The sequence below is a fragment of the Callorhinchus milii genome, unplaced genomic scaffold (genome assembly GCF_018977255.1).
Source record: "Callorhinchus milii isolate IMCB2004 unplaced genomic scaffold, IMCB_Cmil_1.0 Scaffold33, whole genome shotgun sequence".
In the NCBI taxonomy this organism is placed as follows: domain Eukaryota; kingdom Metazoa; phylum Chordata; class Chondrichthyes; order Chimaeriformes; family Callorhinchidae; genus Callorhinchus; species Callorhinchus milii.
The window spans coordinates 799,220-863,848 of NW_024704774.1; the positions used below are offsets into that span (position 1 = coordinate 799,220).

General features: G+C 39.7%; 1 protein-coding gene across 2 annotated transcripts; it reads left to right on the forward strand.

The window, feature by feature from the left end:
* Window positions 1-3,036: 3,036 nt before the first annotated feature.
* LOC103182209 (prolyl endopeptidase) lies at window positions 3,037-55,848 on the forward strand. Of its 2 annotated transcripts, XM_007899124.2 has the most exons (15): window positions 3,038-3,189; window positions 13,741-13,815; window positions 14,161-14,294; window positions 16,292-16,422; window positions 19,295-19,504; window positions 19,785-19,906; window positions 24,124-24,229; window positions 25,549-25,740; window positions 27,234-27,431; window positions 31,957-32,060; window positions 36,937-37,073; window positions 43,352-43,446; window positions 50,114-50,245; window positions 52,784-52,940; window positions 54,326-55,848. In XM_007899124.2, the coding sequence occupies exons 1-15, from the start codon at window positions 3,142-3,144 to the stop codon at window positions 54,618-54,620; spliced, it is 2,136 nt and encodes a 711-aa protein (XP_007897315.1). In that variant the 5' UTR covers window positions 3,038-3,141; the 3' UTR covers window positions 54,621-55,848. The 2 variants fall into 2 exon arrangements, with proteins under 2 accessions (XP_042201147.1, XP_007897315.1); XM_042345213.1 differs by lacking the exons at window positions 50,114-50,245; window positions 52,784-52,940; window positions 54,326-55,848 and adding an exon at window positions 44,137-44,244 and having other exon boundaries at window positions 3,037-3,189.
* Window positions 55,849-64,629: the final 8,781 nt, after the last annotated feature.

Below are 64,629 nucleotides of genomic sequence, written 5' to 3' on the forward strand. Positions count from 1 at the left end.
GTGGGACACTGCTGTGTGCAATTGGCTGCTACATTTCGCCCACAAAATATACAGTCAATTCACTTTACAGTATATTCTGTGAAGCGCTTTGAGACGTCTCGAAGACGTGATAAGGCGTATCAAATGTAAGGATTATATTTATTATTATTATACTGGAATCATTACTTTCATTTTACAGTATATTGCCATTGTGAAGGTACAAATTATCGTCGATGCTGATATAGTTATAAAACACTGTTCTTAATGAATAGCTGTGGAACTTTCCTCCCAGTGAGTTGGATGGGTTGGGGCAAATTTCAACCTTCAATTTTTTAAGATGGTGCAGGGCTTATTAATTCCACTAGGGCGTGCAAATCCACAAGTTACAAAATTAATGATATATTTGCATTTGATTTATTTTGATGCCTGACTTTGCCAATGTGTGCTTAAAATTGGGGGGGGGGGGGGGGGGGGTTGGAAACTGATTACAAACATGTGCTGTCAAGGTTGGTAACTTCACTGACCAGAGTGAATGTATGCTTTAAACACATTTTGAAATGCTGAATCTGTGGCATTCTAAAACACAGCTTGGGTTGTTTGAGGGAAATTGTTGGTGGAGATTAGCTGCTGCAGTTGCTTGTTTATCAAGAGATAATGTGTGCAGTATGAGAAGTTTCAGTGATAAGTCACTATATTAAATGACTATTAGATTATTGATAATAATAAAATAATCCTTACATTTGATATGGAGCCTTATCATGTCGTTGAGACATCTCAACGTCCTTCACAGTGTACTGTAAACAACAATAGCTACTTGGATTTATATAGCGCCCTCCACCCTGGAAGGCATCTCAAAGCGTTTCACAGTAATGGATCCCGGGGCCGAGCCAGGGGGATGGGAAGGTGACCAAAGGCGCGGTCGAAGAGAAAGGTCTTCAGCAGGGACCTGAAAATAGGAAGAGAGGGAGCGAGACGAAGGGAGTGATGAAGGGAATTCCAGAGCCTCGGGCATAGTGACTGAAAGCACGGCCACTGAGGGTGAAGCGAAGGACTCGGGGGACGAGGAGGAGGCCAGACGCGGAGTCGATCCTCTCTGGGATAGGGAGCCAGTAAAGCGGATTGACTGTATTTTGTGGGCAAAATGCGGCTGCTAGTTGCGCAGAGAAGTGTCCCACAAACAGATATGGAGTGAGTGAACAATTTTATTAGGGGGGTATTGTTGGCCAGGGCACTGAGAGAACAGTCCTTATTTGACTCTGCACTAGCATTATTCTCATTGTGGTAATAATAATAATCCTTGCATTTGATATAGCGCTTTTCACGTCGGGAGGACGCCCCAAAGCGCTTCACAGAACACACTGTAAAGTGAATTGACTGTATATTTGTGGGCGAACGCAGCAGCCAATTGCGCACAGCAATGTCCCACAAACAGTCGTAGATTGAAAATGACCAATTTATTATTGTTTTTGGTTTTTGGAGGGATTATTATTAGGTGTGTGGAGTAAGGAAACTTGCCCAAGGTTTCGCCCTGCCTGGAATTGAACTCAGGTCTCTTGCTTGTAAAAAGCGAGTGCTCTAACCACTGAGCTACAGGACTCCACTTTATAGTGGTATCAATTTATTGAGTTTTGTTGACTTGTTCAACATTTTCTTGGACTAATACACATTGCTCCTTGTGAGTGTCAACTAAAACTAAACTAAAAAGTGCATGAACTCCATTATTATTGTGTGTATGAGAAAGCAAAGCTGGGAAATAAATAGGCCTGTACTGCCACATTGTGGCTTTCCTCTGCAAAACATGCACAGCACTGCTTTCTTCTTCACCCGATATGTTTCTCCTGGAGCATGTGACAACAATAAGCTAAATAACCAACAGAATGTGAGATTATCAATTTAAATCTAATTCCTACCTTCTCTTCATTAAAAATTACTCATTCATTTTAAAATTAAACTGATATCTTCCACCCCCAAGCCTCCACCCCTCCCACCGACTCGTGTTTTTTTTGGTCAGCCGGGTGTCTGACGCATGCAGAAACCTATCACCATGCTTAAGAGTATCCAAACCAAGCCGAGAATTCTACGCATCCCACCTACACATTGACATTACAGAGATGTTTAATGGAATGGAATGTGCACTCTCTCCCTGGAGGGTCGCATCCTGCTCACCTAATTCCAGAAAGCATTAGGCGCAGATTGGCAGGAGCCAAGGTTTGGCAACGCCCTGTGAGCTTTCTGGTGGGCCACACTGCTCAGCATGAGCAAGTCGGGTCCAAGGTACTCCAGAGCGTTGCTGATGACAGCCCAAAGCCAGCCTGGCAGGATTTGGAAGTGCAGACCAGTCACTGGGCGCAGGGACTCTTCCCACTCGTAAACCCTGCACGTTAACCCTGCAAGCCAGCATAACGGGTAGGGTGGTCCTAGCTGGACAACTAGCAGGAAAGCTCGCCAGGCAGTGCATCACGGGCAAGCCATGCAGTTTTAGCTGGTTGGACTCCAGCAGTATCCAACCACACACTCTGGGGTCCCGGAGCCTTGGGGTTGGGAGGGAGAGGTAAGCTTGGAGCTGAACTGGCCGCCGCGAGTTGGAATCAGACATCCAGTTCCTGAGCCAGGTGGGTCCATAATACTCCGGAGCACCGTTGACGTGTGCAGCCAACAACACTTATTGCGCACCAGCGTTGCCCAACGCGCACTCAAACCTCATGGCCCTGCGACGTGCTGTGCTAACCACACGCCTGCACACTCTCTCACCCCCACAAAATCACATGGGTGGATGGCCACATGCAGTTCAGGAGCACAGGATGGCCCACAACTGCTGCACAGTGAGGCCCCCCCCCAACCCCCCCCCCAAAAAAATGCGTGTACCCCCTGACTGAGACGCACAGTTCTCGGGGCTGACACTGGCTGCAGTGCAGTATGTGAGCTGGAGAGGGCGCTGCACCGCCAGAGGTGGGGCAGGTGAGCAGAGGTGGTGACACGTTTGGGCTACGTTGCACAAGCACCTGCCGAGCTCGCGCCACTGCGTCACCCGCCCGCCCGATCGCTCGCGGGCCGCCGCGGTCACGTGTTTCCGCTTCCTGCTCGGTGCCGCGCGGCTCGTCGTCGCTCTCGGGGAGTTTGAATAACGGGATTGGAAGGCAGCGCCGTTAGTGAGCGGTGGCCATGGCTACAATGGCGTTTGAGTATCCGGCGGCCCGCAGACTGCAGACGGTGAGTGAGAGACTGAGAGAGTGAGGGGGGGGGAATGGGAGAGGAGAAGGGAAGAGAGAGAGAGAGAGAGTGGAAAGGAGGGAGGGAAGGAGGGAGGGAGAGGAACAGGCCGCCCGGGGCTCGGTCATGTTCTTGGCTGCTCCTCGCCGCAGCTTTTATATTCAAAACCTGGGCCGAGGAGCAGAGGCTTCAGCCCCCGGGGGGTCAGTGGCTCCTGACCACCGCCCCCACCCCCCGCCCCCACCGGCGGCGGCGGCTGTTGTTTTTCTTTATGTGAAAAACCAACCCATCTCAAGCCATCCCCCGCACACAATGACTGAGTGAGTGAGAGGCAGTCACTCGGTCTGGATTACACGTCATTATTTCATTTTTTTTTAAATTAGTGGAGCCGGGAGGATGGTTTGTGTGTTACTGTATGGGGTCCACGTATGTATACGTGGGGTATGTGTAGTGGGTGTGGGTGGGGATGGCGGTGATATGTGTGGGTCCTGGTACCTGCCATCTACCCAGTGAGGACTCGAACCTGTGCTTGTCAGATGTCAAATGGCCAACTGGGGGGTGGGGGGAGAGAGGTGGGGTCTGCGGGGTGGGGGAGAGAGGTGGGGTCTGCGGGTGGGGGGAGAGAGGTGGGGTCTGGGGGGAGAGAGGTGGGGTCTGGGGGTGGGGGAGAGAGGTGGGGTCTGGGGGTGGGGGGAGAGAGGTGGGGTCTGGGGGGTGGGGGGAGAGAGGTGGGGTCTGGGGGGTGGGGGAGAGAGAGTGGGGTCTGGGGGGTGGGGGGAGAGAGGTGGGGTCTGGGGGTGGGGGAGAGAGGTGGGGTCTGCGGGGTGGGGGGAGAGAGGTGGGGTCTGGGGGGTGGGGGGAGAGAGAGGTGGGGTCTGGGGGTGGGGGGAGAGAGGTGGGGTCTGGGGGGTGGGGGAGAGAGGTGGTGTCTGGGGGGTGGGGGGAGAGAGGTGGGTCTGGGGGGTGGGGGGAGAGAGGTGGGGTCTGGGGGGTGGGGGGAGAGAGAGAGTGGGGTCTGGGGGGTGGGGGGAGAGAGGTGGGGGGTGGGGGGAGAGAGGTGGGGTCTGGGGGGTGGGGGGAGAGAGGTGGGGTCTGGGGGGTGGGGGAGAGAGAGTGGGGTCTCCTTGGAGCTCAACTCCGGCTTTCCATTGCCAACATCATCATAAACACGTCCCCTTTGAGTCAGTTCAGCTCCAAGGAGACCCCACTTACCTCCTGCCGCTGCCAAGGAGGAGAGTCATTTGTTGATAGTTTGACATCTGACGAGTGCGGGTTTGAGACCGCGTTAGGTGGACGGTAGATACCAGGAAGTCTCTGCGAGCTTCCAGTGGGCAACACTGGGTCAATGAAGAGCTGATGGACAGACCGCCTGTGTGAGAGTACGTGTCCGCTATGTGGCTGTGACTGACTGCCTGCTGCTAAAGCACCAGAACCCACCTGCATTCAGTCTATTTAGTTATTTATAGTTAATGACTTGATATTCAGGTATTTGCTTTGAATAGTGAGTCCCTATGTTACAAAGTGAGATTCTGAATTGCGTGCAATATGAAGGAGATGGATATAATATATTTGTATGTACATATAATCATTTAATACTGTCCATTTCACAAATTTCCTTTATTTTGACTTGAATGTTTCCGTCTCCTCACACTACTGGCCCAGGAACTTGGCTGTATGCCTTTAGCACTCTGTTATACGTGTGTGTCAGCCGGGATCGGCAGTGACACTCGCCTCCGAGTGGAGCTTGAAATCATATGGCTGTTTGTGGGATATTGCTGTGTACAAATTTGGCTGCTGCGTTCACACACAAATACAGTAACTCCACTTTTAGGATATTGTGTGAAGTGCTTTGGAATGTTTTCCTGATGTGAAAGGCGCTATACCAAATGCAAGAATTATTTATTTTGAAAAACAATTATTTGCCATCCCAAATATTAACACACAAAATAACAGGCTACAAAACAACTTGAATAAAGAGAGGATGGAACAGGTCGAAGAGTCCAAAGTTAAAAGCAGAGTCTCCATATAATAATAATAATCCTTGCATTTGATATAGAGTTTTTCATGTCTTCTAGACGTCCCAAAGCGCTTCACAGAATAGACTGTAAAGTGAATTGACCGTACATTTGTGGAGTCCTGTAGCTCAGTGGTTAGAGCACTCGCTTTGCAAGCGAGAGACCTGAGTTCAATTCCAGGCAGGTCAGGGCGAAACCTTGGGCAAGTTTCCTTACTCCACACAGAGCCTAATAATAATCCCTCCAAAACCAAAAACAATAATAAATTGGTCATTTTTAATCTACGACTGTTTGTGGGACATTGCTGTGCGCAATTGGCTGCCGCGTTCGCCCACAAATATACAGTCAATTCACTTTACAGTGTGTTCTGTGAAGCGCTTTGGGACGTCCTCCCGACGTGAAAAGCGCTATATCAAATGCAAGGATTATTATTATTATTATTATTTGGGCGAAACGCGGCAGCCAATTGCGTACAGCAGTGTCCCACAAACAGTCGTGGATTGAAATTAACAATTTATTATTGTTTTTTGGAGGAATTATTATTAGGTGTGTGGAGTAAGGAAACTTGCCCAAGGTTTCGCTCTGCCTGGAATTGAACCCAGGTGTCTCGCTTGCAAGGCGAGTGCTCTAACCACTGAGCTACAGGACTCCTTTTATTTTGTAGGCAAAGAAACTCAGGTTCCAATATATCAAAGTGATGAGTACAAATATTAAGATAGTACCAGTTGGCTGAATGTACATCTTAATAATAATAATAATAATCCTTGCATTTGATATAGCGCTTTTCACGTCGGGAGGACGTCCCAAAGCGCTTCACAGAACATACTGCAAAGTGAATTGACTGTATATTTGTGGCGCGAACGCGGCAGCCAATTGCGCACAGCAATGTCCCACAAACAGTCGTAGATTGAAAATCTAATTTTAATAATCTAATGATCTTCATTGTGCATCCTTTATACCCATTGATTAAGTATCCTTTATAATTTGTTGGTGAAATGAACATTGTTTGTGGAATACCTGTAATTTACTCCAGGTTGATGGAAAATGGAAATCGTTTTCCATTGATCTGTAGTAATGATATCAGAAAGGATTGTAAGATGACTGGATTCAGAAATAAAACAAGAAGTGTAACTTTCAAAACCTGAAAATGAACTGGACATAAAATTCCATGAACAGGACGTACTGTACAAATAGTACATTCCAGCAGTGAGTAAAAGGCTGTAATCTAATCTCAGGTTTCAAATTCCAATTACAAATAACTCAAGAAATGACATTTATGGTTTATAGCATCAGCCGAACATCTCTGTTAGATTAGTCTGTCTTGGAAATTGCTTCCAAACGTCTTATTAGCCACGTATTTAGACTTTCAGTTTGGGATTATTTATTTCCACTTAGTGGTCATGTCGTTCTTCGTCAAATCTTCCCGAGCAACCTAAAGATCTGCTTGTCCTCATCGATTAATAGGTTGTGAGCTCTGGCTCAGTATATATTGTACTGTACAACGTGAAAAGTTGCTTCAGTTCAATTACGTGGTATTCTTTTAGAGATAATACCAAGGATGAGGGAGGTTTGAGTTATCACCCAGACTGAGGAAATTGGGGCTGTTTCACTAGAACGGAGAAGGTTGAGAGTTGACATTTAAAGATTTTTTTTTGGTGAGTAGAAACAAATGAGGGAAAATTATGAGAGCAATGTAGTTTATTGAACAGAAAAAAACGCATCCTTTACTGAGATTGGTATCCTAAAGAATGTACGCTACCATTTATTGCTTGCTTGATATGTTTACAAATCAATTTGGAGATGTATCAACAACAAAAGCAAATAGTATAGGATCATGCAACCAGTTTCAGAAGGCTTTATCTTTTAGCATTGTATTTCATTCTAAAAAAAGCTTGTGGCTGGTACTGTCAATATGGATAACTTAAATTAATTAGCACTGGAACAAAGAACAAAAAGTGTAAGTGTGTATTGAATGGAACATTCTTGGCTTTTCTAAAGTAAACAAATTAGAGTGCAACATAAATGTTGTAGAAAGTTGTTTTCTCTACTTGGAAAAGGGAGAACTTCATCATGAGATATTCTCCAGAAGTGGGAGGTTTTTACAGTGATGGTGGTTAGAATGTGGAATGGCTTATCACAAATGATGGTTAAAGCTGAACCATAATAGCCTTTAAGGGAATTGGATAATACTTGAGAGAAAATAAATCTTAAGTCCAGTGAAATAGCAGTTGAATGAAATTAGAGCAGATTACTCTAGTTACTAACATCAGCAAAAATAAGTTGAGTTGAAAGGTATCCTCTAAATATACAAAACGTTTTATATTATTGTTAAAAAAAATAGGCAAAGCTCATCAGGCAAATTGTTCACTATAAAGCATAGATTCAAGAAGAATCAATTAAAATAAATGGGAAGCTATTAAAATGAATAATATTCAGAATATATTTGTGGACAAATGAACATAGTTTTGGGAAAATCTGCACCTTGCTAATTGTTACCCCCAGTACAACTTTTCCAAATCTTTATATTCTTCCAGCACCACCAGGGACAAATTCTAAATATCTGTTGTCATAGTTCACTTTTCTAAAGCAAACAAACTAATTAGAAATTCTCTTTTATGCTCCAGAGCTGAGTTAAGATAGTGTAAATATTATTTGTAGTCACCTGGGCCAATAGAAAGTGCAGCAGCACCTTTTCCGCGGAATTAGCCACAAACATCCTCCTCCGCCACAAACCCGCTATCAATGTAATTTGTGGCCTACAGGCTGCTTACCTGAAGTCACTGGGTGGTGGTAGGGCTCCAGACGCGCATGCGTGTTGCAGTGTAAGCGGCAAACAGGCTTCACTCGGAGATCCCACTATTGTGTCTTAACATCTGACTGTCGGCCTGGGCCCGTGTCGGCCTGGGCCCGTGTCGGCCTGGGCCCGTGTCGGCCTGGGCCCGTGTCGGCCTGGGCCCGTGTCGGCCTGGGCCCGTGTCGGCCTGGGCCCGTGTCGGCCTGGGCCCGTGTCGGCCTGGGCCCGTGTCGGCCTGGGCCCGTGTCGGCCTGGGCCCGTGTCGGCCTGGGCCCGTGTCGGCCTGGGCCCGTGTCGGCCTGGGCCCGTGTCGGCCTGGGCCCGTGTCGGCCTGGGCCCGTGTCGGCCTGGGCCCGTGTCCTCCCTCCCTCCCTCCTTCTGTCTGGGTCTGCCTGGTCTGGGTCTGCCAGTTTTCCGCAGCACGGAAACTGTTCTGGTCAAGGTCACAAATGACATTCTGACCATGTGCGACCAGGGCTCCCTCTGTCTTCTCGTCCTCCTCGACCTCTCCACTGCCTTTGACACCGTGGATCACTCAATCCTCCTCCACCGCCTCTCCTTTCACCTCAACCTTCAAGGTTCTGTTCTTGACTGGTTCAGGTCCTACCTTTCACACTGCCTCCACTTTGTCGCAGCAAACGGCTTCTCCTCCAGCCCCCGCACCGTCTCGTGCGTGTTCCTCAGGGCTCTGTTCACGGTCCCCTCCTCTTCACCCTCTACACGCTCCCCCTTGGTGACATCCGCAGACATGGGGTAAATTTCCGCATGTGTGCGGATGACGCCCAACTCTATCTCTCTGCCTCCACCCTCAACTCCAGGACTACTCGTGTCCTGACCGACTGCCTGTCCGACATCAAGTCCTAAACTTTCTCCAACTCAGCGTCAGCAAGACCGAGGCCCTCCTGATTGGCTCGCGCCAGCGCCTCCGCACTTCGGGCGCTGGCAGCATCAGCATCCACGGCTGCACACTCAACCTCACTAAGCCGGTCAGGAACCTGGGTATCGTGTTTGACCCTGAACTGTCCTTTCTCCCCCACATCCGCACCATGACCGGCACTGCCTACCACCACCTCCGTAACATTGCCAGATTCTGCCACTGCCTCACCCCTCAGGCTGCCCAAACCCTCACCCACATATTCGTCACATCAAGGCTCGATTACGGAAACTCCCTCCTCATCGGTCTTCCCAACTCTTTCCTTCACAAGCTGCTGAACATCCAAAACTCTGCAGCTCGTGTACTCTCGCACATCAGGCTCCATGACCCCATCACTCCCATCCTCACCAGACTCCACTGGCTCACCATCCCCCAGAGGATTGAGTTCAAGATCCTCATCTTCACTTTCGAGGCCATCCATGGCCTTGCCCCCTCCTACTCCTCTGACCTGCTGACTCCCTACCAACCTGCTCGCTCCCTCCCTTCGGCAGGTTCCGGTCTACTCCATGTCTCCTGCCCGACCCGCCCTACCGTCGGTGGTGGGCTTTCAGCCTCTCTGTCCCCACACTCTGGAACTCCATCCCACGGTCCCTTGGCCTCGCTTCGTCCCATGCCTCCTTCAAGGCCAGTCTCAAGACCCTTCTCTTGGATCTTGCTTTTGGTCGCCCTCCCACCTCTCTGCCTTCCCTCACCCCTACCCCAACCCTCCCCCATTCTCGGGCCCCAACACCTGACTGTTCAGCGATTTGGGACATCCTCCCGATGTGAAAGGCGCTCTATAAATGTAATTTTGTTGTTGTTGTTGCCTGCCTGTCTGGGTTTGCCTGTCTGTCTGGGTCTGTCTGTGTGTGTCTGTGTGTGTCTGTGTCAGTCTATCTGTGTGTCTGTCTGTCTTTGTTGTTCTGTGTCTCTCCTATGTATGTTTGTGAGTGTCTCTGAGTGTGCATCTCTCTGAGAATATGTGTCTGTGTGTGTGAGTGTGTCTCTGTGTTTCTGAGTGTGTGTGTCTCTCTCTGTGTCTGTGTGTGTTTCTCCCTCTGTCTGTGTGTGTATTTCTCGCTCTGTGTCTGAGTGTGTGTCTGTCTGGAATGCGTGTGTCTCCACCTGTGTATGTGTGTATTTCTCTGTGTCTCTGAGTGTGTGTCTGTCTCTGAGTGTGTGTGTGTGATTATCTGTACCTGTGAGTGTCTGTGTGTGTTAGTGTATGTATGTGTGTCTCTCTGTGTCTCCTGAGTGTATGTGTGTGTGTGTCACTCTGGATCTGTGTGTGTGTACTTGTCGCTCTATCAGGGTCTGTGTGCGGTGCTGGGCTATCAGAGGCCAAAAAACACCAATCAACTCCCTGCCATTTTCAGCAAAATCTGTCAAAATTCCTTCCGCAAATCTCCCCACAATTTTTGGCAAATATTTCTCACTTTTCTATTGGCCCAGGTGATCACCAACTCAAATGTAAATGGAAATGTTGACATCAGTGTGTACAGTATTTTGGTTCTTATGTAAGTTAGCAGGGGTCAGTTCTTTGTCACATGAAGGGAGAGCTCACATGAGTTGTCCCATTATAAATAGTATAATCACCTGAGTTGTACCTGCACCTGAGTGGCATTCATCTTCCTCACAAAAAACATTTAGGTTTCTTTACATTAATCATATTTTACAAGTTGGATAAATGGCTAAGTCGTATCAACTTTTGGTCCCAAATAATCCTAAATTCTATGCCATTTGCAGTGCACAGTTGGCTGCCACAAAATAGTCAATTCACTTAACAGTATATTCTGAAGCGCTTTAAGGCTCTATATCAACTTCAAGCATTACTATATAATTTCCTACACTTGTATCGCCGCTACTGCACTTACAGGTTTCATTGAATGATTGCATGTGCAATGCTGCATTTGAAACGAGTGCAGGAAATGAGGTCTTGACCCGTCACCGCATGCGCAATTACTGGCAGCATGCGCAGCATTGATGAAGTACTGCATGCACATTTACTGGCTACGTGGATGAAAGTACTGCATGCACACTTAGTGTTATGATTGAAACAAGCGCGGCGGGAAACCCATCATTATGACACAAAAGACAGACTTAAATAGTATGAATTGTATTAAGTTGGCCGATATGACTCTGCCTATAACTCGTACTTCATGTTAGCTGTATTAAATGTTATAGTCTCAAATGATACGATTTATGCAAGTTTTTCCCTATAAACAGACTGACATTGTCAGGCAATTGTTGGGGCTCATTATAGAAGCCTGGGAGTAAATTATGATTCACTTGCAGATCGCTTTGCAGTTGTCACAGAAGTATTTGTTCTCTTTATTTGCTCCCCAAGCTAATACTTGAGCAAACTTGAAGTAACCATTATTGATAAAATGTGCATTGAATAGTTGATATTTTGGCAACATCTGACATTTAGGCAGAGTTGCTGTAATTGTCTGTTACCACTGGAGGTCAGTCATGTACTTCACTGTATTATCTATACTAATAAAAGGACAATGTCTGTGTGTGTGTGTGTGTGTATCAGCCAAGATCTCAATAACCATTTGACGTAGAGACACAACTTAAACCTCATCGGAAAGGTCTTGCAAGTGACATGGGCATATTGTTTTTCGGGATCTCCTATCGTTGATGAGCTATATTAAAATAATGCTTTAATTAAGCCCCAAAATATGAGGTGTGCATGCAACAAGGTAGCAACAGGAAATCACACACTATTCTAGAGAAATACATCTGTACTAATATATTCTGCAACAAATTAGTGATGGAGAAAACCAAGGACATATTTTTGAGGGATCTCCTATCATATATTATACTAGCTGTACCCATTGCAGCAAAGGATTCAATATGGAATGTAGATTGACACACAGACAGACACACCTACTTATCCTTCCTTGAAAGATTTGGTTTCCGCATAGGCATCTTTATGATGATAAATATAAATGTATAATTTGAAAATCACTGGGACGTCCTCCTGACATGAAAAGCGCTCTAAAAATTTAATTTTTTTGTTGCCGCACCTTGGCTTCGTCTGTGTTCTTTATTTTGTTCCCATCACTGCTTGGCTGCATCCGTGCTCTGTAACGCAGGATGCCACAGCGCCACGGTCAGCTGGCGTGGCCACCAGATGTAACTGCAGTGGGTGCGTACATACGTAAGGCCTCTGTGATGCACAATGCCACAGCACTACTTTGACTCGGTGGCCACCAGATGTACCTGCAGTGAAAAACGCAAAACTAAAATGCATTTTATGTCATAACTCATGAATGATAGGAAATACCCGAAAATAAATATGCCCTTGTCACTCCCAGATGAAAGGCTTTTCCGATAAGGTATAAATTGTGTCTCTACGTCAATCAGTTATTGAGATCCTTCTTTAAGTACAGACCAACAGACATGGTTAGTGTGTACTATACATATATATATATGACAGATAGACAGACAGACTAGCTGTACCCATTGCAACTACCCTTGAAACCAAAGGATCGAATATGAAATATAGATTGACAGACAGACAGACAGACTCACGAACAAACATTTCACCTTTATCTAGACTCGTCTGGGAGGACTTCTGTGGAAGGATTCATTTTGGCGATGCTGTTCTTTGTGTGGGCAACTCATTTTGCTGCGCTGTTGCAGTCTTTTCAGCATTGAAGTGCAGCCACGCTATTCTTTGTTCTTCAGTTTAATTTAATGGGCCTCCTGTCTTTTGTCTAGCATTTTTACTTATCCTTGAAAGGTTTGATTTTTGCTTAGGCATCTTTATTATGATAATATAAATTTATAATTTATAATCACTGGGACATCCTCCCCACGTGAAAGGTGCTTTAAAAATGTAATTTTGTTGTTACTGACGCGTTTTAGCTATGTCTTTGTTATTTATTTTGTTCCCACCGCTTGACTGCGTCCTCTGTGACACACGGTGTCACTGCACCACTTTGACTCAGTGGCTACCAAGTGTGACTGCAGTGAAAACGCAAACATTTGTAATGTACAGTAGTAGTTAACATATATATTTGTATCAGAGCTCCCAGTTTCTGCTCCATATGCTACCAACATATTTTTGCTTTTCCATATGGCTTTAAACATATTATTTTGTGCATATTTCAATTACTGTTAACCAAATGCAGTCTTATGAAGTATGGACAGATATGTAAAAGAGTAGCACTATTTGGGTCAGAGATGTTTATGCTAGTTTTATACATAAAATACCACCCAAGTTAGATATGGATGCTGATATTCAGCGAGGGGAAAATACCAAATTGTATTTGTGCAGAGCACATTTTAAGCATAGTTCTCATGCACACAGACAATCCTAAGGAATGCGGAAGCCTTGGCTGCTACACAGATGATATATTGTAGTTATTCTTGGATAGCTATTTGTTAGGTCAGGGTATTAACAGATAAGGGGCAAGGGCGGGTAATTGGACTTGAGGTACAGATCAGCCATGATCTTACAGAATGCCGGAACAGGCTTGAGAAGCTGAATGGCCTACTCCTGTTTTTACGTTTAAGCTCACGTAAACCAGGGATTTTAATTTGACCCGGTTGATTATCATAACATTCCATGCACTGAAGTCTATTGAACAATTCTTAATAGAATTGTAAGTTTTGCTTTTTTCATTATGTAAATTATCTAAAACGTAAAGGTATACAATATCGGAAATGTAATCACTATTATCACAAACTTATAAAGAAATTTCAGAACTTATTAGGAAAGAGAATGAATAGAATAACTTTTTTAAATAAATTCATATTACACTCCAGTTTGAGTCAAGTGTGGCCATGCTTTTAATCTTTTGGGTTCTTTTGAACAGATTAATGATTACCATGGACATAAAATTCCTGACCCTTATAGCTGGCTGGAAGACCCAGATAGTGAGGAAACAAAGGTAAGTGTATAGCCTTTCATCTTTAATGAGTATGTAAGTATTTCAACCGTGTTAAAGCAAAGATTAAGACCATGAGATTGCATGTTGTATCTTTGTGCCTTGCAAAATTGACATATTTAAAATAGCAGATGGACCAGAAATGGCCTCCATACTATTTTTGTAAGATCTTAAATAAAGTAATTACTGCATCACATTTTATTTGAGGGACTAAACTAAATGCACAGTTATACATAAATAATATAAGTATATGAGATTTAAGATGAAGTGACACCTTTAACGCTGACCTAATTGGCTGAATTAAACTACCATTTTTAATTTTACTGTTTTGAATTTGCACTGTTTCAGGCTTATGTGGAAGCTCAGAATAAGTTGACAATGCCATTCCTGGAAAAATGCGCATTGAGGGAAAAATTCAAGAAAAGAATGACGGAACTCTATGATTATCCAAAGTACAGCTGCCATTTTCGAAGAGGAAAGAGGTAGAATCGGATTAGTATCAATCAGATTGCACTAACAGTCTTTGCGGGGTTTCAACTATAGACCATTTCTCATCAGCTGGTTTGTGCAGTTAACTAGAAGTAACAATTTCCTTCGCTACTCGGGCAGCGTTGGAACTTCAAGTTATTAGGAGAGCAGGTCAAATGTAAATCAGAATAGGTATTTCTTTAAGCAGAGAGTGATCCAACAGGGTGAGAACATTAATAATTCAGAAGAGTGAAATACTACCATTGTGACAAGTTATTTTGCTTCCTAGCCAACTTTCATGTGGCATTTAAACTCGCACACTTGAGGTAAGATTGGTTTCTGACAAACAGATGAAAGTCGAGTGAATCAAGTAGATTGTGGACAGTAAGCTTTTGCCAAAAGGGCATCTCTTTCCTTGAATCCTTCTATCTAAAGGATTTGATGGCATTGATTCCAAATCCTGCTTGTGGCATGTTGCCAGCCATCTCAACATATAAACTGACTGCCATCATATGTGCTGATGCTGCACTGAAATAGATGGTCGCCATAAATAGATACACTAATCAAGGTGTTATAGAGCTCAAAGCCAGTTATTTTTATGTAATCAATGTTCATATTGATATTGTTATATTTATATTGTTTATCTCTATCAGATGATATGTTTAGATGTTGGTGGAAAATCTACAGCCAATAATTGGAATTATTACAGATTTGGAAGGCGAAAACAAAACTTTGCAAAATATGTGTCCAAATGTTTTAGGTGATTAAGTAGAAATGGGCAAAATATTCTGAAGCAAAGAAAAATTGCAAATATAAATAAAAGATCAAATGGGGATAAAATGTTGAAGGATTCATCTTGAGCGCTTTATTCTACTGCTTACAGCATTAGGAATAAGCTACAAGCATCTACCAAAAATACTAATATTCATTGCATCACAGAAGTTTGTTGAAAAGAGATGGAACTAAGCTGCAGGATGTTTTGAAAAGATATACTGTTAAACAGCATTTCTCACTTTTTTAAGGGCAGTAATCTATCTCAAGGAGTGGCAGAATTTATTCTTTATACCCATAAACTCTTTATTGTTGAGCAGTTGATGGGGTTGGTTGAAGACCAATGGGTAGCATACTGAATCCAGCCTAGTGGTTTAAAATATTTTGTTATGTTTTATAACCTAGAAACCTATCCCCTCAAATGTTTTTCTGTTTTTTACATATTTACTTTTATTACAATTTTGAAAATCAAATTTTAGTAATGATAGTATCCTCAAAAATTCAGCTTGGTTTATAATACTTAAATTTATCTCAAAGTATTGTTCTAGAATAAGGGCCAACAGTGACCATTTTCATTTTTAAGCCCCAACGTTTGATCCAAAACCCCCCACTGAATTTATGCATGTTTTGGATCTGCTGTTTCCAATATTGAATGTTTAATTGGGATGATTCACTTTTGCATCCAGTTCATTATAAGCAGTGAGTAAGGGGTGTAGTGATTTTGGTTGAGCTCTGAAATGTATTAACCTGAAAATTACCTGAAAATGGTGGCTCCGAACAGACATGAAATTGTTGCAGACCCTCCTCTTCGGCAGGGCCTTCAGTCACCCTCCGATACCTACCCTCAACCCCTCCTGATCTCAAATCCCTGGCTGTCCAAGGCCTTGGGATGAACTCCTGATGTGAAAGGTGCAAGACAAATGGAATTTGTTGTTGCAAGACAAGTGTTTTAAAAAAATCCCAAATTCTGTTTTTTTTAAACAGCACTCAGAGAGACAGAGCTACGTTGAGCATTATTTTGAACATCTTTTCATAATATTGTAAGCATTCCCTTATGTTTAATTCAGTTCAAGAAAATCTCGGAACCGCAGAACGGAACCCATATTGCAAATTTCAAATAATTCTTTATTCCTAGTATTTCTCCCTTTTTTTAAAGAAATTCTTGTGATATTCCTTGCTTGTTTGTTAGTTTTTGATATCTAGGTTAAAATGTTGTAACATCTTAATTTTGTGTACACAGATATTTTCACTTCTTCAACACAGGGTTGCAAAACCAAAGTGTAATGTATGTCCAGTGTTCGCTGGATGATGAACCTCAAATTTTCCTTGATCCCAACAAATTCTCAGATGATGGTACTGTAGCTTTAAGAGGTTAGTGTTTAAAAACCGTTTGTAAAGATCCAAAATCCATTTTTATAAAATGAAGTAGAAATTAAATTTTTTTTGAAAATTTTAATCATACCATTTTCCTTTTTTTTAAATAAACAAAGGGTTTTCTTTATTTCTGTCAAACTGCTACTTCTGGGCCATTTTCCTGATGTGAAAAGTGCTATACACATGGAATTTTTATTGTATTTGTCAACCATTTCTTTCATTTATGAATGTCAACCTGAAAGCTTTCATAATGCTCACAATTTGCCTATCGATTCAATTTAATGCCATTAGCACAGATGCAACCTCTTATGCCAACTTGACATGGAAAATGTACAACAATTTGCGCTTGTATCGTGCCTTTCACGTAGGGAGAATGTCTCAAAGTGCTTTGCAGTGACAGAGTGGGAAGGGGGGTGGGGGCAAAGAGAGTTACTAGGCAGAAAGCACAGTCAAAAATGGGTTTTAAAAGCAGAGAGAGAGAGGTGCCTGACTGTGCCTGTTGGTGGTGGGGTGGAGCAGTCAAGAAGCAGATCAGGGGTAGAGGAGCAGAGGGAATGCCTGTGGATTAGGGTTGCATGGGGAGCATATGGAAAAAGATAGGACCCAGCCTAGAGCCCTGAGAAACACGGTATGTAACTAAGCAGAGGCAGGAGGAGAAACTGGTGGAAGAGAAAAAGTGAAGTTGCTAGGACAAGTAGGAATGAAAACAGGGACAAAAAGGAGCCCTGGTTGCAAACGCAGGATGCTTTTTGATTTTTGATTAGGATTGTCTGCATTGTGAGCAGGCGGAAGCCAAATTGGAGGAACTTTTACATGGAGGCAATGACATATTCTAGTTCCTTAGGGTTGGAGAGGAAGGGCAGGTTGGAGATGGGGTGATGACTTAAAACATTTGCACATGACAAAGCATTAATTTTCATCAGTTTCTTTACTATGATAACAACTTCTCTAGTTTTGGTTATTGATCAATGAATCCATTACATTGAATTTTAACTTCTATATAAAAAAAATCCTAAAATTGTCAACTGACAATCTTGTAACTATGAAGTTATAAAATGCTTTTCTAGCCATTTCCTATATTTTTTTATTTTCCAGTCGGGTGCAAGCTTTTTTCTTCCTTTTGTGGTGCAAAGAGAAGTTTTCCTTTACAGAAGTATAATAGATTACTTGTTTTTGGTATAATTTAGTTTTTAGTATGGTACATCATGCATTGATTGTCATAAATGGAAAAAGTACTCAGTTATACATTGCTGCAGTCTGCTCTGCTTGTTATCTGTCTTCATCTGGAGCACTTTGATTTACAACCTCAACCAGATTTAATTTTCTTTATTCATAGCTGAATTGAAGTCAGATTTTTGTGTACACTGGCCAGCATTCGTTTTCATGATGCCAACTTGATGCACATACTAGAAAATAATCCGTACTCTGTTGAACTTCACATCCATATTATTGATTTGAGTACTGAAAACAAAATAGCTTCCTTGTATGTCACTCACCCTCCCTCCCTCCCGCCTTGGGTCCTTTATATCTCTCACTATCATACTGACTTTTGCATGTTTCCCTAAGAGAGCCCTTTCTCTTTGTGGCTCTCTTCACTCCCACTGACTTCACACATGTGTTCTGTCCATGTCCGTGTTCTGTGGTCTTATGATGTATGGGGTGAAAAGTTGATTGTGGTACTTCAGATGTGGTCTAATTGTATAATTTTTCATTTTAGTATATATTAGCTGTACCAGTTGCAGCTATGCTTGAAACCAAAGGATCCTATATGGAATGTAGATTTCAGATTTATTATACTTTATATCAGATTATTATAATTTGCATAAGACTGTTCCGATGAGGTATAAATCATGTCTCTACGTCAATCGGTTATTACATTATCGGCAGACAGCCACACAGACAGACATAGATGTACCTCTCTAGAAGGTTGTGTGATTTTCTCTGTCGTTACTTTGTTGCAGAATATATTAATATATATAGATGTATCTTGAGAAGGGTGTGTGATTTCCTCTGTCGCTACTTTGTTGCAGAATACTATGCATACCTCATATTTTGGGGTTTAAATAAAGCATTTTTTTAAAAATATGTAAATTTCAAATGATAGGAGATCCCCAAAACAAATATGCCCATAACACTCCCTTACAAGACCTTTCCGATGAGGTATAAACCATGTCTCTACATCAATCGGATATTACGTTATTGGCAGACACACACATAGACATTTCATCTTTATTAGTATAGAAAATGCGTCTTATTTCCTTTTGGGTGAGACCATATTTGCGAGGTATGATTTTTGAATAAAAGTAGTACTTTTTTGAGCAATTATTCTTATAGGAAGAATTCTCCCTTTTTTCATGTATAAGGTCTAATGACACTGTAAGATAGGAGGGGAGTCAACATGTCCACCACTGAATCACCAGCAGAAGTGTATAGAAGGTGTTTAAAGTTGTGGATTGAGTTGTAAAGGAGAGGCGTTTTGTTGAAGAATGCCATAATTGATATCAATTCCTGTGTAGTATGTATGTGGCACCAGCGGTACCAAAAATTATTTTCAATTTTCTATACTGATAAAGACAAAATGTCTGTCTGTGTCTGTCTGCCAATAACGTAATAACCAATTGATGTAGAGACATGATTTATACCTCATTGGAAAGATCTTGATTGGGGGAGTGTCATGGGCATATGGGGTGGGGGGGTATCTCCTATCGTTATGTAAAGTATAATAATAATATAACAAAGTATAATAAAGTATAATAATTTAATATAAAGGATAATAATACTCTACTTTCCATATTGGATCCTTTGGTTGCAAGCGTAGCTGCAACACGTGCAGATGGTTTCTAATAAAGTAACCCTTTCTTTGTTTCAGGCTATGCTTTCTCTGAAGATGGTGAATATTTTGCATATGGATTGAGTTCAAGTGGCTCAGATTGGGTAACCATCAAATTCTTAAAGGTTGATGGTGCTGTGGAACTTTCAGATACCCTGGAAAGGGTGAAGTTTAGTTGCATGGCTTGGACTCATGATGGAAAGGGAATTTTTTACAACTGTTACCAAAAGCAGGATGGAAAGAATGATGGTAAGCTTGAGACCTTTGGAAGCCAACATTAAATAAATGCAACAAAACTAGGAAACCCTGTGGACATGATACATAGTTTATAATGTTTTTTCCTGATTTGGGGAAAAAAGTGAATGGGCTATATATCTTGTGGGTAAAACAAAACGCGGCAGAATAAATGTAAATTTGTATTATACATTTTGTGTATGCTAATTGTTTTAAGCTTGGAAATTGAAAGTGTTGAAGGTTTTCTTACTTTGCTGTTTGCTTCTACTTCTTCCCCCCCTCCCCTCCAAATCAGGTACAGAAACATCTACAAATCTGGATCAAAAATTGTATTACCACATACTGGGCACTGAGCAGTCAAAAGATATATTAAGTGCCGAATTTCCAGACTATCCAAAGTGGATGGGTGGAGCTGAGGTATTGTTCAGTAACTGTTTAAAAATATTACTACTTGTTGCATAGGATTTTATTTTTATGTGGCATCAAATAACAGATGAGATTGGGCTTAGCTGACTTTATGTATCCTATGCTATAGATTTAGTGATAGTAAACAGCATTGTTTTGAGATTGCAAAACATTTGTCCAGGACATGACTCCTACCCCACTGGGCTTTCCTGATGACCAAGTGGGTAAACACAGCACTCATACATCACAGAATGTTGCCGGTTTAGTTTTCAATATGTCCTGAGGCAGCTGATTGATCTGAGTTGTAAAAATAATTGGGAAGATCAATTTGCTTTAGTGTCCCTGTGGTAGGGAAGGGAATTCTGTCAGGGCTTCTGCCCCTCTTTGCTATTCAGTGACCCTGTTGAAAATTGAACATCAAATGAGAAGTCGATCTTTTTGTCACCTTCATTGTTGTTGACCATTCCATCCTGTTCCACTTCCAGGGCTCTATCCTTTCCGGGTTTCAATATTGCCTGACCCAGTGACTTCATTTTGTCTCTTCCAGTATTGTCTCCTCTCGCCCCTGCACTATCACATGTAGCATTCCTCAGTCCTCAATGATTTGATGATTTCTGCAGCTCAGTGATGTTGGCGTTGTCCCCATCTTGGGCTCCCAGATAGCTGAAGTGATTTGAGATATCCTCCTGAAGTGAAAGGCATTATTAAAATGTAAAATGTTGTGGAGTGTTGAACTCCTCCTAGGAAGTTTTGCTTTGTTGATTTGATTTTCCTGTTTGTGTTTCCCTATATTCCTATATTTTCTGCTTTTTAACAATACATTTATCCCCCCTTCCCCACACACAAGCACGAACACACTGAAAGCAACTCTGCTTACATTGCTGTATTTGGATGAGCAAGGGATAGAATTCTTGTTTATGTGAGATTATTTTTACCTTTGACATCATTCCCCAGAAAGTGAGCAACTTTATCAGAATGTACAATAACAAGATGAAAGTGTTAATTAGCAATATTTTCTAAAATTAAACTAATTGTTTTCTTCATTGTGTTAAAAGTATGCGACTTCAGTGAAAAAAAAGGCAGAATGTTTATGCAGCTTCTGTTACTTGGTTGACTCATCAGCATCTAAATTTTATGCTAGCTTTAACATACTAATGTGCAGATCATTCATCTTTTCATAATAATTAGTACATCTGTTCACTGAGTAGAGAAAAATACTCTTGCTTTTGATTTGACTTTTAACTTGCTGGATAAAAATGAACTGGTTGGTCCAGCTATTGTGATTTTTTTCTGTGGTTTAATGAAAAAGGACACTGGATTAGTCTTAGATTGATTGGTACCTTTTATAAACTCTTAACAACTATTGCGAAGCTCTTAATAATGAGAATTCAGATATACAAATATTTTTAAAGGTGGAGTGCCTATAAGAAAGTGAATAGAATGCCATGTTTTATATTTAGAGGCGTAGAATATCAATGCAAGGAAATGATAATTCTATACAAGACATTGATTAAGTTACAGTTTTAAAGGTGGGAATTTCAGGCTCCATGAATTTCCGGATGGCCCTTTCCAGGAAGCAGAGTGATGACAAGGCCATTTAAAAATATTAACATGGATTATACTGAAGTAGACATGGTAATCCACTGTTTGATGCATAATCTATGGACATTTTAGAAAAGAAATATAGGATTCTGTCCAGATAATTTGAGAACCAATTTTAACAGTTCTATCTAATGATCATAGATGCATGTGCATATTCACCATGAAAGAAATAGTTAAATAATGCCAGAATATCTGGTGCAACAAAAACCTCTTTCATGCATGCATATGTACACTGCTTTTTATTTTGGTCAGCCGGGTGTCTGGTGCATGAGAAAAATCATCGACATACTTAAAAGTATCCAAACCAGACAGAGTCCATCTATGCATGGAAATATCCATTTGCCTGGAAATGCATAATTCCTGAAAGTTTTAAGTGCAGTTTAGCAGGAGTTGAGATTTGGGGACCCCAGAGTGTGTGTTGTGGTACTACTGGCATTTAGCTAGTTAAGACTGCACAGTTTGCTATTTATTGCAAACGCTGCCTGGCAATCTTTCTGCTATTTATCCAGTTATGACCACCTTACCTGCTAGCGTTACTGGCTCTCTGGAATACTACCATGTGTGCACCCCCAGACAGAATTCTGTTGACTGCCTTTTAAAGAGCAGTTCCTTAATGAGTTAACTGTTCCTGCATTGATCTGTAAAACACTCGCCAATCTCTGCCTCCTTCCTCAGAGCAACTTTTAGGAGTTTGGCATTAATACTGTCTGCATCTGCTGCCTTACCATTAGCAAGGCGACATAGGTCGAGTTCATTTCCTCCCGGCAGACTGGATCATTAAGACCTTCAGTCTGCTCAGCCTTCGCATCAACTCTTCCAATTTCCTTACAGATTGATCTTTGTTGTGGCCTGTTGGGTCAAACTATAATAATAACATTCCTTGCATTTGATATAGCACTTTATCACATCTTCAAGACATCTCAAAGCGCTTCACAGAATATACTGTAAAGTGAATTGACTATATTTTGTGGACGAAACGCTTTAGCCAATTGCACACTGTGGTGTCCCACAAATGGTCCAATTTTTTTAAGGAGTTATTACCCTCCCAGAAAAGCGATCTGCCAATTAACTAACAACTGGGTACCTATTTACTGTTAGGTAAACAAAAACATGTAGAGTAATAAAATTTGCCCAACGTTTTGTTCTGCCGGGAATCAAACCTGGGTCTCTCGCTTGCAAGGCGAGTGCTCTAACCACTGAGCTACAGGACTCCATATTTATAACTATGTAAAGCACTATTTCCAGATCCCAAACCACCTTCATGATTCTTTTGTAGAACACTGGCCATGTCCAGGGAACCCTCTGGCCATTACTGACAACAGAAGTTAGGCAGCTATCTTAGTTATAGATGGTAAACTATGGCATGATACCCTTACTCTCAAATATCTATCTCCCTTTTAAACATCTGCTTATACATCTTGCTTGGCAGCGGTTTCCACATTCTCATAACCTCCTGGATAAAGAAATGTTTTCTGATCTCATTTCTAACTGGTTCAGCTCTAATTTTAGAATTGTATCCCCTTTGATTTGGACAGCTGTACGAGAGGCTGGGGTTGACCACTATCCATCTTGTCAATTTTCTTACAACACCTTCCACATCTCTTAAGCAGTACTTGATCTAGGCTGACACTCAAATGAAATGCTGGGGGAGCCCTTTATTGTACGAGGTGCTGTTGTTCAGATGAGACATTCTTTCTGAAACTCCCCTCCGAAGTCCCTCTCGTCTCGCTCCCTCCGTCATTTCTTTCAAGATCCATCTCAAGCCCTACTAGTTTGACTGCGCCTTTGGTCATCTTTCCCTTCCCCACCCCCTTCGGTTCCTACCTCTAGCTTGGGTGCCAAGACAGGAATGTTAAACTCCTTTTGATGTCTTCCCAACGGGAAAAGCGCTATGTAATTGTAAATTTGTATTGTAAACAAAGGTCCTGTCTGCCTGTACAGGTTAACATGAAAGAACCTTTGGCAGAAATCAAAGAGGAGGGAGTTTCTCCCCGTTTCCCTGCCAATAGTCTTCCAGGTTAAAAAAAAATCAGAGTTGTTTGTTGGGAGATTGCTATATGTAAATTAGCTACCACATTTGTCTACAAGTACAGTCACTACACTACAGTGACCTGTGATGTCTCGATAGTATGATAGGCTCTATCCTCAAATGTAAGGATTATCATTATTACAATATAATAAAAGTATACTTGCCTCTGCATCATAGCAAAATCATTCATCCCAGTTTTTAATTAAAACAAATTGTCCTGGCATACTCCCTTTCCTTTTTTTCTCTCTCTCTTCCCCCCCCCCACCCCCCCCAATAAATTTCAAATACACATACTAAAATGACCTGCACTAACCACTTGGTTGATCCCAGTGATTACGCTGATTTATTCAGATTCACCAAATCCATGTCAGGATATGTTATCCATCAGATGAAATTGTTTATTATTTTAGATTTCTTAAGTACGATACTTTTGTTTGGTTCTTCATTATTAGTGAAACAGCATTTGTATTTTGTTTGAATAGATTATTGACAAACAACATTATGACCTGTTTTATATTTATTTAATTGATAACTGATGTTAATTGCTGATTTTTAACAGCATGTTTACATTTGAGGATTATTACATCCCTCTGTATAGATATCAGATGATGGCCGATATATTCTCTTGTCTATCAGAGAAGGCTGTGACCCGGTCAACCGGCTTTGGTACTGTGATCTAGAAGAGATGCCTGGTGGTATTAAAGGTAAATTTTTCTTTCATTTGAAGATATTTACCACATACAAAGGGTTTAAGACCCAATGGGAAAGAGTACAGGTGCCTCTTTAAAATGTTTGTGGTCAGAATACTCCAGAATCTCACGATGCTGACCAAACTTCCTCCCCAGCCTACCATGAGTCATGAATGAATTTTTCTGTCTCGTTAAAACGTTCATGAAATGAAAGATCTGCATCTTGTTGGGAAAGCTTTTAATTATGAGCCTTTGTAAGATACTTAAGAGGCATTAGGTTTATGCCATTTCTGAAGGTATTAACTAATTTATTTTAATAGACTGATGTTTGCAAATGTTCAGCTACATTAAACCATATTAAAAATAAATGTTTTAACTTATCTCTGGATGTGGGTGATGTTGGTAGCATTTTAGCATTGCATTATTCACTGATCATCCCTGGTTGACCTGATGACCTGATTTAAAGTGAAGGCAGTGTGCATTCGCTTTAAACCACTGCTGTCTTTGTGGCGATGCTTCTACGATGGTCTTGGGAAGGGACTTCCAGGAATTTGGCCCAGTGACATTGAAGAAATATGTGGGTTAGGATGGTGAATGACTTGGAGGGGAACTTTGCAGTGGTGATGTTTGCATTATACTGCTGTTCATGTTCTGGATGCTGTGGAAGCTGGCTTTGCTAATTTGCTGCAGGCATTCTATGACTCGAGCCTTGTAGATGGTGAATGCAATTTGAGGAGTTGGAAGCCAAGTTTTTAGTGGCTAAATAATTCAAAATTATTCTCAAAAATTGTCTTGCGGCCACAATGTTGTGGCTGGTCCAGTTAAGCTTCTTGTCAATATCCCTGTGATGTTGATGGGGAGAGAAATCAGCAATATTTGTGCCATTAAAGGTAGAAGGATGATGTAGAATTATGTAGAATGTTACTGCACAGCAACAAGCAATTTGGCCCAACTAATCCGTGCTTATACTCCACATAAGTCTTCACCACCATGATGTTAATCCCTTTCCATTTTCTTTAACCGAGCAGTAGAATTTTATACTCTCTAGTCCTTAGGGTATCCAGACTTCCTCAAGTTTCCCAGAGTCACATTCATTGTCTCCTATGACAACCGATAATTACTAGCTTAAATACCAAAATTCCTACATTGCAATAACTCAAGGCCTGAAATTTCATTTAGTCCATAAGACAAATTTGTCTTAAATTAAGACCAGGCAGATTTGTAGAAAATGTTTTAATTTTTCTTCATTTGGAAGCCAAGTTTTCAGTTATTCAAAATTATTCTCAAAAATTGTACAGAAGTTATTCAACTGACCAGTTACTTTGTTTGAATAGGAATTCTACCATGGGTCAAACTCATGGATAACTTTGATGCAGAATATGAATACGTCACAAATGCAGGCACGGTCTTCACATTCAAGACAAATCTCAATTCTCCTTGTTACCGCTTAATCAATATTGACTTCAGTGATCCTGATCCTTCTAAATGGAAAGTTTTAGTTCCAGAGCAAAACAAAGATGTACTAGGTAAGCACTGTAATTTGTTTTTTCTTAAAAATGTTATTGCTAGGTAAGTAATTTTGTACAAGAGAACTTTGTTCTTACTGGGTCCTCTATTTCCAATAGTTCACAGGCCATGTAATAAGTGAAGTGTGAAAAAAATGGCATCACTTCTGGTAATCAGATTGCTGCTGTCATTTTCTGTGCTATGCTCAGGAAGCACCACTAACATAATTTCTATGTCCTGCGCATGCATATTATTCAATGTTCATCTGGCTCACTTGGTCGCACTCCTGCTTCTGAGTCATGTTGATGGGTTCAAGCCCATATCTACAAATTGAGCTTATAGTCTAGGCTGATACTCCATTGCCATGCTAGGGGAACACTGTATTGTCAGAGCTGCCATCCTTTAGGTGAAGTTTTAAAACCAAGGTCATGTCTGCCTGTTCCAAGTGGACAATGAAAATCCCAAGTTTCTCCTGGCCTTTTTTTAGTCTGCTGTGTGTCTTTCCAGTTTTCCAAATATTTTATGTTTGTTTCATAACAAAAGCTCAAAGACTGCTCTTAAGTGTGTTTAGATCCATCCACATTTGAAGAGAGTAAACAAATGAACATGGTTAGACTAGTTATTGAATTAGTCCATATTATAGACCCATCAATGTTCCAAATATTTCTTCTAACTGGAGATATTTTGTGTCAAAACTATAAGACCAAAGTCAAAACAATTTATAAAAGTAATTTCTTGATTAGACTTGCCACCAGTGTGTGACATTTTTTAATAATAATAATCCTTGCATTTGATATAGTACTTTTCACGTCTTCTAGACATCTCACAGCATTTTACAGAATATACTGTAAAGTGAATTGACTATATTTGTGGGCAAAATGTGGCAGCCAATTGTGCACAGCAGTGACCCACAAACAGTCATGGATTGAGTGACCAAATTATTATTAGATTTTTTTTCAGGGGTTATTAATCCCCGGAAAAGCGATCCGCCAAATGACTGACAACTGGGTTCCTACTTACTGTTAGGTAAACAGAGGCGTGTGGAGTAAGGAAACCTGCCCAATATTTCGCCCTGCCGGGAATAGAACCCAGGTCTCTCACTTGCAAGGCGAGTGCTCTAAGCACAGGATTCCAAATGCTGTATATTTTAGTATGTTTTATGCTGGGATTTGTATTTAGTTTTTTTTGGACAGCTTGTGTCAATAATGCCCATCGACAATTTTTTTTCTGTATTCTGGATGATTGGAAATTCATTTGGTCTGTGCCCTTGATTCACAGAATCATGATTGTGATGAAATGAATGCATTTTTATTTCAAATAAAAGGTTTAGTTTCGCCACGTACAGTGTTCACTGATCCCCTATGTTTGTTCGAATATGCTTAAATCTTTAAAATGAGTTAAAGCTATATTTTCCCTGTATGAAATAATCATTTGTAAACCATTTGTTTTTTTTCTCTTGTCCCCCACCACCCCCCCACCAAAGATTACTGTTGACATTTTTTCCTATTTTCAGAATGGGCTGGATGTGTCAGATTCAACATTCTGATTTTATGCTACCTTCATGATGTGAAGAATGTGCTACAGCTGCATGACCTGACCACAGGAGCACACATAAAGACTTTTCCTTTGAATGTGGGCAGTATTGTGGGATACAGTGGACGAAAGAAAGACAATGAAATCTTCTATCAGTTTACTAGCTTTCTGACTCCAGGTTAGTAGGAAACAACCAATACAGATTATGAATTTCTCCAGGTGTCCTACCAAACAATCCCTCAAACAAAATTAGTGATTCACTATATGGCTGATTGTGAGTCATTGCTGTGTGCAAATTGGCTGCTGTGTCAGTCACTATATGTTATAGTATGTTCTGTGAAGAGCTTGGAGACATCCTCCTGAAGTGGAAGTTGCTATGTCACATATAAGTGATTAGTAAAATATATAATTAAAATATTCAATGTTTTATCTTAAAAAAGAAAGCTTTAGTTGGTGGCCTGAAATAGGACCATTGCACGTTAGGAAGGGAAGAAGCAACAAATGGAACTAGAAAAGATCACTCAGTTAATTATATTTGCCTTGTACACAGTCCATAGCAAAACCAGCATATGATGATCTTGATCCCACATTATCTGGGAAATACTCCCCATAGGGTATCCATGAGCCCCAAATCAATTAAGTAAAATCTATTACATTCCTTCACATCATCTCTATAAAATCTGGCTTCCTTCCTGCCACAGATAATGGCCTGGATCCTGCAACAAGAAAATGACTGCATGCTGTGAATTTTATCAATAAATTAAATGCATTTCTTGGGACACTACCAAGTTTTCAACGAATCATTTTTGTATTTGTTGCAAGCACATCTTTTGTGAACCTGGCTCAGTAGGATTCTCACCATGTTCGGACTTTGAGCTCAGAGGCACAAAGATCCTATGGTGCTATTAGAAGAGAAGGGAGTTTCTTCCACTGTCCCGGCCAACAAATTCCCAGATAAAATTTTGAAATTTCTTACCACACAACTGTTCAGTTCCACTGGAATGTGCACTATAATTAATTTAAACAACATTTCATAGCTGTAAATAGAGAACTACCAACATGAGACATAAAAATAATAATAATCCTTGCATTTGCTACATTATTTTACCAATCTTGAGAGGTCTCAAATTACTTCACAGAATATATAATAACATAATAACCCTTGCATTTGATTTAGCGCCTTATCACATCTTTGAGACCTCTCAAGTGCTTCACAGAATATACTGTTAAGTTAATTGACTGTATATATTGTGGGCAAAACGGGCAGCCAATTGCAAACAATCGTGAATTGAGCGACCAAATTATTTTTTATTTTTATTTTTTTTATTTTAAGGGATTATTACCCTTGAAAAAACAATCTGCCATTTGACTAACAACCAGGTTCCTACTCACTGCTTGGTAAACAGTGGTGTGTGGAGTAAGGAAACTTGCTCAACGTTTCACCCTGCTCAGGAATCGAACCCAGGTCATCTCGCTAGTAAGGCGAGTATTGTAAAGTAAATTGTCTACATTTTGTGGGTTAAGCACGGTAGCCAATTACTCACAGGAGTGTCCCACAAACAGTCATAATTTTTTTAAAAAATTTAAATTTCACAAATTTGTAAAGTATGATTTGAAAGACATTTGTTATTTGTGCTCCAAACCTGGGTAGGTGTGGTTTGGGTTCTTGGTTACACAGCAAGCAGGCTTACTGGAAGGGAACAGTGCTTGATTCCATTTATTACTCCTTTGTATTATCATTTGGGTATTATCATAATTTGAATTGTCATAGTATGAAAACTCAAACTAAAGCATTTTCCTGAGCAAAATATGTTTTGTGAAAACGGGTCCCTTTACCTGACACAATTATCTATACTTATCTGCTTCGTGACATTTTCTTTTTTAAAAAAAGATTCACCTAACCTTCTCTGTCAATGCCTTTTGTGAGGGATACTTTTGTGAGCATTGGTCACATTTCCAGTTTAAAGAATGTTTCAATTTCACAAGGGTTTTGGCATTTTGTTCAATCAGAATTGGAAATGAAAGTTCTTGCGGGATCAGCTTTAGATTGAATGCAGTATATCTGATGGTGGGGTTGGAAAAGCACTCATCAGGAAAGTGGCAGTGGAACTGATGAAAGAAATGCACATGAAAAGGCACCTAGAGACATATCATTCTTCACTTGTATATCACGTTTTCATGAGGACTTGGTGAAAGTAAGATTCTTGTCGGTTAGTGTGAAACGTTCTTTGTAGGATGCACACTTTACATCCCAAGATATCTTTCTCCATACAAGACACCATTTATGCTCCATTTATCAGTAGCCCTTAATACAATTTTTATTGGATGACAAAAATGGATTGCAGAACATCTTTTTATCATGTAGCTGATAGATTTTTATCTCTTTGTAGATTACCAAAATAAATGTAATGTACATACATAATATTTTTTTTCCCATTTTTGTAACCAGCATTATAAAGTGGGTCAGCTTGCTAAGGATCCTTGAAATTAACTTACTTATTGTAAATAATAATAATAATAATCCTTGGATTTGATATAGCGCTTTTCACATCTTCTAGACATCTCAAAGCTCTTCACAGAATATGCTGTAAAGTAAATTGACCGTATATTTTGGTCGAAATGCAACAGCAAATTGCCAGTGTCCCACAAAAGTCGTGGATTGAAAATGACCATTTTTTTTGGTTGTTTTTGGAGGGATTATTATTAGGCGTGTGGAGTAAGGAAACTTGCCCAAGGTTTCACCCTGCCTGGAATTGAATGCAGGTGTCTCGCTTGCAAGGCGATTGCTCTAACCACTGAGCTATAGAACTCCAAATGAAAATATACATATTCCTGTTCTGTAGTTGTGTGTGTGTTTGTTTAAACATCCCATTCTGCAATGTACTGAGGTCTATTTTGAGAGAGTATCATTAATGTACTTGATGCAGCTTAGAACACTTGGCTCACTGATGCAGTTTCCCCAACAGTATGTGGAAAGTTCTAGCCAAAAACAAGTTGGAGTCTTAGTGACTTCAATTGCTGCTGTCATTGCTTGTTATGTATTACTTCTGCATGCCTTTGAGGAGCAAATGAAAGCTCCGTCTTTACAATACATATTTGCATTTATATAGCTCTTCTCGTGTCATGGGGCTACACAAAGGCACTTAACAATGCTAGATACTTTGACTATGGGTGGAAGCTGAGGGGGTTGGGAGGGGAAAGATTCCTGAAAATTAGGTCGAAGAGGTATGACTGACCTTGAATGAGATAAGGAAAGGAGGAATTCGGAGGATTTGGGGATGGCATTCCAGAGAGTGGGGGCTGAAAACCTGCCCACTGACGATAGAGTGTGGGACATGAAGCAGGTCAGTTCACGCTGAGCAAAGGGAGCAGCTGAGTCAGCAGGATTTGAGGTGGTCGCAGAGGTAGGGTGGGGTAAGACCGTGGAGTCCTTGCCTCATGACACATTCATTCTTTATGTTTAAGTAGCTGACTTGGTACATTTTATTGGAAAGTCACTGATATCCTGAGTGCTATTGGACCACCCTCTCTTTCAATATAATATCCCATGAAACTGCAGGTGAATAAAATTCCAGATGTGTCTAGTGAAGTCTCGCCACCTCTCAAATCTACGCTTGTTTCCACTTCAGTAATCCCCAGGATTAACCTCCTAAATACCCAAAGGGCTGTGCAGAATAATTTTGCATATAAGCTTTCTTTATAATCTGCAATAAGATCATGAAAAGCACAACTGAAAATTAAATTTTGGTTAGCATGAGTAGGACGTGAAATTTGAAAGGCAAGAAGAATACAATACAAAATTACATTTGTATAGCACTTTTTATGTCGGGAGGACGTACCCAGACGCTGCACAGTCAGGGATTTGGACACGGGCAGGGGGTGGTTCGGATCAGAGAGAGTGGAGGGTAGGAGATGGCCGAAGGTGTGGTAGACGTGGAGGGTCTAGAGATGTACCTTGAAGGAGACGAGGGAGCAAGGCGAAGTGATGTGGGAGTTCCAAAGGGTGTGAGCAAAGAGGCTGAAGGCTCGACCGCCAAGGTGGGGGGCCTTGAAGGCGAGGACGAGAATTTTGAACATATCCTGTGGGGGATGTGGAGCCAGGCGAGGTTGGGGGTGATGGGGTCATGGAGCCTGGTGTGGGAGAGGACATGAGCTGCAGAGTTCTGGAAAATCTGCAGCTTGTGGAGGGAAGAGTTGGGAAGGCCGACAAGCAGGGTTGGCGTAGTCGAGCCTAGATGTGATGAACGCGTGAATGAGGGTTTTGGTGGCCTGAGGGGTGAGGCAGTGGCGGAGTTGGGCAATGTTACAGTGGTGGGGCAAGGCAGAGCAGGTCTTGGCATACTTGTGGGAAAGGAAGAAGACGCCAAGGTTCCGGACTGGCTCAGTGAGTGGAGTGGATGGTGATGCTGTCAGTGCCTGAGGTGTGGAGGCCCTGACGGGAGCCAATCAGGAGAGTTTTGTTGATGATCAACTGTAGAAAGTTAGCTCTCATCCAGGACTTGATGTCTTGCAGACATTCCTTCAGGACAGCAATGGTCCTGGAGTCGAAGAACTATCAAAGGTAGAGTTTTTTGATTCCATTATGTGGTTACTAGTGGAATTTTCTTTCCCCAGTTTAATTTTTTGCATAAGGTCTTTGTTGTTTTGAAACTCGTAACAGATTCTTATCAATAAATTTATATCTCTTATGGCTTGTCTTCCAGGTATTATTTATCACTGTGATATGACCAAAGAAGCATTGAAGCCAAGTGTTTTTAGAGAAGTGACCGTGAAGGGATTTGATCCATCTGATTACCAGACTATTCAGGTAACTAATTTACATTTCATTTTTATTAAACAATATATATATGTATGGCAATTACTCAATTGGTTAATTGAATACTGATGGCACTTAATTTGGACCATGCTCACTAAATGATCAGGACTGTCCCAATAGCATGTTTTAAAACGGATAGAGTTACAGATTAGGAGCTTACTTGACTGGAGAGAGCCAAAGCTGAATTTCACCCCTCCCCATCCAGTTGCCACATAAGCTCATAACCAACCAGTACAGGACTACTGGCTGATTTTCCCTTCTCCAGTCCATGTTGAGCTTGCTGGTCTCAGCTTGGGCTGCAAGGGCAGGGTAAATTGCTTCCTACCTTCCCAAGCTTAGAAAAGGGAAAAACAGCTACCAGTTACCCAAAAGTTTTTCTTCACATAAGAAAACAGGAACAGGAAGATGCTATTCAGCCCAATGAGCCTGTTCCATCAGTTTATTAGATCTTGGCAGATCTTTTAATCCCAATGCTTTTGCCATACCCATTTATATCTCTGCTGCTCTGACATCTATCGAACAACAATTTTCCTGTAAAGAGGATACCTCAAAGCATTTCACAGAGCTGATTAGATTCCCGAGTGTGGCTGGGAGGGCATGATGACTGAAAATAAGGTTGAAGAGCGAGATCTTAAGGCAAGGTTTAAAGGTGGGTAGAGAGCGGGATGAGGCAGAGGGACTCTGGGATGGAGTTCCAGATCAGGTGGGAAACATAAAGCAGATCTTTAGTAGAAATTCACTTGTGTCTCCTCTCCTGTGTCTGGGAAATGAAGTAATATACTGGGGAACAACAACAACAAAATGACATTGGGAGGAGATCCCAACCCAAGGCGCTGGAGAGACAGAATTACGGACCCAAGCTGAGGGTCGGGGTGGGTGAGGGTGGAGGGCAGGGGGCAAGCACGGTCAAAGAGGAGGGTCTTGAGGTGGGTCTTGAAGGTAGCGAGGGAGGGGGCGAGACACAGGGACTGCAGGATGGAGTTCCAGAGGGTGGGTGCAGAGTGGTAGCGAACAGGTGGTAGGGGGTTAGAAGGTCAGAGAGGGAGGGGAGAGCAAGACCGTGGATGGCTTTGAAGGTGAGGACCAGGATCTTGAACTGTATCCTCTGTGTGATGGGAAGCCAGTAGAGTTGGATAGGGATAGGGGTGATAGGGTTGCAGAGTCTAGTGCGGGAGAGGACACGGACTGCAGAGCTGAATGATCTGCAGCCTGTGGAAGGAGGAGTTGACGAGGCCGACAAGCAGTGAGTTTGCATAGTCGAGCCTCGATGTAATGAAGGCATGTATGAGGGTTTCGGCCACCTGCGGTGTGAAACAGTGTCGGAGCCAGGCGACGTTGCAGAGGTGGGGGAAGGCAGAGCATGTTAGATCATGATGCAGATGTGGGGTAGAAAGGATAGTTGAGGGTCAAACAAGACCCCAAGGTTTCCGGCTTAGCAAGGTGGAGTGTGAAACCATGGATGGTGATGCTGTCAGAAATAATAAGACCGGAGAAAACTCATTAAGGTCCGTTTGGATGGATCCACTGTAAATTTTAATAATATATTTTAAAAAAAACTTACTCTTCCCTTTATTGAATTGGTCACTAAATTGCTATTTGACTCTCTTACACTTGTTGACATAATCCCATTGCACCAATTCTCTGGTTTGTCTTTTCCAAATATTTATCACATTCTGAAAATTAAATCTGAACTGTGTGCTCACCTTCTAAGCTTTGCTCCATGACCTTACTATTGATTTTTTTTTGTTCACCACATTAATCATCAAATAACTAGGCAGGGCGAAACCTTGGGCAAGTTTCCTTACTCCACTCGCCTAATAATAATCCCTCCAAAACAAAACAATAATAAATTGGTCATTCTCAATCCTCGACGTTTGTGGGACACTGCTGTGCGCAATTGGCTGCCACATTTCGCTCACAAATATTACAGTCAATTCACTTTACAGCATATTCTGTGAAGCGCTTTGAGACGTCTAGAAGACGTGAAAAGCGCTATATCAAATGCAAGGATTATTATTATAATGTCAACTGCTGCTGTGTTGCTTTCTTTGTTACCATGACTACCAGTCACAGCAGTCATTAAAGATGGGTTGCTCATACATTCTATGAAGAAACAAATATATTTTAAACATTGAGTTGGATTATTCATTTCGTGGGAAGAGGCTATAGAAATTCTTTGCTGGCAGTTTCTTCAATGTTTCCATGTTCTGTATTTGTACAAACTCACTTTATAACAATTTTAGACATGTTACTGCTTTTGCTTTAACTTGCAAGCAAGAAAATTGATGACATAATTAAATTCAATATGGCATTTACTTATCTTTACCACTTTGTACAAGATTATGTCCACTTGATTCTTGTACGCAACTCTGGATCTGAAGAATCCATTTATTTTCAGTGGTAAGATTACTGGTACAAACATATCAATGCCACCTTGAAGCAACTCTGATATATGAAGAGCAACAACACCCTTTTATGAACCTACACTTCTGAAGGTTCTCTTAATGATTCTAAAATTAGCTCTTTGTGTAGTAGTTGAGTAGTACTCGATATTCTTTTCTTCTTGAGGCTGTTTTTCATCAGCTGTCTTTAATCTCCCAGACAGCAGTCAGTGTTATCAGTTGTACTGGAAAAACTGGAGAGCTGCTGAACATTCCTAAGAGATGGTGTCAAAGGCAAAGTGTCAATGAATTAATTGTTGAAATTGCCATCAATGTTTTTCAATGACAGGGGATTTTAGTGTCTTGAATTCATCTTGCAGATTTCAGACATCTTATAATTGTTTTATGCTGCAGGTGACTCAATAATATAACCATTAAAAATAAAATAACTAGGCAAATGTAACTGGTTAGTTTTTATTCAAACATGATATATTTAAATCTAATGAAATATATTTGCTAATGCTGAGTTTGTGATTGATTCTTTGCAGTGTATCAATTTAACTGTTGCATTATAAATGGGCTTGCCTGAATTCAATTAAGAATCAAAAGCCTCTATTTAGCAATGTTTACCAATCCACCACAAATAAGTGTTCCGAGATGTTTGATTTGTTTCTGTACGGTAAGATTTTTTTAATGATACCTGAAGGCAAAGAAATGAGAAAGGAATGAATTAAAATGGTTGGAACCTTGGAAACTACATGTAATAGGTTTGAGGATGACTGAGGACATTTTCACCCTGAAAATATCCAAGCACCACTCACATTCACAGATATATTATGTATTTGAGTGGGATGGGAACCCTGTTTGCTTACAAAATTCACAGTTACTACACTTTTTAGTAAATCCAGTGAAACGCTTTGGGACATCTTGATTTGAAAGGAACTAAGTCAAATGCAAGGATTATCCATATGGGAAGACATTAGTAAATGTAACTGTGCTATCTATATCAGAGCAAACAATGGTAACTTGTACAACCTTAAAAAAAAATCCTTGTTCAAAAGGTAAGATCATTTAGCCATTGTTTCAGTTTTAAATAAAGTGGAAGAGCAGAAAAATGTTGGTGCTCAGACACATTATTAAAGATGGCAGCTTAAGTGGATAAGGCTATTTACAAAAAGGTGAATATAATCCTTAGTTTCATATTCAGAAAAAGCAATGTGCAACTTGCACTTCAACTAGTGGGGCACCTAATTGTAAAAACATTATACTGTATCAAAAATGCATAGATTTCCTAAAAATCACTAGAGATGAGTTTTGAATTATAAGGGGAAGTTAGTTTTTTTTCACCAGAGGTAAAGGTGACCGTATAGTCTTCAAGGTTATAGGATAAATTGTAATACTGTAGTTTGTTTTGCACTGGTTGGCAACTTAGCAAAAAATACACAAGTTTAAGATCTCATAAATAAAAGAGGTTTAAAAATAATCTTTACACAGATGGTTATTGGAATTCTCTGCCACAAATCTTGGATGAAGTAGTGTCCATAAATCATGCTAATGAGGAGAATGAAAATATTACAAGGCTTAGATGGAGGAACAAACACCAGTGCGAGTTTGCTGAAACAAATTCTGTGCTATAACTTGTTAAGATTTTACGATTTTATTATGTAGTGGAAGTTTCTTTTTAGGCCCTTTATAAGCTGTTTGTGAAAGGTGTTTGAGTTGTTGCTTAATAATAATAATCCTTGCATTTAATATAGTGTCTTATCACATCTTCAAGACGTCTCAAAGCGCTTCACAGAATATACTGTAACGTGAATTGCCTGTATATTTTGCAGGCGAAAAGCAGAAGTCAATTGCCCACAGCAGTGTCCCACAAACAGTCGTGCATTGAGTGACCAAATAATTATTACTTTTGAAGGGATTATTAACCCAGAAACAACCAGATTCTGACTTGTTGCTAGGTAGATCGAGGTGTGTTGAGTAAGGAAACTTGCCTAAAGTTTTGCCCTGCCTGGAAATCAAATTCAGGACCTCTTCCTTGCGAGTCGAGTGCTCTAACCAGTATGTTATAAGGCACTTATACGCTACAGAATTGCACAACACTTTTTGTTTCTCATTGTGTCTTCAAGCATTTGTATCCTGTGTCAAAATTTCAGGACTAACTTTTAAGTACTTTGTTGATGCCTGTTTAGCAATTAAATTAAGATATTTCAATTCCAATACAGCATTCTGATCAGTTTCTTCAGTCATGTAGAAAATATTCATAGTTGTGTATATTACTAAATGATTACCAAAGCTCAAGTGGCAGTAGATATTTACAGCCTAATCAATTCGTTTTCTGGAGTTGTTTACAAAGCCTATTCTTGTAGTGTCAGACTCTTTAATCTTAGGACCTTTCCTTCAAAAATCTTTGAACAAATCTGATTAATAACGTCATTACATATTATGGTTACATTTCAAATTATAATCCTTATGTTTCTGCACAGGTCTTCTATCCAAGTAGAGATGGAACTAAGGTACCAATGTTCATTGTTCATAAGAAAGGAATCAAATTTGATAACTCTCACCCTGCTTTCCTTTATGGATATGGTGGCTTCAATATATCCATCACACCAAGTTACAGGTATGTACTAGTCTTTCGCTTTATACAGATACAATACAAAATTGCATTTGTATAGCGCCTTTCACTTCGGGAGAATGTCCCAAGTCACAGGGGTTTGGATCAGGGAGGGTAAGAGGGCGCAGTTGAAGAGGAGGGTCTTGAGACGTGCCTTGAAAGAGGCAAGGGAGAGAGTGAGGCAAAGGGATTGTGGGATGGAGTTCCAAAGGGTAGGGGCAGAGGGGCTCATGCCTGACCACCGATGGTGGGGTGGGCCGGGCAGGGACGTAGAAATGCTGTAAAACTGAGTAAAAAAAGCTTCAGCAGAACATTGTCTTGTATATCTCCTGTGGCATTGTTTATCAGTGGAAATTTTTTTTGCAAGTTGATGAAAGTGTGTCCATTCAATAGAAATTAGAGAATTTTTTAAAAAATTTCAAATATTTTTCCGGTTTGGCTTGATATTTCATAGCAAAGCGGTGTTAAATCCTCAAATGGTAGATATGTTGATGAATAATATCAGATCATCAATTGTGAACTGAGAAGATAAATAGAGTACTCTATTTGATGCCTAGAATGTTTCTGGATTCGTTTTCTGATTCTGGGAAACGTTAGAAAGTATATCTTTGATCACGTGTTCATGTGAATTAATACAACTGAATTGATACAACAAAGGCACTATAACTGGGGTTCCTCTGTATAAACTGTGGTCAGTTTATTATTTCCTGATTTATGTGAAGAGCTTTCATTTATAATAAATCATTGAGGTAGCTTATCATATGACTCATTAAAATCCTTTATTGCATCCTCATAGAATTTCAATTATGTAATAATAATCCTTTCATTTGATATGGTGCCTTATCGCCTTTTCTAGACGTCTCAAAGCCCTTTACAGAATACACTGTAAAGTATATTGACGGTATATTTTTGAGCAAAATGTGGCAGCCAATCGTGCACAACAGTGTCACACACAAACAGTTGGGGATTGAAATGACCAATTTATTATTATTAAATTTGAGCAGAGCCTGAAATAATGTACGGTATTTGGGCATTTTCATCATTTACAATAGGCTTGATTGTTACTCCTTATTATTGATGCCATTAATTCCCAGGATCATGCCTGCTGTTTAGATTCTGTACCACTCATGATTTCTCAGAAAAAATTGTGTTCCATTCTTTTCATCCCTGATGACTACAAAATTCCACAAAAGAAATTTTAATTAACATTTTGTAGTCCATTGGTTTTCATTTTTTTAAAGTGATTTTTAACCTCCATTGTACTTTGCACAAGAATTATCTTCTATGTTTTCCTTGTAATGCTAACATTTCATCCCTGACCTATTTCTATAAAAGTTTAGTGGAATCCATCACGTTTTTGTTGAGATGGTAATCATTGCTTCTGAATACCATTAGTTGCTTTCAAGAATCTGTTCAAGTCATTCTTACTGATTTTCTAAATGCCTTTTTAAAATTCCTCCATCAATGGTTGATAATGCCGAATCATCTTAAGTGGGGCAGACAAATAACAATCAACTAACTACAAGTCACAACTAAACTAAAAGCAACTTTGATCACAATTGCTAAAAACTGCTTCATGATAAACCACTAGTAAGGGGGAAAGGTTACATTTTGCCCCTGAGCTTTTTTTTATTGCTTCATTTCCAGGCATAACTTGTTCAGAAAGACAATGTCACCTTTAGATTGCACAATTCAAAACTCTATAGAGTAATCTTTTTATAGCTCGGCCATGTGATTAAGCACACCACCTAAGATATTAGCATATTTGTTAAAGTAATATAGAAGGCAGAATGAATCAAAAGCTACTTTAAAAACTGAAATGTGAAAAATGTTTCACTCTGGTGTTTAGTGAAAATAATTACTCATGCCTAAGCATGTCACAATGTATCTTATTAAATAAATGGCAAAATGACCTTTACTACTAAAGATATTCTGAACGACAACTGCTATGCACAAAACTTCAGTGCTGGGAAGGAGAATATGACTCTTTCCCCTTGATAAACTTAATCCCCATTTGCTTAGTTTTCCGAAAATGCTTATTTCAGTGAAATGTAGTCCTTAGTTTATGCTAAGTATCCTGTATTCAGTTTTGGATCTTTTCCAGTCATGTATTAACCTATGAAACAATATAACAGTTGCTTGAAAAGGTCAGAAGTACAAGAATTATTATTCAGAATAAAATTTCTGACTGCAGTTAAATCATGTTTTGGGAATAAATAACCATTGCTTAGTAGAATCGATTATCTTTGTACAGTTTGTGCAATTGGTATTCTTTCATTCAGATCACTAATAGCTGGATATGCAACATGTTTGAGAGCTTTTTTTAATTGTAGATTGTTTTAAATATTTATTCTCCTTTGATTTCCCTATTATTGATGAATTTCTAAGTTAATATATGGCAAATTATGGAATAACTAATAAAGTGTAAATTGTTGCTGTTGAATGCCAATGATCTTTAAAAAAAGATGAAGGTTAGAGAAAATCAGCCTGTTTTGCTGGTTCTTTCTTGCATTAAAATACATAGGTAGACTGCAGACCACCTGAGAGCTTTTTAAAAACATTTTTGCTCATTCCATTTGCACTATTACTGTAAGTGATGTGAACTTGGAAGTACTGTGTAGAGTTAAATTCCTACTCTGAGATTGATGATAACTACTGCAATTACATTTTGTAGTCTAACTGTTCTGTCATGAAAACACTCTGGAACATAATTTATTTCTTATAAGTGAGCCGACTTAATAACTCACAAGTGATGGCTGTGCTTAACATTGCTACCAGGTTGTAAATTATTTCCAAAAGATCTTTGTAATATATTCCTTTGTACCACATATTAAAATGTTACTTGAAGGTAAAATTATGGTTTTAAATGACACATTATATTCAACAACAGTGCCAATTTACATTTATATACCTCTTCTCAAATCAGGAGGATGTCTCAAAGTGCATCTCATAGCTTACTGCAAGCCTAAGCTGGGGGCAGATGGCAAAAAGTTTGTAATAGATATATAGGAGTTTAAAACAATGATGCCATCTCAATAAATTTCAACAACAACTTTGAACATTTTTTGGTCACCCAGGTGTCTTAACACTCAAACATGTGACCAGCTTAAGGATATCCAAACCACACAGAGTTCTAAGCATGTGTGCCACTTCTGGATGCAAATTTCTTTGTCTGGAATGGTGGGCATATTGTTTCTCTGGAGGGAAGCGCCTGCTTATCTAATTCTGGAAAATATTAGATGCAATTGGCAAGATGCCATTCTTGTGGCCCCGCAAAGTGGCCATTGGACTACTACTGGATTTTAACCTGCTAATCATTTTAGCTTGCTATTAACAGCGTTGTGGCAAGTTTCCTTTTTGCTTGTCCCGCAAGGACCAACCTACCAGTTAACAACAACAACTTGGATTTATATAGCGCCCTCCACACCTGATGGCGTCTCAGAGCGCTTCACAGTAACGAATCCCGGGGCCGAGCCAGGGGAATGGGGAGGAAGGTGACCAAAGGTGCAGTCGAAAAGAAAGGTCTTCAGAAGGGACCTGAAAGTAGGAAGAGAGGGGATTAGGCGAAGGGAGTGAGGAAGGGAATTCCAGAACCTCAGGGTATAGTGGCTGAAGGCACGGCCGCCGAGGGTGGAGCGGAGGACTTGGGGGACGAGGAGGAAGACAGACCCGGAGGATCCAAGACAATGGGTGCTGTTTTGAGGAGAGAGGAGGTCAGAGAGATAGGGGGGTGCAGAGGAGTGGAGGGATTTGAAAACAAGGGTGAGGATCTTGAAATCGATCCTCTCTGAGTTAACAACAAATTACATTTGTATAGAGCCTTTCACGTCAGGAGCTGAATGGGAAGAATCCCTACCCCCAACAATAACAAATGACATTTCTTTAGCCCCTTTCATGTCGGAAGGATATCCCAAGGCATTGGACAGCTAAGGGTTTGCACCCCAGCTGGAGGTTTGAACCAAGACTTGGGGGGAGGGAGTATAGCCAAAGGCACATTCAATGAGAGAGGTCTTGAAGCAGGCGAGGGCGAGGCAGAGGGATTCGGGGATGGAATTTCAAAGTATGGGGGCAAAAAAGCTGAAGGCCCGACTGCCAATGGTGGGACGGGAAGGCTGGGGAACATGGAGCACGCAGTGCCCGCCTAACAGAGGGAGTAGAAGGCAGTGGGAAGGCTGTATGGTGTTAAGAGGTCGCAGAGGAGGACGACCGTAGAGGGTTTTAAAAGTGAGGATGAGGATTTTAAACTTTATTTTCTGAGCCAGTGGAGCCGGGCAAGGATACAAGAGATTGGTTCACAGAGCTTGGTACGGGAGAGGAGACAAGCTGCAGAGTTCTGGATAATCTGCAACTTGCGGAGGGAAGAGTTGGGGAGTCCAACCCGCAGGGAGTTTGCGTAGTCAACCCCCCCCACCCCCACAAATTCTGCTGATGAGCCACCAATGGCCTGTCATCAACAATGCCTTGAAATACTGTTGGCCCACCTGGGAGATCTTTGTTACCTTTATCACTGTAATATTGTTTATTTCATCTTTGCAATGCTTGCGCACAAAATACACAAACAGTTAGCCAGGGAGACTTCCCCATATTTGACAACAATCTAAGGTGTAATAGTTTCAACCATCATATAAGAGTCCTCTAGGTGGATCAACACCTTGAATTGTATGGTTCAGCAATTAATACAAAATCCATTTATGAGCAATAATGAATGTTTGCCATGCCGTGTCTTGAATTGAAAATGAGCCAAAATAATAAAAACACAGACCAAAGGCTGAGTTTAATCTTCAGCCAATCTTTCTTTGCAAATCGATTTGCTGCTTTCCAGAATACTTTCACATTTTTTCCATGTTTGCTATTTCAAATTATTTATGAAATAATAATCCTTACATTTGATATAGAGCCTTTCATGTAAGTCCATTTAATAAACTTTGCTATGTTCTCTTTGCTATGTTATGAGTGTCATAACATTAACTGTATTCTCCACTACTGACTTGCTTATTTTTAAAAAAAGTGACACTCCATTCAACTTAGATATGGTTTAGATTGATAATTCAAAATTTATTTGTGCTATGAACAAAACAATATAAACGAGTGAAAAGTTATATGACACAATTGGTTGAATCAACAAGAATTTGAAAGTGAGCAAGTCCATCTTGCGTTTTTGCAACTATTAACTTTAAATTTACTATGTTTGTAACCAACTTTTTTTAACAAAGCAAGTTAATGTAGTAAAGCCAGATATTTACATAAATTGCTAAAGTGCAAAATGGCTTCTAATTCTTACTATATCCATATTTATTTTCAATTCAAATTGTCATTTTGAGTGCTATTTCTTTGAGCTATTAATATAAAATGGGAATCCATTCATAGGTTTACTTAATTCACACAAACATTGATCTTATAGTTAATCATAGAGCTGTGTTCTGTAATGTATACTTGGGTCTTCAAAGATGTGAAGCACATAGTGTTAAGATTCTATGTGCTTTGAATTTGGGTGACATTTCTGATGATAATTGAATGCAAGAGCCATCAGTTACATCTCCAGAAAAAAAGCTCTTAATGTCACATTATCAAAACGAGAATCCAGGAAAGCCTTTACTTTTTGGTAAACTGAATTGTTTTATAGATATTTTATATTTGCTTTGAGAACCATTAGCATAAAACCTATAAAATGAATTGCTTAGTATATATTTGTATCAGCAAGATTTCCACCAAAGGGATAAATGTTCTATTAGTGGTTTCTATTTGAAAGAAATAATAAACATAACAACAAAGAAACTGGTGTCAGCTACATTCTCTTCCACTGCTTTAATTTTTAACACAGACACCAAAAACATCTATTTGCAGTTGTATAGGATGAAGGTGGGGAGGCCAGAAAGTAAGGAAAGGTTGAGTCTGCACAGGAGAAAGGCATGGATGAAAGCTTCAGCTGCATGAGGGTTGAAATCGTGATGGAGGCGCGCGTGTTGTGGAGGTGGAATAAAGCAAACCTGGTCAGAGCCCGGATTAAAGGTTTAAGAGAGAGTTGGGGGTTGAACAAAACACTAAGATTACACACAGGCTTTATTAGTTAGAGTGTGTAATCAGTCAGCCCTTGAGCTGAGGAGGTGCTGGTGGGGCCGAGATGAATAGCCTCAGTTTTGTCGATGTTGAAAAGTTTTCAAAAGCTGACGTATTGCCTATTGACTGTTTTTGTGTTGGTTGTGTGCCTTTCTAAATTAATAATAATATAGAACATAATATAACAAATGCCTACAAAATTAAACAATATATTTTATTAATTGCAGTGTTTCAAGACTTATTTTTGTGAGACATCTGGGGGGCGTTTTGGCTGTCGCTAATATCAGAGGTGGTGGTGAATATGGAGAGACCTGGCACAAAGGTATGGCAATCAGCAGAAGTCTTTAGTTTTGTTGTATAGTTAACTTTTTTTAAAAAAAAATCTCACCTTGTTAGAATAATTAAGTCCTATTATAGTGTAGCCCTGCTATATTTCACTTCTCTCTGGCACAAATGTTCTTGTAATGCAGTTGCCCTGTTCATTGTGCATGTGTGCAGCTAGCCAACTCGTTTCCTGGGTTTATGCATTAAATTGGCTGACTTCCAGTTCATTAGTCATTTTATCTTTTCACGCTTAAAAAAAAAGGCAGAACTTTATGTCCACAGGTCACCACCAATGTACAACAACATGGTTTGTTCAAGCGCAGTAAATGAGAAGTGATGTTGTAGTGACCACCAACCCAGTAGCTAGCCTTTTTTCTTTTAGCATGTGCTAGCAGGTTACATACATGTGCAATTAAATTCGCTATCTTGCCTCGCTATAATACCGGTTGGGATTTTATGGATCCCAAACACCACTTTACAACGAGTCTGCACTGTGTTAGAAGTCCGGGAAGTTGAATATGTATTGGGGTACACAGCATTGTCTTCAGCAGAAGGAGCATAAATTTAGTCTTAGCACACAAATTAATAACTGATTGCCTTCATCTGTTATTCTATTGTTTCCACTCTCTAATATTTGCAATCTCTAATTGTAATATTTGATCAATTTACTCTTGTGTTATTGATACAGCCTTGACGTTTACATTTTGACAGACATTGAGGTAAAACAAAGCAGCGCCACTGGAGCCCTGAAGTTCATGTAAATAGGTGGTTTCCTCAATTGCTTCCAAAGACTGTATAAATAGAAATCGGAATGTCATCAGTGATGAAAGCAGTGTTCTTTTCTGTTTTAGGCAAAACTTATACAGGCCACTTATACAGGCCAATGAAAAGACTTATCTACTTGTTAGTTTTCAAGGATCTTCTGGGCACAAAAAGCAGAACATCACAAATTTTAAAACTGAATGTGCCTCTCTATATGTGCATTAAGTTGATGGTTTGTGGTTTTCCAGCTTGACATAACTACTTGTCTCACATATTTTGTCCTAAAAAATGATCATATCAATAAAGTTTGCGGGCAGGTGGCTAATGTGAGGTTAACTAGTATTCCAGAACCAATTGAACCCACAATCTTCTGACTCAGAAGTGACAGTGTTACCAGGTTAACACAGTGATGTTATGTCATCTCACACCTTGTTTCACTGATAGAATTTTCACTCCCGCTGAACAGCAGCAAAAATAGTAACCTATTCAGCATATAGGCTTGTATTTGACAGTGTTTTTTAAAGACTGTAATTCTGTTTTCAATTTTGATAAATTTCATGAACACCAAGACCTGATTTGATATTGTCTGAAAGTTACTTGTTGACATTTGCTGACAAGTCGAAGTTTTATTTTTATTAAAAAAAAAGCTTGATTTTTCATCTAGTACTCCTTTGTGAAATACTTAAGTGAACTGTTGGCAACTCTTTGTTTAAAAAAAAAAACTTTTTTACTTACTTATTGCATTGTGAGCAGAGATTTGGTTGAAAAAGAATGAGTTTCTATCCAGTTGGTCTAGAAATGGGTGAAAATCATTGACATCAGCACTGAGAAAAACAGGTGTACTCCATGGGGATCCCCTTGAGCGTGACTTCCTCCTTCAGAAAATAGATCTTTAAAATGGGCTCTTTAAATAGCTTTCTATCTGTTTATTCCAAAAATAAAATGTCTTATGGAGCAAATTACTGTTTCGCTATTTAATGTTCCATAAAATTGTTTACCCTCTTCTACGAATAATACTACTAAACTGTTCTTTTGATAAATTCTCATAAAGTTGTTCATTTTAAAGTCGTGGTTTATCTAGGTCAACATATTCTGTCCAGCAAATCGTTGGAAACTGAGGAGCTGACTAATATAACTGCTGCAGCCTGTCTTTTCTAAAATGGGAATGACAGTTTGTCTTTATGTTTGAATGCTTAAAAATCCTTTAAATAGTAACAAAGTTGATTACTATTTTACCATTTATCTGCCATTACTAAATGGCATCCTCGAGCAATCCTGCTGTGCATGAATCATGCTGAATAAGAGAGTATTTTGTGCTCATCATACAATGCAGTTATCTATTTACAACCGGTCTGTCTGCCTATTTTACAGGAATTTGCAAACTGATATCTGCTGGTTGATGTTGAAGACTATGAATATTGAATAAATGATTCAAATACATGAAGAGTTGAGACCCATGTAGGTCATCAAGCTCTTGAGTTTAATTTCTGGTGTTCAGTGCCTTTCTAATGCTTATTCTATTTATACCATAAAAATGAGTGGGAAAATATGAATGCTATTTGCTAGATTTTAATTATTTTTAAACCCTGTAAACACAAAGCTATGCTCAGCGCTTCTGAATTAATTGTAGCTTTAAGTGGGTTTCAGGGCTGCTTATCTTGTACTGTATCTTTGTTTTCCTTTGATCTTCAAAATGACTTCAGCAGTCTCATTTCATGTGTTTCTCAATTCCTATGCACATTAAGACTTGGGGAGTCCATCTTTTAGCTATTCACCCCAGCTCAGGTTCATAACTTGGACTGTCCAGCAAATGGGATGTCCTGACATGAAAGGAGCTACATAAATGTAAATTTGTATTGTAATTCACAGGGCATCCTATAGTATACATAAATAATTTCTCTAATAGGATCACTGATTATTACTGTTGACTGTTTCCATAACATACATTACAAGGAAACCCCTTGACACTTCCACTCAATGGACATTGCCTCACTTTTAGTGCAGGTCCATAATAGACCTGCGTTAGCTAGAAGTATGGTACACCTGGCTTTCAGGGCTCAACACAACTATGCAGAAAGTGTCTGTGCCTTCTTACATGCTGGACACATGCTATGCACAGGAAGCAACTGTGATATCCTTTGCAAAGGAAGTCATGTCGGTGGTACTTTCTGGCAACCTGTAACTCGTCCATTTTTATAAGATGCTACATGAATAAAGGCCAAGGTCCAGCCAGTTCGCCTTCCACTTTCCTGATGGTCGCATGCACATATGTCCCGAACTACCTATATAATATATCTCATAATATTATTTCTTGAAAGAAAACTCTAATCTGAGGTTGAAGGAATCAACATTTCCTGCTCCGACCATCTCCTGAGGGAGCCTATTCCACATGTTTACCATTCGCTCACTGAAATAGTGTTTCCATAGATTTGTTCTGACTTTACCCCCCTTCAGTCACAGGCTGTGTCCTCTGGTTTTACTATTCTGGACTAGTTGAAACAGCCTGTCATGATCATTTATAAAAATATTAATCAAAAGATGTCCCAAACAGACTCTTGTGGAACTCCACTGGTAACACTTTCCCAGTCTAATAACATTCCCTGCATCACCACCCTCTGGGTTCTTCTGGTCAATCAGTTACGTATCCACTGTAATATACTTCCACTGATATCCGCTTTCTTTACTTTTAGTACCAGCCTCTCAGGAGGAACTATATCAAAGGCCTTACAGAAATCCAGATATACAACAGCCATATCCTTATCAAGCTCCCTTGTCACACCATCAAAGAAAACCAGTAAATTAGATTGGCAAAACCTCCCCCTCATGAATTCATTGTGGCTATCATTTATGATTTTATTTCTATCCAAGTGCTCTATGATTTTATCGTTAATAAGTCTCCATAATTTTACCTACAATGGACGTCAAACACTGCTCTGTAGTTTCCTGAGTTGCTTTCATTACCTTTCTTGAAAATAACCTTTCAGGCTTTGTTTATAACACAGCGCTGAGCTATTGGATCCAGAGGAACACATTATAATGAGATTGCCTGTACTGGCAATTGTTTTGCATTGTAGGGTTGTTTGTCATAGTGTTGCATCAAATGACATTTTGATTCGCCTACCACAAGCATATCCCAATTTGCATCAATACATGCAGCATTGGGATCAGAATGTCCTTGAAGCACTTATTTTATGTACTTGTTGGTGGGGGTGGGGGGAAGTCCTCGGGTGGGTGAAATGAAATTGTGTCTGTCTTCTCTCTCTTGAAACCACTACACTACCTGTATCATATGTTGCCTGCTACTGGTAAAAGAGGCGCTCACAAAATATCCCCCTTCTAATAGAAATGCACACATGCAGCATTACATACTCAGAGTGCTGACTTTAGCTCCTAACCTTGGTTAAGTGAACACAATTATTTCATGAATGTCTGTGCTCAGCACTGTACTGCTTGGCAAATTGGAAAGGGCAAGGCACTGCTTATTTTCAATAATGTGTTCAAAAGTGCAATATTAAACTTGGGAATTCCCATTGTCTTGTTTATTTCTGATGAATTAGGCAAAGTTTCCATTTCCTCTTATTACATTTCCATTTAGTATACAAAGTGCTCCAGTGAAAAATCAATTATTGTGGTACAGTATATGTAAGTGTTCAGATTACTCTGCACTTTCTCATTTCCCAGACAGCACTATGAGTAAGTATTATGAGATGAGAGAATGTCTAGATTGGAGGCCATGTCATCTTTATAACTGTTCAAAGGTAATGAGCACAGCTGGGGAGGGTTTCTGAAAAATGGATTTAAATGTACACTGGCAGATTTTTTTTACACAAAAGATAATCTCGTGGAATAAGTTGTCAGGAATGGTGTTTGAAGCAGACGGTATAAAGAGGTTCAAAGTAAACAAATTTTTTTGTGGGAAGGGAGTGACGGATTTGTGAAAGGGAATTGAACTATCTTTGAGAACTAGAGTATCAAAAAGGGACAGCGTGTGAGCCTAATGGCCTATTCTTGCCCTTGCAAAACTAAGTCTGTTATTATGTATTATATGTCTAAATTAGTTCTGATTTTTCTCAAAATTATTTTATTTAAAAATCTAATTGGAGACTGCAAGCTTTTCAAATTCTGATGTGATTCTAAAAATAAGTTTTTTTTTAAATTGAGGGTATTAAAGGGAGCACTATTTGGTCAGATGAAATATAAAAGAATTGGCAAACTATCACCTCTTTCTCTGAAAAACTTTAAATGGAAGAATTATATTATATTTCGTCCACAAAAAATGCAGTCAATTCACTTTACAGTATATTCTGTGAAGCACTTTGGACGTCGAGAAGACGTGAAAGGCACTATATAAAATTCAAGGATTATTATTATATTACTCAATTTCTTAAGTAAAACCATTTCTGTTTACGATTATAGGTCATTAGCTTTAATTTGAATGTCTTTGAGCTCTGTCTTTATGTTAAAAGTTCAAAGGGAACATGCTATATTGAGCTCCTATCTTTGTATTTGTCTTTATACTTGATGTGGATCATTAGTGCACACATTCAACATCATTGGGTCTGACGACTGGGGTGCTGCCTCTTTTAATCATGGAGTTGGATCTCCTGTGTAGAGACAGTGGGAGATCTGACTCCGAAATGACTAATTTTATTTCCAGGTGTGGGATTTCCTCTTGAGGCAAACTCATGATATAAAAATAACACAGGGCCTGTTATTTTTATAAATAACACAACTGCCACATTATGGCTGTTGTGAAAGTTGAAGTCCAAGAGTCTTTATTAAAACGTTATACATTTTAATTAAAATTCCTAATTCATTTATTTACATGTATTTTCATTACTTTATTTACAAAAAAAGTTAACTTATGTAAGCTTTTTTAAAAATAATTGATTTAAGAATACAATGTTGATAAGTGATAGTAAAGCAATTCCTTCAATACAACAGCAACAACAAATTACACTTGTATAGCACCCTTCACGTCGGAAAGATGTCCCAGGGTGCTGGACAGTCAGGGGTTTTGGACCCAAGCTGGGAATTAGGCGCCTACAAAATTTATTGACTTAAGTATGCAAGAGTTAATACAATCTTACTCACTTATCTTGAACCCATTTATGTTGACATTACTGCTTATATCAACAAACAAGTGAAGTCCCTGTCCTTTCTCCGCACATTAATACTAAAAACTTACCATGGCTTCAAATTACTACATTATAATGTGACTCCTCTGTATTTGTTTTTTCATAATAACCATCCAATATAATGCTGTGTCCTCTGGACTAGCGAGTTGTCCTTTTTCCTTGGCACTACCATTTAAAAGAGTTCAAGTTTGTATTTGCTTTGCTCAGTTGGTGGTATTTCATTTTTGGGGCTGGATGTTCTGGATTTATGCTCTATGTCGGGACATTAGAATATAGTCTAGGCTGACACTCCAGTGGAATGATAGAGAGCACTACTTTTATTGGATATTCTAGCTTTCACATGAAATCTTAAGATGTCTTTATTGCTTGTTTTTAAGATCGACATTCAAGTTTCCATAACACTATTTGAAAAGAGAAGGTAGTTTCTTCTGGTTTTCTGGCTAACAATACTCCAGATTAAAAATTGATCATTCATCCCAACTGACTTAGCTGCGTAAAAAATGGTAGCCATTACATATTTCTCTAAACACCATGAAATACATTGTTTCAAGTTATGGAAACGATAAAAAGGCAAGCTTATATTGTCTGACTTGCGTTGTTCCTCACTTTGTGGCACTCCGATGCTATCCTGTGAGAAGGATGCTTTATAAAAATACAATTTATTCATGATTATTCCTTGATCTATTATGTTTTTTAAAAAAAAACTTTGCATTGGAAAATCAAATGAGTGCACTCCAGTGAATAAAATGTGTGTCTTATTTTCAGGTGGAATGCTAGCAAGAAAACAAAACTGTTTCAATGACTTCCAGTGTGCTGCTGAATATCTCATTTCAAAGGGCTACACTTCTTCATTAAAACTGACCGTCAATGGAGGCTCTAATGGTGGATTATTAGTGGGTACGATGCCATTTTATTTGTGCGTCCGAGTTTATCACTGTTGCATGATGGGTGGCTACCAAAATTATATGCTTCATTAAAAGTTAATTTTCAGTCCAGCTATAGACATCAAAAGTACTGAACTCATCCTTTTTCTATGACTACATAAGATAACAATTTGGTAACAAACGAAATGCATTTAAAGACCTCTCATCTTACCAATGAATAAAACTCTTTGATATACAGTATTGCAGTTAAGTGCATAAAAATGCTTTTGTTTGAACTCCTTTAACGTTGGTGTAAGATTGCACTAGATTCAAATGTACTGCGATTGAACATCTTTATTATTGCATTTATTTTAAAACTTGCTATTCATGCTCTTAAATATAATTTATCTTATACATTTCAACTTTTGAAGATGCATTTTAGAATGCAGCAATAATTTTTACTATTGCTATCCTATTCACTAATTCACAAAACAAACACCAGAATTGCAAGCAACAACTATTGATTTATATGATACCTGGTTTACATGCTTGCTGAGCACTTTTGTAATAATGTTTTGATTGGAGGAATTTCTCATTTTAATTCTCTTTAATTATTTTTTGCAACTTATTGTAGGTAAATTCTGTTCTAACAACTTCACTGACAAAACGCAAGGAGGGTTATCTCAAATCACTCCTGTTTTAAACACTCTTATAATTATTAGAATTTCTTAAGGCTATAGATATGTCGGGAATATATATATTTATGTGTGTGTATATATATATATGCACACATATATAAAATGTTACCATGTTTAAAAATGTGACTGCAGCTTTTAAGTGAGATAGCATGGTGAATTAAGCTAAAGAGGTTGGCACATACTGCATTATATTTCGGGGAAGAATATATAGACAGAAAAGAGCTTTTGAGAAGCACATATATTTGCTTATCACTTGAGTGTGCCTTGCCATTCAATTTCAGATTGTAGTGAGATGGAAATCATTACTGTGACTAAAACTTTACTCAAGTTGGAACAGAGACTTTCTATGCTTTAATTAGTTTTAGAAATAAGCTAAGCTATTTTCATTTCAGGCAACTGGCCTCAAACTAAACTAAGAATGTTAAAATGGTCAGCTGATGGGCTATAAGACCCTGAAGTAAAAGGAGTTCCTAATGGAAATGAAGCTAAAACGACTTGTAATTCTGTGGTAATAGCATTAAATTGTCAGTCTTATTTAGTAAATAATGTTGACTGGTGTAAGAAATAGAAATTCCAACATTCATATAATCGAAATTCTCTATAGTTAAGGCAATATTAGATCATAGATGGAGCTTTAATTGGCAACTATTCCATTTTCCTGATTTCCAAGGGAGTTCTTGATGTTGACATGTCATCCCTCACCTTGAGATTGAGATTAAAAGATTTCTTTACAGTTCATTTTCAAGTAAAAAAAATCATTTTCTATGCATCCAATGATAAAACTGTGTATTGTCTCTCAGCAAATAGAGTATTGTAGTAGTGCAACTCAGGTGGATGTGCAGAATTAGGCTCTGTTGTCCACTGGGAGACCAGGTAACAGAGCAAGTTAGTGACCTATCCTATTGGAATATCCGTGAGATGTAGCTCAAACTGATGGGATAACTCTTTCCCTCTCTACCGGTTATATAGGTCTGATTTATTTTGGGTACAACTGCCTGTTTCCCCATAGATATGACTCCATACAACACAACTACTAACATTTCTGCATAAATTTAAGTTAATAACCTCTCAGAGTTGGTAAGGAATGTTAATTTGAAAAAAAGGAAAATATCTTGCTACTGTAAAAATGGGTGTTCTTATGAAGCTTAGGTTAAGGCAGATTGCTAATGAAGAGCAGATTTATTCTTCACCTTACTGTAGAATGCCTGACTTGGGAGTTCTTTGATTGTAGAGAAAGAAGTATTACATTCCCTAAAACTGACACTCTTCACTTTGGTAATCATCATTTTTTTAAATTCTATTCGTGTTATGTCCAGATTGATGTCTCATTTCTTTTTTAAATCAAAATGTTAGAAAGCACACATTTGAATTTGTCGGGAAGAGTACTTAGTGTAAGCCACAAAAGATTTGCTTCGATTTTGGAAATTGATGCTCATTTCAGTAAATGTTAATTGCTTATAAATGTGGTGATTCACAAAATGTTTCTGAAGTTGGCAGCAAGAATAAAAGAAATGTAATGCTTCATTAATTGCTAATTAAATCTATCCAGAGAATAATTAACAACTGGAACACCAGGACACTGGACAAATTTTAAAGAAAAGCTTGATGCTGTGTTGAGAGGACAGTAGGGTGCATATTCTGAAAGGATGAGATCAGATGGACCGAAGGGCCTTCTCCACTTGAGCCAATCTCGTGAATTTAAATATTTATGAATGTTAAATTTTTTCTGATTGACAGTTGACTGATCTGCCTTGTATAAAGGGTTAATGGTTGTATTTTTCATATATATCATGGTGTATAATTTGCATGCATCAAATTTGAATTTTTACTTTAACTTTGCTTCCTCATATCAATTGTTTCTGCTTCTTTTATAGCTGCTTGTGTGAACCAGCAACCTCATCTTTTTGGCTGTGCCGTGGCTCAAGTTGGGGTCATGGACATGCTTAAGTTCCACAAATTTACCATTGGGCATGCTTGGACCACTGATTATGGCAGTTCAGAATCCAAGGAGCAGTTTGATTTCCTAATCAAGTGAGTCATTCAAAGAAATATTTAAAGGAACACAATTTCTAGATTAGATCCTTTGTTTATATTTACTTTACAGGTTTGAGAAGCAACTTTAGGGAAGATTCTTTTTAATAAACTTAGTGAGGTGGGCACATTAAATTATAAGATTCTTGGAGAAGCTTATGGATAGTTGGATGGGCAGCTGGATAGCCCATTTGTCTCCTGCCACAAATCGTTCCTCTGTTGCTATGCAATTATACCTGACAACTCTGGAATAGTGACTATTCTCCCAATATTCAGAAAGAATGAACTTGGAAATTACATGGTCAAAACTGCAGTATTCCTAAACTTAATTGTTTTCCTTAATTGGTGACCAGGATAACTAAGGAACACTTTTTGCATTCTCAAAAAGTATAGTAAAATTGGTCCTTCACTTTATTGCCATTAGTGGTATGTTACTGTGTACAAATTGCTTACTGCTTTTGCATACACAATACACAGTATACTACACATAATGGTAAATCATTTGAAGTGCTTTGAGATGTCCTTCTGGCATGAAAGGTTCTAGGTGAAATGCAGATATTGTTTGCCCACTTTAGAAGTTTGACTGACTAGTCCATAGTTACTTGCCTTATCATGTTGTCCCTTTTTGAACAGGATTGTTATGTGAGCATTCCTCCAGTCTTCTATGATTACTTTCCTATCCAATGATGCTCAAAAGATTGTTGTCAGATTTGTACTGTTTCCTTCCCAACTTCCCTACCACCTAGTCCTTATAATTTGTCCCCTCTGAGTTCCATTTAAAAAGTATCACTTTCTTTTCTACAATTATCCCTTCTAACATATTTATATAAAGCAACTTCTTTCTTCTCCTAAGGTACTGAAACATGTTCAGTTCTGATATTGTGAGTGTATTTTTCAAAAGTGTTTATTTCTCATGTGTGAATCTTAATTGTAAACAGTGTATTCTATTGTTTAGGGATGATAAGAGCACTTGACCTCATCCAACACCCACCAGTTGTACCACGTACCAGCTGTAGTTCCTGGGTATTAATGAAGGCCGTTTTTTTCCCCCCTGCCAAGCTCAAAGTGTTGAAGTCGTATTTAATTTCTCCCTTGTGCTGTCCCAAATTGAGATCAGCTAACTTAGCCCTCGGCAGAAATTAATCCAATGATTTTTTGTACTTTGTGACTAAAATCAGCGCCTTGGGATGTCCTCCCACCATGAAACGTGCTGTAAACATTAAAATAATATTGTGATTATAAATAAGTAATGTAAATACTTTCAATTTTAGGAAGGTAATATAATTTTTGCATTTGCATTTAAAGCTAGCATTTCTTTTTAAATGTTTAGTTTTACATTTTGACTTTTTGGAGTATTGACTTCCATACTTATTTATTTTTCACAGGTACTCTCCACTTCATAATATTAAGCTGCCAGAAGGTGGTGATGTTGAGTATCCGGCAGTGTTGTTAATGACAGCAGATCATGATGATCGTGTAGTACCTCTGCATTCTCTGAAATTCATAGCTACTCTGCAGCATATCGTTGGCCGAAGTCCAAGACAGACTAACCCACTATTCATCTACGTTGATACCAAGGCTGGGCATGGTGCAGGGAAACCAACAGCTAAAGTAATTCAGGAGGTCTCTGATATGTATGCTTTCATAGCAGAAACTTTGAGCCTTAAATGGATCAATTAAGGCAGCAATTGTCATCTCTGCATAACACTAGTAGTGAGGGAGAGTAAAGTGTCAAAATGTGTAAACTAATGGATAGTGCAATACTTACATTTAACAATTGGCGGTTTGTTCTGTATGACTGATGGTTTTAGTGCTCAACAGACACGCACTTAAGTTAACAGCTGTACACAGCATGCTCTGATTTTAATTCACGTGGAAGATTATCAAATTTCTGCCCTTTATGAATGAACATTGGTGAGTAGAGCTTGGCTATAGCATATGAATGGAATATTTCTAAATGGATGGCATAAAGGTCTCAATTTAAATATTCTCATTTGTAGTGTTTTGGATTTGACACATTTCAGGTTTTTTAAATCTCTCCTTTCGCCTTCTGTCCTACAATGCACAGTCCACAAAGTCCTGTTATTCAGAACGGTTTAAATAATTGTGAAAATAATTATTCCAATGCACTAAATAAAATGTACAATCCTACTTCAACTTTCTCTCACTAATTAGATTGCTTCCATCTTTTCAAATCTTAAATAACTATTGGCAGTTTGTACCTAATCTCTTTGTTAAACAATCTTCCTACTGTACAAAATTGTCAAAACAATTATTCTGACAACAACCGCCACATAAGCCATTTCTGGTGAACTATAAATTAAACCATATCTCTGTGTGATGTAATCCCATTTAAGTTTTACCTGTTAAATGTTTGTTAAAGAAAACTTAGTACAACCACAGTTCGTTTTCTATTTAAGAAATGAGTTCTCGATAATGTTTGATTCAGTTTGTGTGCATCTTCACCAAGTAATACATGGGAGAGAGATTTGAATTTCTGAAGGAGTAGCATTGCTTGCATTCGGAAAGCCATATAATCTGTCCCGATAGAATTAATTAATGTAACACTAATTGATTTTTAAAATATACATTTTTAAAATATATTTTAAAAATATGTTTAAGTGTAAGTATTGCAGAGTAATAGAACATTAGTTTGAGTTATTACCCTAGCCTCCAAATTATTTACTACAAAAACCTCAACCTTTACAGGGCAGTTTAGACAACATAAGTTTACCATGCAATTCCAATGTATTTCAATTGGATCTGACTGTTACACCAGTCTGATTTTTACCTCAATTCTAATTGACGAATGTGGTAACTGACAATTCAAGTTCACATCTTCCTGTGTTGAATTAAAGATGTATCAAGGTTTCAATGACTGGAATAAATAACATTGAATTTGCCTTAAGTTTCTAGTATTCTGAATTTATTTGTCATTCAAGTAGGAAATGACATTTTTGTCTTTAATGCCATTGGTCTTCATTCACATCCAATGCATATTATTGAGAAACATATCCTAGGTGTCCAGGTTGTTTCACTGTTACTACTCATGTACCATTATTTGAAGCTTCTCCACATGATCAATAAATCATTTGTATTGTTATTGAGGAGTCTGTTTGCATATTGTCATCCAGCCAATAGATGCTGTCAGCTTCAGGTGTCAGTCCGGTTGAGTTCTTAGCCTCATTCTCACTTCTTAAGTCAGAAGTTTGTGGGTTCATATTGGGACTTTGAACAGTCACAATCTAGGATGACAACTTCAATACAGTACCAAAATAAGGTGCTTTCGTTCAGATGAGACTACGTCCCGTTTGTCTGTTCAAGTGGATGTTAAAGATCCCATGGCACTATGAAAAAGAATGGAATTTCTCTATTTCTTGCCCCCAAATCCTCCAGATAAAATTGGTCATGGCTGTTTTCTGCGGAAATGCTGTGTGCAAATCGTATTCTGTTTGCATAAACAGTCACAACATTTTACAGCGCTTTGAGATATCTTGATTTGAATCAAATGCAAGATTTTATTTTATTATCTTAAATGTCCCTTCTTGTTGACTGACCTTATTTCCAATTAAAGCTCGGGCTCTTTTTGACATTTAACAAGTAACAACATGTGCACCTTCTGGCAAAGCCTCTGTTTGGATAGTTATCAGAAGCTGGAACTTGGTCTGTTTTCGCTTCTCGAACCTAGGATTTCTAGGTTTGAGATTGAGATATCTAGCTCAGCACAGATCGATTTGAACCTACAATCTTACTCCCCTTACAGTAACACTATACCAGGCAGTGGACACCTACAACTCACATTTAGTACTTTTCACAGTGGGAGGACATCCGAAAGTGCACTCACAGTGCTGGATGGGTACTCAAGCTGGGGTGGAATCTAAGGGGTGGGGAGATTGACCAAAAGCACTGTCATTTATTTATATAGAGGACATTTATAAGACCTACCTTGAAAGGGTAGGGAGGGAACAATTTCCAGACCTTGCTCCACTTCCTGCTTGTGGTTATAAAGATTTACAAAGAATCCACAGCAAGGAAACAGGCCATTCGGTCCAACTTACCCGTGCCAGTGTTTATACTTCACACAAATCTTCACCCATTCCTTATTCCCTCTTGTATCCTACTGTATATTTTGTGGGCGTTTTGCCCACAAAGTATAGTCAATTCATTCTACAGTATATTCTGTGAAGCACTTTGAGACATCTTAAAAATGTGATAAGGTGCTATATCAAATGCAAGTATTATTTCTCTCTCGTGAAGGGCTAGTTTCCTCTTGAATGCATCTACATTATCTGATTCAGCCACTGCTTCAGGCAGCGAATTCTACAATTTCATTAGCCTCTGTGGGAAGCAGTTCCTCCGAAATTCTCTATTAGATCTAGTCACAATCTTACGTTTGTGACCCCTGGTTATGGATGCCCCAACCAGTGGAAATACCCCACTTATGTTAACCTTATTGAGCCCAATTATAAGCACTTAGTACACAGTCATCCTTTACATTATATCCTGTGATGTGCTTTGAGACTTAACGGCAACTTGATAATGCATTATATGAAATGCAAATAGTATTACTTCTATTAGGTCTCCATTAAACGTTTCTTTAGGAAAAAAAGACCTATCCAGTCTATCCTTATAGCAGCACCTGCTATCCCTGGTATCATCCTCGTGAACTTACTGTTTCCATCGAGGTTGTATTATTATGGTGTGGAGACCAGAAATTGACTCAATTAAAGTTAAGGGGTGTTGGGAGGGAAGACAGAATTACCTCCAGTAAATTTCTAGCGCTCCCTGGTTTATAAATTTCAAAATCCCTCCAGTTGCACTCCATAACTTGAGTCATTGATAGCTCCTTCCTTGCAACCTGCTGCTTGGAATGCAAAAAACCCAAGTGGTGAGCCCTTTACAATGGAGAGCATCCCTGCAAATGCCTGAGTTAGCATTTACAAACAGATTTCACAAATTCAGTGGCATGTTTTCAGATTATTTGGGAGTTTATCTTGCAAGACGTTTGGCAGAGATCTTTTGTGGTCCATTGCAATAGAGGAGCAAACTAATAAAGGAAAAAAAAACAATAGTTTATTCTCAAATATATCAGAGATTACTATCTCACATCTATGATATTTCAAACATGCCACTTGAAAACTGAAAAACTCAAAATATTTGGTGTCATTCAACTGATCTGCCCCAGAGACTGACTGGCCAGAGTAGAGACTTCACAAATATTGTGCTTATTCATGCACAACATAAAACATTCCTTCGGGACACATTGAAAATAAGTTATGAATAAAAGGGGGTTCTCTTCACAACAAACACAGCTTTCAAAATGTGCTTATCTATGATTGTGACCTTAAGACTTTGTGTGCACTGTTATTCATATTTAAACAATCGGCTTATCAGTACTTGAGCTTGAGACGGACTGACATACAAGATTAACCATTGACGCCATAGTTAAGTTTTCAAGTAAATTTAAAGAAACTCCCAATTGGAGTGTCATGTTCACAGAATTCAGTTTTCAATAGCCATGGGGATAGTCTTTCTACCCCGATTCTGTTTCCTGATGTTACAAAGCTTTAAGCTTCTATCAACTTATGAGGATATGTCAGCAGTCTGGTTCCTCACGCCTCTTAGTTTGGTGGCATTGTCCATTGCTTGGCCTCTAATCTTACACGTGGTGCAGATAAACTTTAATCTGAATCTTGATTTTAGATTTGATGCTGCAAAGCCCTGGGAAGTGCTGCTTTGAATGATATTGAGTTAACTCAGGCATTGAAATGTTCCATAAGTAGAAACAACAATTAAGGCAACTAATGGCACTACAATGGCAAAGCAAGGATTTACAAAGGGTGCACAGTCATTATTAGACTGAAAACATTCTTAAAAGATTCAATTACAACTTGATAGCTAATTTTGCCCACACAATGTATAGTCAATTCACTTTACAGTGTATTCTGTGAAGCGCTTTGAAACATCTCAATGATAAGGTGCTATATCAAATGCAAGGATTATTATTATTATTAAATGCCAACTGTTAAGCATCACATTTTGTATCTCTATATCTATAGGAGTTAAAAAAAATTCTGTGTCCCCAAAATAGTTAACCAGTGCATACATTAATAATAATAATAATAATCCTTGCATTTGATATAGCGCTTTTCACATCGGGAGGACGTCCCAAAGCGCTTCACAGAACACACTGTAAAATGAATTGACTGTATATTTGTGGGCGAACGCGGCAGCCAATTGCGCACAGCAATGTCCCACAAACAGTCGTAGATTAAAAATGACCAATTTATTATTGTTTTTGGTTTTGGAGGGATTATTATTAGGCTCTGTGTGGAGTAAGGAAACTTGCCCAAGGTTTCGCCCTGCCTGGAATTGAACTCAGGTCTCTCGCTTGCAAAGCGAGTGCTCTAACCACTGAGCTACAGGACTCCACTACTGTAAGTACTGTAATACCGAAAACCCCAAACTTGAGATCTGAAATTTGAGATACTTGAGAATAACATTTTATTATTATTATTATTGTTAATGATTGTTATTATTAGTAATGATTGTTATTATTATGGAAACAAACAGAAAGTCAATCCAAACTTTATTTGATTTGATTTTCGGATACCCAAATAGAACATGTTGCCTTTCCCCCCATTCTAAAACATGCTTCTACATCAAACTATGGGACTGGACCTGCTGAAGGTCCATGTGAATTCACTTTTGAACTTATTAGCATTAAGTCAAACAAAATGCTTATCTCCTCTAATATGCAGAAATATTTTTCACATTGCTCTGCTGACTCTTGGGTGAAGATCTAGAATACTGACCATTATCATAGGAGAAACTCAAGCTTGCTTGTGAGCAATTCTCAATAAAAGTATTGTATTAATGCACCTTTTATATGATATATTTTAAAATAAGCAAGGTTTGTGTACTGAATTAAAAAGTGAAAGACTCAGAGCGCAAAGTGCTCTGCGACACCGTCTGGTGTGGAGGGCGCTATATAAATCCAAGTTGTTGTAGAATTTCAGACATTATTATGATAACAGAATTACAACCAATTGAATATCAAACATGATAGTCAATGACAACAACAATTTAAAATTATAAAATGCCTTTCATTTTGGGAGGATATTTCAAAGGCTTCACACAGCTGGCTGGGAGCCTCAGCTGGGTGGAGGGGTTGCCAAAAGTGCAGTCAAAAATAGCGTCAACCAAACACTGTATCACGTGTTTTGATTTGCTTAGTAACAAAATCCTGAAAGTGGCTTCAAAAGTGCCCAGTGACAGTTACATTAATGTACATTTTATGCGATCAATGTTAATTATACAATATGCGGGGAATTCTGCTTTAGTCTGTTCACCTCTGTAGATAGCATTTGTGGTGTAGATTTCTGTCTAATTGACAGTTTATCTGTGCAGTGTAATAACTATTAAATAAGAGTGCTAACAGTATGGGGGAGTGGGGTTAAACTGTGTCTGAGTACTCTATTACTTCTCGATGATCTACTGAGATAAACACAATCTTATGTTTCAGTCAATGCATTTGTTGTCTTAGCACTGAAATTGATTTAACTTCTGCGATTTCTATAAAGTCCCACCTGTCCTTCCTTGGTCTTTTTCTTTACAAATGCTTCCGAGAAATGATCCTTACGTTGATGGGAAGCAAGTATCTATTGTAAAGAGCACAGGAAGAGAAGCCACTGACAGTGTCAGGCAGGTGTGATGTGTCACAGAACAGCAATAACAATTTCCCAAAGCTTATACTGTCCTTATTCATTCCTCACCCACCGCATCCTTGCTGCAAAGGGGCTAACTCTTGGGTCAGAGATCAACCGTCAGAGGAGACAGGGTGGAGAGGCCAAATCCTGATCCTCACCTTCATCTTAAGTGGTTCAATAACTGGACTAATGATCACCTCGGGAGCTCCAGTCAGTGACTGCAGCTTCATGATGAGCACGTTTTCACATAGCGCCCATTCCTGCAACAAAAATAGAGGTAATGCGAGACAGTTATTTGTATCTATTTTTAACGCGTAACAGGGTGGGTCATACATCTTGCTTTATATAATGATATATATATAATAATTCAGCATCTGATTCTGCTGAATATGTCACTGATGTTTACTCAGTGACATTGAACATTTAAACCATTGATTTAAGATTTAAACACTGTTTCTGCAATTCCCCAATTTTCCCTTTTATGAGATGAATCTTCAATATAAACTGAAGTTAGATACAGTGAAAGCTGGCAGCTTTATTTACCTAATCTCTAATGAAACCCACTGCTCCATAAGGAGGCTCAAGCCTCTTATAAGATAAATCTGCTTTAACGAGTCAAATACCTTTCCAATTCTCGATGAATTATAAGAGAGCGGCCTGGATTATTTTGGAATAACATAAACAATTTAGTTTTTCGGATAAAATGTTTCTATATATAGTCTGATCTTAATTACCTTGGGACATGACTTTCCAAATGACCAAATGCACAGAGATAAAAGTCAAAATGTCAAACTCTATGTGTGTAATACTATTATTTTATGGTTAACCCAGAGAGAAACAGAGAGAGAGGGGGTGTTCCTGGCTTGTTTAATGGAGGTGGCCTACAAACCGGAGATAAGGAGAAGGAATGGAATGAGAACAGATAGCTGCAGTGGGAGAAGCAGGCAGCACTGATAAGATGGGTGAAATGGACTCTTTCCTGGGCTGCAGACTTTTGATGATTCTACACTCTAGGTCACTGCTGTGGGCAACTGTAGGGTCCTAATTGTCCTTTGACAACTTGGGGCCTAAAAGAGTTTGGGAGGATTCAGATTTGTCTGTGGGGATAACCTTCGTTGGAAAAAGCATTACACCTCTCCTCAAATACAATAATTCCAATTGGGGTCAAAATTGTCATGTTTCTTAGCACTACATTCTCTACTACATTCTGTACTGTTCCCAAACATTAAAAATGACCGTCATCACTCCTATCCTTAAAAAACCCTCTCTGGACCCATCTCTACTCTCAAACTACCACAGCATCTCCAATCTCCCTCTTCTCTCCAAGGTCCTGGAACGAGTTGTTGCATCCCAGCTTCGCTCCTTCCTCTCCCACCACTCCCTTCATGAACCCCTCCAATTGGCTTTTCGTGCCACCCACAGCACAGAAACAGCCCTCACCTCTTTGCTGCCTTCAACACCGTCAACGACTTTATCTTTATCCATCACCTCTCCTCTCACCTCAACCTTCACGGTTCTGACCTTGACTGGTTCAGATCGGACCTCTCACACCACCTCCACCTCACCTCCGCAAACGGTTTCTCCTCAAACCCCCACCATCCCATGTGGGGTTCCTCAGGGCTCTGTCCTTGGTCCCCTCCTCTTCAATATCTATATGCCCCCTCTTGATGACATCAGCCACAGACTTCCACATGTATGCGGATGACACCCAACTGTACCGCTCTGCCTCCACCCTCGACTCCAGGGCCAGTGCTGTCCTGACAGAATGTCTGTCAGACATCAAGTCCTGGATGAGAGCTAACTTTCTTCAGTTGAACTTCAACAAGACCGAGGCTCCCCTGATTGGCTCCCGTCAGCGCCTCCACACCTCAGGCACTGACAACATCACCATCCATGGATGCACACTCCACCTCACTGAGCCAGTCTGGCACCTTGGGGTCTTGTTTGACTGTCAACTATTCTCTGTACCCCACATCTGTGCCATGACCCCTCCCCCACCACCGCAACATCGCTCGGCTCTGCCACTGTTTCACACTGCAGGCCCCCAAAACCCTCATACGCGCTTTCTTTACATCGAGGCTTGACTGCAAACTCCTTGCTTGTTGGCCTCCCCAACTCCTCCCTCCATAGGCTGCAGATCATCCAGAACTCTGCAGCCCACGTTCTCTCCCGCACCAGGCTCCATGACCCTATCACCCACATCCTCGCCCGACTCCACTGACTTCCCATCACATAGAGGATACAGTTCAAGATCTTGGTCCTCACCTTCAAAGCCCTCCATGGTCTTGCTCCCCGCTATCCCTGCAACCTCCTAACCCCCTACCATCCTGCTCGCTCCCTTCCCCCTACCATCCTGCTCCGGCCTGCTTCATGTCCCCGCTTCGCTCACCCCACTATTGGCGGGTGGGCCTTCTGCCACTCTTACCCCACCCTCTGGAACTCCATCCCGCAGTCCCTCCACTTCATCCCCTCCCTTACCTCCTTCAAGACCCATCTCAAGACCCTCCTCTTCGACCGTGCTTTCGATCACCCGCCTTCCCCCCCGCCCTCCACTCTCTCCGATCCCAACCCCCAGCTCAGGTCCGAAACTCTGACTGTCCAGTGCCTTGGGATATCTTCCCAATGTGAAAGGTGCTAAACAAATGCAATTTTGTTGTTGATATTGTTAATCCTGGCAATAATCAAGGGCTAGTTGCCTTTATTAATACTACAATTTTAACTCCATCAGTTCTGAGATGTCTCACAAGATACAATACACATTTGCATTCATATAGCAGTTTTCACTTTGGGAAGGTGTCCCAAACTGCTTAACAGTACTGGCCTGGGCACCCAAGCTCAGGTGGGAACTGTTGGAAAAGAGATGGGTCTTGAAAGACTGCACCTGGTAGTTGCCAGGAGCACAGATAGACTGGGAAAATGTGTACTGTGTATCAACAGGTATTGTACACCACCTGGTTAATCCAAGAAATGGGTGAAGAAACCATTGTAAATTGCATCCAATGTCCCAGGTTACCTGGTTCAACTAAGTAACAATTAACTCGGTGCTTACAACTCTGCATCCGACAGAATGTTAAAGGGAATGGCTCTGCTCCAGACAGAACCCCAGACAGAATTCCTTGTTAAATGGGTGGTGGAAAATGTTCCTTAACATTAAATTCAACAATCAATATGCGTGTCAGCTGAAAATAAGGGTAAAGTCTTCAGACCCAAAAGAGTTCTACCACCACCTGACTCATGTTTTATTACAACAACCTGTATTTTGCACAGCATCCTTCACACAGGATAGTGCTTCACAGCTCTGCCCAGTGGTGGGGTTTGCACTTCGAGAAAGAGAGAAGGGGTGATGATAGGTGTGGTCAAAGAGGTAGGTCTTCAGGTGGGATTTTAAGATAGATAAAGTGGGGTTCGAGGTGAGATTTGGGTCATAGTGGCTGAAGGCATGGCTACCAATGGAATTAAAAATACTGAAGTAAAGCACAGTGTAGTCTTGTAGGGTATGGGTTAGAGCACTCAGCTCGCAAGTGAGAGGACCTGGGTTTGATTCCCAGGCCTGGCCAAACATCAGGCAAATTTCCTTACTCGAACACCACTGTTTACCTCGCAGTAGTAGGATCCCCATTGGCGGATCACTTTTCCGGGCATAATGATCCCTTCCGGAAAATAAAAATAATAACTTTGGCCGCTCAATCCATGACCGTTTGTGGGGACACTGCGGCGTGCAATTGGCTGCCAGGTTTTGCCTGCAAAACATAGTCAAGTCAGTTCACTTTGGGGTATATTCTGTGAAGCGCTTGGAGCCGCGTAAAGAACGTGATAGGCGCGATATCGAATGCAAAGAAGTATCATCATTATTATTAATATTATTAGTAGTATTATTATGATGATGATGATGATGATGATGATCTGCATGGGTGCACAAGTCGTATGAAGATGGCATGGCTGTGGGGTGGCCCTGCACTCCAGGCCGATGGTCACTAGGA

Bases quoted from the DNA above. Each gene is read 5' to 3' on its own strand.
- LOC103182209 (XM_007899124.2), top strand. From the start codon at position 3,142: ATGGCTACAATGGCGTTTGAGTATCCGGCGGCCCGCAGACTGCAGACG. The intron at 3,190-13,740 runs GTGAGTGAGAGA...TCTTTTGAACAG, and splicing joins CGGCCCGCAGACTGCAGACG to ATTAATGATTACCATGGACA. The intron at 24,230-25,548 runs GTAAATTTTTCT...TTGTTTGAATAG, and splicing joins GATGCCTGGTGGTATTAAAG to GAATTCTACCATGGGTCAAA.